The sequence below is a fragment of the Electrona antarctica genome (genome assembly GCF_951216825.1).
Source record: "Electrona antarctica genome assembly, chromosome: 4".
Taxonomy (NCBI): Eukaryota; Metazoa; Chordata; class Actinopteri; order Myctophiformes; family Myctophidae; genus Electrona; species Electrona antarctica.
Window position 1 is genome coordinate 36,432,329 of NC_136809.1, and position 72,089 is coordinate 36,504,417.

Sequence of the window (72,089 nt, forward strand, 5' to 3'; positions counted from 1 at the left end):
AGTGGTGTGCCATATTCTCCTTGAGTGCTTTAAGGGTACGCACTTTATGCTTCAGTGAAAGTGTGGAGTGTGGCATTGTCACTCACCAAAAAGGACACATTTTCAACCGAAAAACATACCGATGCGTTTTCTCCTGAGCATAAATTAGGCTTCATGTGCCACAACAAGATTTATTCAAAAAGGAGTTTGGAGTGTAATTTATTCAGAGACGGATGGATACAAACATGGCTGGCTAAACCCCTGCACTGAATATCCAAGCTTATCCAAGCTCCTTATCCAAGCCTCAGTCATCTCCATTGGAACCCCTCCATGCTCACTCAAACCCCTTCAACCCCTTTGACTGGTCCAGAATGCTGCAGCTCGCAACCTCCCTAAATGTTCACTGATCTCCTCCATCAGCGCTGCCCTCATCCCATTCAAAACACTGACGATGACCTATACGTCACCTACAGTATGTGACCGTGACCAATGGTCAGATGGGTGGGCAGCGTGCATTTGTAGAGCGTGCTTATTTGAATGATCAATCAATAGATTGCGATCCAGCTTGGATAAATGTAACTAACATAGTATACTTTGTCAGTATCACAATTCATGTTATAATAGCAATTCATTGTTAGTGTTGTTCATCCACTTACAATATTAGCAAGGCCCACCAAGTGGGCCACTTGACGTTGGAAAACGTTTAAGCACCACTGATGAAGCAAACATACGATTGACATACAGTAGCTCAATGTTGAAAATGAGTGGTATTCCCTTTAATGGGTTAACACAGACCTTAGTCTGGCATTACCAGACTGTTGCCTCCGCAATTTCCAAATGCTTCCATCATACAGTCTGGAGCAATGGAAGAGCTATCATGAGTAAAATATAAAGCGGAAGTGGAGACTCCTCCCCTCCTCCCCACCGTTTCGTCTTTACAGTCACGCAAATTTATCCTAATATAAATAGAAATCATCTAAGCATATACTGTATAGCGTGTTGCTTAGCAGAAAAGAAAATACAGAAATAAAATGTAAAGATATTTAAAAATATTTTTTCGTGAACGAAAATGGCAGCTTCCTTACTCAGCTCATGGGGGCTATAGTCCCAGACTCCATATAGCATTCGGAGATTGTGAAATCTACGCGAGACTACACAGACCTAAGCACAATGGGAAGCATTCTCTACTGGAAGTAGCCGTTACATTATATAATATTACTTATTTACTGTGAGGAGATAGAGTAAATATTGCAATAAAGACCTGGGAGTGTCAGCCAAAGGGTATTCAGAATACCTGTGTGTTTTTTAGCTATGTATTGAAAATGTAATAAGTATATGGAGAGATCCTTGTTTGCTTTCATTTTGTGAGAGGTGAGGACAAAATATCAATGTGGAAAATCTTCTGCTATGAATGTAAAATGATTTGCTTCGTATTCATGCCACACATGCTCATGTACACGCACGCACGCACGCACGCACCACACACGCACACGCACACGCACCACACACGCACACGCGCACACGCACACGCACACACACACACACACGCACACACACACACACCCACACACACACACACACAGAGCTTGATGATTCCACAATGTGACTTGCATCAATATTCAAAGACACGTGATTGCGATTATCTAATCAAGTGTCTCTTCTGGCTAGCATTCTTAATGAGCTCTCCACTCCTAATCAGCTAATTACAACGTCATTATCATCAGCCTATAGCCCTGGTTCCCTCCAAAATGAGACGGTAGATTAGCACAGTAAACAAAATGCTGCGGATATGAAGAGAAGAACAAGCAGGGCTACGGTAATGAGCTGGAGGAAGAGGAGGAAGAGGAGAAGTCAACTATTGTCAACTATTGTGTGTGTGTGTGTGTGGGGGGGGGGGGGGGGAGTTGATAAAAGTGTAGACTTAGCTGAGCAGTGATCAGTGTGGCGAGCCAGCTGGCTTCTCGTCGTGTGTACTAGAATATGTGAAAACACAAACACATGCACGCGCGCACGCGCGCGCACACACACACACACACACACACACACACACACACACACACACGCACACGCACACGCACACGCACACACAAACAATATAAGACACATCTTCTCACCAATCTTTTTCTCCCATCCAGCTCGCTTTGTTTATTCCTTCAGCTTTTCATTTCCCTCCTTCTCCCACTGCCGTACCCCTTCACCCCACTCCAACCCACTCTCTTCCTCAATATTTCTACTCTTCTTTCTTATTGCTTGGTTTTGTCCCCCCTCCACACACACACACATTATGTGTCATTCTTATGGCACGCTTCATCATTTTTTAATACAGCCCCCCAGTATTGGCAGTGTCATCTGGGTGCACGGCGTCTAGCAGTGCAATGAGAACCTATTGGTTATTACAGATGTCCTTTCTTTTTCTCCGTCATGCAGCAGAGACCTTCCAGTGAGCGATGCACAAGGACCCCAAAGCTCCTGCTGTAAGCAGTTCTGAACCACACAAGGTTTTGAAGGTTTAAGCCTTTAAGACCACCAGACAGTGACTTTCTTTGCCCCAAACGATTATTTTGTCTTCCCGGGAAGTCATTGTTTTTTGCTAAGCAGTATTAGTCCAAACTCTTAATTGCTAACTTGCGGAAGCTGTATTTGTTGCCGGGCAGCAATAGCATGAGGAGGAATTTGGATCTTGTGTTCTTGGGCGTTATTTAACCCATTTAACCGGGAAAGCGTCAATTTAGATTTTAGCGTTGGCTGTTAAATAATGGCAAACGCTCAGAGCGCGTCACTTTGTGCCACACTGCAAGCTTGTAAATCTGCAATTTTTGAAAATGTTAGGAAGAAATCTTGGAAGTGATTTTTTTTGTAATTTAGAATTAGAAAAAAGTTTGAAAACTACTGTTTTTGAAGAGATTCGTAGAATTGGCAAGAAATTACTGCAAAGCAGATTAGATGAAAGTCTTGAAGTGAGGAAATAGCCAGCACACAATGAATGTGCTTTTGACATGGTTTAGTCTTGAAGTGAGGAAATAGCCAGCACACAATGAATGTGCTTTTGACATGGTTTTTGACAGATGCAGCAGACGTGTTTCGACTTAATAGGTCTTCCTCAGCATTGTGACAAGAAGTGAGCCTGAGGTATAAATAGTGTGATACAATCAATATTGGCCACAGGTCATAATGGGTTAAATTTAAGCTTGACACTGCCATACAACTTAAGAAGCAGATACAAGCCCAGCACATTCTGCCCATTACCTGCTACTGTTGCTCACAATCCTGGACAGGACATTTTAAATTAATTCAGCCTCACATACCTGACAAAATGGTCTGATCAACCAGATGATGATGCTTGGAGTTTTAATTGTTCTCAACATTTCCTTTTAACTTTCAACTTTAATTTCATATTACGGTTATAGGTTTTATATGAAATATACATTTTTGAGGAGCACTATCCCCTCCTATGCCCATCAACACAAGTGTGTAAACACAAACATTGAAGACAAAAGTGTGTAAACAAACATTGAAGACAAAAGTGAGGACGCAAATTGTGATTGGCCAGAATGAGATGATGTGTGATGATAAGAGCGCCCCTCACTTCACACGGGTGTGATTTTTGAGGGGCCCCTCCTACAGCTTTTGTCCCCACACGTCTCAATATTTGCAGCCATTGACAATGAAAGGAGAAATTAGGTCAAATGTCCGCCAAATATGACGTAAATTTGTGGCTACACAAACATTAAATGCCATTGACAATGAATGGGAAATTATGTAAAATATGACGTAAATTATGTCCCCACACGTCTCAATATTTGCCATTGACAATGAAAGGAGAAATTAGGTCCAATGTCCGCCAAATATTTGTACGATGACAAGAGCGCCCCTCACTTCACACGGGTGTGATTTTTACTATTCAGGGCTGAGTTTACTTTGACCCGATGCTATTAAAACACTGCATTAGTATGATTCCTGTGATATATGGAGCAGTAAAATAGATTGATGCACTGTCTGTGTGCATAGGAGGCATTTATATGTCCTTGCTTTATGGTGCGTGTTCTGGGGTGTACTGTGCTGTCAGACTTTCTTTCTACACCAACCTCACCTATTAGCTCCTCTCTGTCTTCGCAAGGCCACTACAGTACTGACGGGCAGTTAGAAGCAAATGTTTTACTTCTCTTCTACAAAAAGTAGACGTAAGTTTTGTTAACCCATTAAAGGAATATTTCACAGCTGGAAGAAACTGCAGTCACTCAATGTTATTATTTGTATAGTAGATAACAGTAGCACGATTTGAAATTTGCACCCTATGGCCAGAAAAAAAATGAAGTATGTGTGTTTGACTGGATTGCTGACTTCCTACAATGCCCATAATGCTTTAGTGCGCTTCCCCTCCTTGTGGAGAGGGGGGAGGCTGCATGGAGGTGTGACTTTGTAGTCCAGGAAGGAAGTGAGACCACATTTTTTTAAATGTCAACAAATTACACACATACAAACCCCAGGAAAGTGTTTCTTCATGTGTTCTAAACATCATTAACCTTAGAACACTATTTTCACCCAGACAATTAGCCTGGCTATATTTTTTTTATAATTTTCATAATGTTGCTGATGTCTGAGGTGGGTGGGTCTTTCATACCTTCATGATGCTTCAGTGACATCATAGAAGGTAGGTTTGTTTCCCTGCCCACATCCCTGGTTTTTCCTACAGGCGAGGGTTAATTTCACCTGTGTTTGAAAAATACCATACACCCACAATGGGCTTTTTTTTTTAAATTATTTATTATTCTCCATTGAACCATTCTCACATGTCCCATGCATGAATGTGTTTAAAATAATACCCATGCACGTTTTTCATAGATTTTGCCGCCTTATGATAGCCCCCCCCCCTTTTTTTACGTTTTAGCTAGAGTGAGGGTTAATTTTGTGAATATATTACTCCAAAGTTTGTAAATGCTTTTCATATAGTTGGCACATTAAACTGACTAGAAACAAAAAGGAGACCAATTTAGGAATATTAGCCTACAGATGAAATGGCCCTTTGAATTAAATCTTGACAAAGGTGTCTTATCCAGAGTGACTGGACTTTTAATTTAATTACTACTCTATACTTAGTATTATTTTACTTTTTACTCTACTTACTACAATTATTTGAAACTTAATCTACCTACAGTAGGCTATATACATTTCGGCCATTTGAAAATAGCCGATCTACAGCTGAGCTCACCATGTGTCGCGTTGCGTCGCATTGTGAGCTTGCATATCTGCTATTTTCAAAAGATTCTTACACAATTTATACATTTGAAAACTTTTGAAATGGGACATTCTGCATAATGAGTACTTTATACTTTTCCCATACTGCCAACAACACCACAAGCAGGCAATAAGACTATAAGAGTTTTGAATTGCAATGCCACTTCCTCACAGTCACGGGCAATAATCTCATGTCCCTTCGGAGATGACATTTCCAAACAGTAGCAATTTCTTGGTCAATAACCCTCGCTATATTGCAAACATATTGTTGCTGCCAGGCATGCAAAACCCTTGTATCTATATAGGCCCTATTTAAATATTTTTGTTAAATAGTTTTTTTTAACCAAATCTGCGTCAGAACGGGATAATCTCGTGAATAGCTACTGTACCCTGCTGTGCCATCCACAAGATTACGAGATGTGATTAATTGGCAATAATCCATCATTTTTACTCACATGGTAGAATAGTCTAAATGGAAATCCTGTGTGTGTGTGTGTGTGTGTGTGTGTGTGTGTGTGTGTGTGTGTGTGTGTGTGTGTGTGTGTGTGTGTGTGTGTGTGTGTGTGTGTGTGTGTGTGTGTGTGTGTGTGTGTTCTATTTATGGTATTGAATGCTGCAATCCTCAAGAGTCATGTGACAGGAAGGTGAACAAGCGCGCAAGTTCACACGTTACATTCACACCCATGTCAACACATCTCCCTGCTCTGTTATCTCTCTCTCTCTCTCTCTCTCTCTCTCTCTCTCTCTCTCTCTCTCTCTCTCTCTCCCTCTCCTTCCAACTGGTATAAAGTATACTGTATATGAGTATATTGGGCTGCATTGTCTTCTCACAACAAACTATGTACTGCCTCTCTTTCTCCTATATGCATGTATACTCTGCTTATTATTATTAGCTCTGCTTATTATGCTTATTATTATTATTACATTTGCTTATTGGTACCGCATGTACCGCATGTATGTACTCTGCTCATTTTCATGGTTCTATTGTGCTTTCAGTATGCAGTTTTTTCCACAAGAACTGCTATTTATGGGTTGAATTGGTGTGATGGGAGTTGCTATCTTTGGGAGAGCTTTTGTTTTGTTCTGTTTTGTTTTGTGTGTATATATGGACGTACTGTTGTTGTACCGTATGTATTGTATGTACTGTTCATTTGTGTTGAGGACCCCCTCGAAAATGAGATGTGACATCTCAAGGGTTTATCCTTTCAATAAAGGTATATAATGAGTACACTCAATTGGCGCTTATGTACACTTTAGAGGTATTTTTTTTCCCACTTTACTCGAGTATTCAATTTTTTCAATAGTTTATATCTACTCCTCTACATCTCAGAGGCAAATTTGTACTTTTTGCTCCCCTACAATTATTTAAAACCATTAGTCTATTCAAAAATGGCCGATCTACAAACGGGTCATGAGGTTGTAGAATTTTTGAAAAGATTGTGTACATTGTGCTTTTGAAAATATAGCGACTACTTTTTACTTTTCGTACTGTGTTTACAATTTACAATTTAGGAATTTAGCAGAATTTATCCAGAGCGATTTACAGTAAGCGAGAACAGAAAACATGTTAATACATCAAATACATAAAAATAGTCATCATGAATCATACATAAGCTAAGAACCTAAAGCCCAATCCACGAGATGGGACGAGACGGTATTTGCATTCGTCCCAGCGGTGTGATATGTCCTGTTGAACGTCGACCCAAGTCGACCCAAGTGATTTACTGTAACTGGTTCAATTCAATGGCCCAAACCACACTAATGGGTCGTCATGCAACTCCTCGCAACCGTTCAGTATCTACTGAACGGTGTATATACACTCTATAGTGTATATACACTATAGAGTGCTATGTCTACATAAAATGCTATTTAAGTTACATAAGTTGAGCCTACGCATATATGCCTGTAAGTCGTCGAGGCTATAGGGCAGGTGCTACGGCAAGTGCTATGGGCTAAAATTGAGTCTGAAAAGGTGTGTTGATCCCATAATACTTTAGTACTTTTACTCACGAGTATTTTTATAGGCTATAGTGGTATTTGTCTCTGTCGGGTGGTAACCTCATATCTGCTACTTTTGATACTTTTGTGTGACAGTGTATTATGATCTGGAGTACAGCAAAGTATTGCTACTGTACTTTTACTGAGTAAAAACTGAAATTGGATCTTACTGTACTTCTTCCACCTCTGCTCTCTCCCCTCCTTCTCTCTGTTTCACTTTCACACTCATCAAGTGAATTATTCACCCTTTCCACCCACGCCAGTACAACTACTGCAGCATAAAATGTTTGCTATTTACCAACTTGCACAAATACGTGGGTGTGCATAATGAAATTGGGACTGAGGGAGAGACACAGCATGCCACTCCCTCATGGAAATATGCACACTCACTCCACGGAGCAGATTGAAGTCATCGCTGACTCATTTCCCTTGGGACTAATGTAGTGTGAACAAACACGCAAACACAGACGCACATACTGTACTGTACATCACACTGCAGTCAGTGTGATGTGTGTGTGTGTGTGTGTGTGTGTGTGTGTGTGTGTGTGTGTGTGTGTGTGTGTGTGTGTGTGTGTGTGTGTGTGTGTGTGTGTTTCACCCGGTGCCACTTGCCTAAGTTGTAATCACTGGGCGCTACTCTCCCACTGTTAACCTGGGGAGATCCTCGAACTGAGCTCATACTTCCTTCAATGCATGATGAGTAAGCACTGAGCAGGTCGCTTCTTATCACCTCATTTTTTCTGGTAAGACGCAGCACGTGGAAGGAACGCGTTATTCCAACCAGTTCCTTTTCCCTCCATCAGGCGCCCCGGCTGACCAGGGGGATGCAGTTATTTTATATTATACACCGATGTCACAAAGCACCGACAAATAGATCTACAACCTCACAATACTCGCTTGTACATCTGCTTAATGTAATATTTTTTACATTTTTGAGTGGTGTAAACCACTCCTACAACTGGCTTTGTTAGTCTGTGCAGAAAAAATTAGCATGGTTGCTATGTTCACCCTGTTCACCCGGGTGTGATTTCATTACGTCAGACATGATTTCATTACGTCAGACAGGCTATATAAGACCTTACACCACTCTTATATAGCCAATTTCTGTGTTGTCACTGCTGTTAGGGCTAGGGTTATCCTACTAACTCAACTGCCAGTGAGGAGCCCCCACCGGGAGGACATGACTAGAGCTCCTCCTGCTCAACACTAACCCTGCTGACAGGTGCCGCATCAGCCCGTATTAGTACCCTCCCTGCACAGGCTTCTCTCCCCCAAACACGGGCCAATTGTGTTTGCATATATGCTCGACAATCCACGGTGGATTCGGTGGACACGGTGGATTCAAACCCACCACCTCTGTGGTGGAGGCGGCCAGTGACTTTACCACTGCACCACCCAGCACCCTATTTTCCAGTGCTGTCCTAAAAGGATGGTACGCACAAATGGTATAGTAATTCAAACGTGTGTGTGTGTGTGTGTTGCACGTTCATTTAATTTAATTGGAGACAGAAGGTGACAAGTGGAACACGCTGTGCAACTGTTTAATCGTTTGTGTGCATAGTATTTACTGTGCACGTGCACGTGTGCGTGCGTGTGCGTGTATGTGTGTGTGTGTGTGTGTGTGTGTGTGTGTGTGTGTGTACACTGAAGGAATAAATACCAGCACTCACGTTATCCTTTAGAATTCTTGTTTATTTCGATTTTCAACAGACCAATGGACGTTTCGGCCGAGTGGCCTTCTTCAACTCTAATCACTGTGTGTGTGTGTGTGTGTGTGTGTGTGTGTGTGTGTGTGTGTGTGTGTGTGTGTGTGTGTGTGTGTGTGTGTGTGTGTGTGTGTGTGTGTGTGTGTGTCTGTGTGTGTGTGTGTGTGTGTGTGTGTGTGTGTGTGCGTGTGTGTGTGTGTGTGTGTGTGTGTGTGTGTACAAATGCACAATACATGCTGGTAAATAGTAAATGGTGCATTTATATAGTGCTTTTATCCAAAGTGCTTTACATATTATACAGTACACCCACACTCTCGCACACATTCATACACTGATGGTGGTGGAAACCATGCAAGGCACCAACCTGCACATTGAGATACCATAAACATACAATAGTATGATGTTGATTCATATCTGAATTATTTTAATTAGTGTGCTTTGTTTATATCTCCCCAACTCTTGTCCAGACTGCTCACAACACACGCTTATAGATCTGGCATTTTCGGCAAATTGGCCAATATTATGGCCGATAATGCTTGCCTATTATGATATTGCCCACAAATTCATGGGCCCTATATAGGGACCCTATAGGGTTCATGTGGTTAATCAACAGAGTTTCATAGAGGGAACAGAGACGTTTGCAACTAGCTGAGCTGTACAGAATAGATTTGATGATGATTATCCTTTCTTGGCTGATATTATCCCATTAAGACCTGAGACTGATTCTACAAATTACTTTCTAAAGCTGATTTCTGAAAAACCTATGTTGCTTATTGCTGTCGGGCACAAAAACCTCTTATGTCCATATTTTAATTAACACCCCACTTCAGTGTCACACAAAATCATCAAACGTAGCAGATCCACAAGCTCGATAAGCGGTGCAAAGCACCACATCTTGAGCTTGTAGATCTGCTACTGAATCTTGAAAAGTAACTGAAGTAACATGAGGTTTCTACCTGACGGATGGTTTTAATGGGTTAATAATGTGTTTGCTTTCGTACACATGCTCAGTGGAGGTGGTGCAGTTATAGTATGTCAACAACAACAACAACAACAACTGTGAAACCCACAGAAAGTGTAGTGTGAGATATACCAATGTGATGGTGATGCAACGCATCGCAATGAAATCTCACATGGCACGATGCGACAGCACAACTCGACACAACTCCTCAAGTGCAACACAACACAACGCAACGCAGTGCAACACAAGGCCTTTGCATGGAGGCTGCACGGTGACAGATGATAATACTGTCGTGCAAGCATTATAATCCCTGGTTAAGGAATATTGGAGGGGGGTGGGGGGTGGGGGGGGACTTTTGACACAAATCAGCAGAGGAGGGAAAGAACAAAAGTGAAGAATTGACAAAAAGTATACTGTAGAAGGAAAAGCCCTGTGCTCATTTCTCAGGTACAGAGCAGTTCGGCCTCCCATAGGACAGCGAGAGAGCCCAGGGCATGGCTGTACATCCTGTATATGCCTCTGGATATGCAATGGCTTATCTGTCCGTCCTTGTGGGAGAGATTGATTGAAGCCTTTTTGTTATACGATTGAACAAAACCGCCTCAAACCGTACCTCTCTGCCAATCTTATATAACAGCAGAAAAGACTCCCTGTAGTGATACTGTATAAAACGCATTTGATAGACTTGAATGTATCAATAAGAGAACAGAGCACAAGGGAGCTAACTGGAGCTTCCCTGTGTTGCATTGCACCTTCATCAGGTTGTATTCCTCATATTGAATCAGCTGCATAGCATTGTAAGAACGGGTTTTAGACCGTCTAGCGGCTCCAGAGGCCACGAGCAGGGTGTTCATTTATCTCACAGATAATAGTATATTGAACCGGGCATCAGGTGTCCTTCACTCAAGAGTAGTGGTGTGTAAAGTTAATTTACTCTTTAAGTACTGTAGCCTAATTAACTCTATTCGTACCCCCCGCCTATGGGACAAAAATCTGCTTTTAATATTGGTCCGGTTGCTAGGCAACGCCTCCGTCACCTCCAGCAACAGGATCTTTGCACACGGTCCCATAGACCTCCGTTCAAAGTAGGATTTTCAAAGCCTTATAACTCTGGTAATACGCATCGCTCCCGACATGTTTACGTTTCCGGCGAAAGATAAACAGCATGAGCTAATGCTATAGCCGATCCTTGGTCTGGTGGTCTGGAGGCTGGTAAACAGGAAATGATCAGAAAAAATCAAAGAATCCCCTGGTAAGGCTTAGCTACACTCTGCTGCCATGCACCTACAGTAGCATGGCAAAAAAGAGTTAAGTAGAAATGTGTGTTGCTTTTACTTTAAATGGCAAATAAATGGTACAGTAAATGGTACATTTACAGTATAGCACCTTTATCCAAGGCACTTTACATAGATTGTGCATTCCATTCGCCCATTCATACACCGATGGCGGAGGAAAGTGTGCAAGGCACCAACCTGCTCATCGGGAGCAATTAGGCAGGCTCAAGGACACTTAAACACTAAAGGATGATTCATATAGTTTTAAGTGATAAGGTGACCACCAAAACGGTCGGGCTCTACCCCTGAGCCACTGCCGCCCCACTTGACTTAAATACAAGCTCTCACTCTCAGCATGTCACTTTGCATTGCATACGTATACATTTTATACATTTGGTACTTAAAGCACATTTTTGTGCCAATACTTTTCTTCCATCACTGGACAAGAGTATCAAATTAGCTGATCGTCCTATCCCACTCTAAAAATGAACACAATTCTGTCAGTCCACCCTCATCCGTTTCTCTCCTCAATGGCCAATGGCATATGCATGGAGTGAGGCAGCCAATTCTTCACTTTTCCCAAATCTAATCTTTTTATTAATACTTCCTTACTTACTTTTTTTCGCTCGCCACATTGCTGAAAAATCTGTGACCACTCCACACTTGTTGGCATTTTAATGCGATTTTATGAGATTTGTCAGTCACACGCAGCCCTAAATATGCCATTATGGACCCTTCAACCATGGCAGTGACAGCTGAAATGATGACAAATCATTTCCCACATGTCATTAGTTAGTGAAATGGACTCATAACGAGCTCGCTGATTGGATATGGAGGCAGCTGCCACTGTAAGTGGTAAGGCATATGATTGTGTAAATCAGGGCCATTAAGATCAGGTCATCCAGAGGAATGATTAAATTGGGGTAGGGGCACTCTGGCCAATCAGGAAACAAACAGCCATGTAAATTAGAATTATGCAAATGTTGTCTGTGGAACGCACCGAGAACAATTGGATGCAACATAATGTATGGAGATGAGGTTATAGGACTTGATACCCATGGCAGTTTTGTGTTTGTTGTTTTGTGTGTGTGTGTGTGTGTGTGTGTGTGTGTGTGTGTGTGTGTGTGTGTGTGTGTGTGTGTGTGTGTGTGTGTGTGTGTGTGTGTGTGTGTGTGTGTGTGTGTGTGTGTGTGTGTGTGTTTGTGCCGTGACTTATTTGGCACAGCAAACTAGACACGTCAGAGTGTGAAGAATTGGTTCAATAATGCAAAAGCAGTATTGATATTTTACAAGAAGTTCTATGAGAGAGTTTTCCCTGTGTTGGTCGTTACTATGTCTCTTATAGATGACAGGAACATTTGTTACAGTTCTCGCAGAGGCACCGCGGCTTGGCTTTGTGCCTTTCTCTTGTCTCTAGTGGGTGCTTGTAATGTTGCCGATGTAGGAATTAAATTGTGCTCTACCATTGCACTCACTGTAATTCACCCTGTCTGGATGAGAATGTCAGCTAAATGCCAAAAAATGTAAATGAACGTAACGCACCAATGGTTAGAGATAAGACTGCAATCAAGCTGAGTTACAAACCACAAAGAGGGAAGAGAAAAGGATAGAGACCGAGTGAAAGAGACAAGCGGTTCTGCAGCGTAGCAGGAGCCATTCTTCTCTTGCCGCGGCAGCGTTTGCGCTCAATAACAATCCTATTATCCCACGGAGGTTTCTCTGCTCTTGGCTGCTGCCCATGTCTGGTCAACAGATGCCCATCCTCTTATTGGTGCCACTCCATTAAAAGCCTTTCTGAAAGCCCACCCCCCCCTCCCAAGGTCCTCCACCTTGCATGGTGTCTCTGAACCCAACAGGGGAGGCCTAACCTGCATGGGCTGTAGTCCCACATGCTTATACCCCTGACCACAATGGGCTGTAGTCCCACATGCTTATACCCCTGACCACAATGGGCTGTAGTCCCACTGCTTATACCCCTGACCACAATGGGCTGTAGTCCCACTGCTTATACCCCTGACCACAATGGGCTGTAGTCCCACTGCTTATACCCCTGACCACAATGGGCTGTAGTCCCACTGCTTATACCCCTGACCACAATGGGCTGTAGTCCCACATGCTTATACCCCTGACCACAATGGGCTGTAGTCCCACATGCTTATACCCCTGACCACAATGGGCTGTAGTCCCACATGCTTATACCCCTGACCACAATGGGCTGTAGTCCCACATGCTTATACCCCTGACCACAATGGGCTGGAACTTAACAGACTTGGCAATGTAAACACAATAGACATATACTAGCATGTCATTCTTGCAGAGGATGTGTTCCAACTTCCAACCAGTGGAGGCACGAGAATGAGTATGTCAGTTTAGCAAAGGATATTGGATATGTTATTCATTGGCTTTGCGCAGGGTTCCCATTTCCAAACTATTCCATGCCAAGGACCCCAAATATCCATAGCCTCTGGCTGTTGGACTATAACATTAGTACATTAAACACAAAATAGGTGATCTACAAGCTGACAACGAGCTGCATTAAACATTTTGACAAGAATGATCTCCCTAAAATTGCGATGCCAGGTTGAAAATGGTGGGCTCGAGTTTTAAGGTCAAGAATCTACTCCCCAGTAATGAGTTGTGGGGTAGCGACAGTAATGATTATGGATCGGAACAATTCTGTGACTTTCTCAAGGATACTTCAGCGCTAACTCTGGGGAAGCCCAGGATCAAACTGGGAACCTTCCGGTTCCCAAGCGGCCGCTCTACTGAGCCACTGCCGCCCCCCTTATACCAAAGGCTTTGTGTCGCTGTGTTGAAATTGTGTATGTTTCCCACATGGCTCTATGGTGTAGTAGAGTCTATACCAATGTCACCACAAAGATTCCTGCAGCACACTGCACAAAGTTGTTCCAATTCCTCTGGACGTGGGAGTGCTTCCAGCTAACTCTTCACTACATGGCCAACACATGGCTATTTATGGTGCTGTTGTTGTTATGGTTGTTGTGTTGGTATACACCATGGTGTGTATATATATACATAATCTGACATGCCCACCACTTTCTACCCCTCTGCTGATTCCTTGGCCAATCACATTGTGTTTCCGTTGCCAGTTTCTGCTCCAGGCAGTATAGCCCTAATTGGTCCACTCCATGCAGACAATGGCCCGGTTTCCCAAAGGACACCTCTTACACCATTGTGTAAGAAGTGGTGTTGCACATGCTCAGTTGCTCCTCTAGGCCGCACACAGAAGCCTGTGAACATAGACATTCTGTGCATGGATGTGCCACGCAATGGTAGGCCTCAGGCCTCAGACACATCTATGCACGGAATGTCTATGTTCACAGGCTTCTGTGTGCGGCCAGAGGAGCAACTGAGCATGTGCAACACCACTTCTTACACCATGGTGTAAGAGGTGTCCTTTGGGAAACCGGGCCATTATGATTATCATCAAAGTATTCTTTATTTCTGAAATCATATTGGGTTTTATCTCTGTTGGTTTGAAAGTGTTGATTGATTGATTGATTGATTGATTGATTGATTGATTGATTGATTGATTCATTCATTCATCCATTGATTCATTCTTCCAGTCGCTCTCCATTTGCTTCAACATAGGCCTACACTGTTTTTGGTTATCACTCATTTCTGTCTGTGTACATGTAAATGTGAAAGAATCTCTAAGCCATAACCTCACTATTTTCAGACTTTACCACAATCTTTGTAATTCTGTATGTTATGTCTTAATTAAAGTATGTATTTATTTAGTTTGCATGGTTAATTTCAGATAGATCAGTGTGTATAGGGACAGGAAAGCAAGGGCTGAGAGAGGAGAGACAAGTGTGATTTAGAGCTGGGTCCTCACACTCACTGTAGGAGCACACATTCTGTGCAAATTGCAAGCTGAGCCACCAGGCACCTCATTAAGAATGTTTTTTTTTTAAGGTACTCAATGTGAAATGCAAAGTTTGATCAGTACCCAGCAGCCGGATGGAGGCCACACGCTCATTATGCCCCTGGCCTGTCTCCAGGCAATTTGTATATACTAATCTGTAGTAGAGTGCATTGTACTTGCGTGAGTGCGTGCGTGCGTGTGTACGCACGCGTGTGATCTCAAAGTTTCCTTGAACGATATGAAGGTTATGTTGTAGTTTCTTCCTTTGCTCATCCAGTGAGAGAGAGAGGAGGGGGGCCCAAATGATGATATGCAAAGTGAACACTGAGATAAAGTGGTACGCCTATCCCTCATCTTTATTTATTTTATAATTTATAAATAATGTAACTCATTACGTCATATTGTCTCTTTATTGTTAATGGCGTTTAATGTTTGTGTTGGCACCGTTTGTTTTACATCACCATTACATCACCATATCAACATGAGTTAGACTTTAATATATTAGCGCCCCTCACTTCACACGGGTGTGATTTTTTAAATTATTGTTATGTTGTATTGCACAGTTTTGCAGACCATACCACGACTGCATTTCGCTGCATGTGCCTGTATGAGCAGTGACTAATAAACCTTCTTGATTCTTGAAAAAAAAAAGAGAGAGAGAGAGAGAGAGAGAGAGAGAGAGAGAGAGAGTTGCAATGCAAACAATTGTGTGTGTGTGTGTGTGTGTGTGTGTGTGTGTGTGTGTGTGTGTGTGTGTGTGTGTGTGTGTGTGTGTGTGTGTGTGTGTGTGTGTGTGTGCGCGTGTGCGTGACCTCAACTGTTGAACTACTTTAAAGTCACCCTGGATAAAGTGTCCAGTAGAAAATGTTAAAAATATAAATGTATATAATAAATAAAGATGAGGGGTAGACAACATACCGCTTTATTTTGTGCAGTCTCCTTCCTGTTGGCGTTTGCATATACTGTGGCGTGATAGTGCAGAATAACTCATTATCTGCAAATAGTCCTTACTCCTTACACAGACAGCATCAGCAGTTTATTCAACTGATATGACCTCCACAAATATGACATTCATGCCTGGTGATATGTGATGCCGCATGTTTCGCGGCACCTTGTGAGCTTGTAGATCAGCTATTTTCGCTGCGGGACACCACCTTACGACAAAGTATACGCATATGTATGTGTCAGGCTTTGTGATGTCGTGTTGTTTGTGAAGGACATCCCAGATTAAATGTGTGTATTACATGCGTGTGTGTAATTGTAACGTGCAAAATGTGCACTATTTCCCATTCCCATTCCATTTACAGAAACACAGACGCACGCACGCACGCACGCACGCACGCACGCACGCACGCACGCACGCACGCACGCACGCACGCACGCACGCACGCACGCACACACCCACACACACACACACACACACACACACACACACACACACACACACACACACATGGAAGGCCCGCCCTCCAAGCATCAGCATGGAATTGATTGCTGCTATAGATTAGCCATAGTGCAGTGTCAGGGCCAATTAAGAGGCGGTCATGGAAGTGTTTTGATGGTGAGCCAGGGCAGATCAATGAGGATTCTGGGAATATGATGAAGGTGGTGGGAGAGAGAAAAGGGAAAAGAACAGAAGAGAAACTGAAAATAAATATCAGAAAGCTAGGCGTCGAAGAAGAGAGACAGGCGAGAGAATAGAGCAAGCAGATAGATTAGATAGATAGTGCAAGAAGCAAGAAGCAAAGTTGTGTGCGTGCGTGCGTTGCGTGCGTGCGTGCGTGCGTTGCGTGCGTGCGTGCGTGCGTGCGTGCGTGCGTGCGTGCGTGCGTGCGTGCGTGCGTGCGTGCGTGCGTCTGTGTGCACGCGTGCGTGCGTGCGTGCGTGCGTCTGTGTGCAGTGCACGCGTGTGTGTGTGACACATGTATTGCCGGATTAATCAATACTAAAACCTGCTTCACTGCCGGTGTTTTTCACTAACCTTTGAAGAATCAACCGAGTGTGTACTTAGCTCCATTGCACGAATGTGTGCCTTAAAATAGCCGCGATCGAATGTCCTAATGTTCCATAATCGCCAGTGATAACAAGGAAGCAGCTGTGTTTTTCTCCATAGCATTCTCCATAGCATTCCATTGAAGACTCGATTACCGTTCAAGCGAGCGTCACTTGACTTGATGTGTTACAAATCCATCCATCCATCTTCAACCACTTATCCGTAGTCGGGTCGCGGGGGACTTCCCTCTCCAGAGGAACATTAGTGACTTCCTCCTGGGGGATCCCGAGACATTCCAAGGCCAGTGAGTCGATGTGTTTCCTACAACTGCGCCTTGGTCTGCCCCAGGGTCTCCTCCCAGCTCCCAGTGGGACATGCCTCAAGGACCTCCCTAGGGAGACGCCCGAGAGGCATCCTAACGAGATGCCCGAACCACCTAGCTGGCTCCTTTCCAGGCGAAGAAGCATCGACTCTTCTCCGAGTCTTTCTCATGTGACTGAACTTCTCACCCTATCTCTAAGGGAGATGCCAGCCACCCGTCGAAGAAAACTCATTTCGGCCGCTTGTATTCGCAACCTTATTCTTTCGGTCATGACCCACACTTCATGACCATAGTTATGAGTAGGAACGAAGATTGCTCGGTAGACAGAGAGCTTTGCCTTCTGGCTCAACTCTCTTTTCGTCACAACAGTGCGGTACAGCGACTGCAATACCGCCCCTGCCACTCCGATCACAAATTAGCAAAAACAAAAAAGTTATCAAAATCGCCCAATAAAACAAATAAAACATAACTCGGGAAACTCGGGTCGGCAGTAAAACATACTGTAGTATATTCTGTACGTGTGTGTGTGTGTGTGTGTGTGTGTGTGTGTGTGTGTGTGTGTGTGTGTGTGTGTGTGTGTGTGTGTGTGTGTGTGTGTGTGTGTGTGTGTGTGTGTGTGTGTGTGTAGCACTTGCCCTAGCCTAACCCCTTAGATAGCACATTATGTAGACTTAGATAGTATTTTAAACAGACCTATAGCTTGTTACGTAGACAGCTCTAGAATTGCACTTTATGTAGTCATAGCACTTTATAGTACACATGTATAATATATTATATAGTATAGTATGTATAGTTAACATAGATACTCCACTGTTACGTTCTTAGTTTATGATTCATGATAACTACTTTTTATATATGTGATGTATGCCATGCTTTTGTTATTGCTTAATGTAAGTCGCTCTGGATTAAGAGCATCTGCTAAATGCCTAAATTGTAAATTGTAATTGTAAATTGTGTGTGTGTGTGTGTGTGTGTGTGTGTGTGTGTGTGTGTGTGTGTGTGTGTGTGTGTGTGTGTGTGTGTGTGTGTTGGTGGGGGGGGGGGGGGGGAGAGAGAGAGAGAGAGAGAGAGAGAGAGAGAGAGAGAGAGAGAGAGAGAGAGAGAGAGAGAGTTGCAAATTTGCAATGCAAACAATTGAGGTTGTAGATCTTTTTTGTTCCCTGTTCCCCGCCAGATGGCAAAGTATGACGATTGGAGGAGAGTGGAGACGGTCTCTGTGACTAATTTGGAAGAAAATGCAAGAATATGCAAGACCGATGAACAAAAACAAGAAAATGACAGAGTCCTAATTTATAGCAGCCAGCTAGCTATCACAATTATCTCCTTTTGGGGGATTTAGGGCAAAAAATAGGCCTACTGGTAATGTGCATTCTATTATGAATTTGTTTTATCTGGCTTGACTGACTGTTTTATCTTCTGCTGCGGACAGCAGACTCATTCTATAGCTATTTGCTTTATTAAATAAATCTTTGGAAAATAATTTTCATTAAACGGTGCCACGTTGTGAGCATCTGCTGTTTCTGCCAAGAGCATATAGCCTGGTTAACAGTTTTCCTGCTTCTATAGCCAAGAATGTAGAAAAATGTTGTTACGGACTGTTCTGAAGTCTAGGGGTTTACTGCCCGTAACATGCATGAAAGAACAATAAATACAAAGTGGCTTAAGTGCATGACGAATGGACTGAATGACTGAGCACTTACATTACAGGATTGATGAATGCAGTGAACCAAAGAAACGGCTATGATGGCCAAACAGATAACACTCACTCAAAACCCTAACGAACAACAAATACGACACTACAACTGAACCCTAACACGCAACTACACAGAACTAAGCAGGACAAAACTAGCACTCCTTCCCAAAGGGAGTGAAACTATAAGGGTAGGCAGAACAGCACATAACTAACGAAACTAAGCAGACATGACGAAAATAACAAATGTAGGCGGCTGGAAGGAAGACCACGCATAGCAATGTGTCCTCCTCGAAGTCCAGGCAATGTGACACACTGAGGCCTCCAGTGCGTCACATGACCGGCTTGGCCAATGAGGGCTGATCAGGTTCCAAGCCAGGCCGTCCTCAAGACAGCAACATTATGGACACGTCACTCATCATCTGCAGGGGACAGAAGCAACAAACAGTACCAGGCAATAATAGGTGACCCTATAACCTGTACAGCTAAGCAAGCCTACTAATAAATATATAGAGATATAATTAGCTCTATATATATGTATCACTACTAATCGAACATAATAACAAATACCGCCAGCGGCTTTTACAATGTGTAGAGCAGTTTTAGCTAAAGCAAGCTGCTAAAATTGTTGAGGAGTGGTGATATAGAAGTATATAGAACACGTATGCATAATATTGAGTAATGGAATAAGAGTGAGGAGATAATGGGTGCACAGAAAGGTAAAACAAAAGGAAGGAGTCTCTCTGTCTCTGTCTCCTTCAAGGAGACGGAGACAGAGAGACAAGAGGGGAACAGGCCATGGCCCTGGAGGTGCTTGACTGTCTAGAAGTGGCGGTGAACCCATGCCTGTCAGAAGTATACTTTGGTTTTCAGACCTTGGTGTCCTCTTTTGCCCTATACTCCCCCCCCCCTCTCTCCCTCCCTCCCGCTTCCCCACCTGTTCCTTTTCTCCCTCCCCTCCCTTTCTCCCTCTCCTCGTCCCTATATCTCTCTCACTCACCCGTCCCGGCGTCCCGTGCTCTTTTACTGCCTTCATCATCTCTCTCACCAGCTCAGAATTTAATTTGAGTTTGTTTACGCATGCTTGCAGTTAAACACTGAATACATTAATAAGATACAACACTTAAAAGGGTAATTTCAGCAGTTGTAAGGTGCTGTCACACACAAACAGTTACTATTTAATTATAGAATCAGCAAGGCAAGCCAAGGCGAGTTTATTTGTACAACGCATCAAGGTGCTTTACTTAGCGTTACATATAATAACCTTATATCAGAGGTTCCCAACCTTTTCTGGATCAGGTGCCAACGTGCCACTCACCTCTTTACAGTGGTCAGATGGGTGGGCCACTTAAATAATCAATTATCTGATGTGTTCCAGCTTGGATCACACATATTCCTGTTTATCACAATGAAAACTTGGAACGATACAAGTTGGAAATGCATACCCCACCCAGATATTACGTCCGTGTCCCTTTTATGCTCATATATGGAGTTATTTGTCAGGTATGCCCAAATATGGAGTCTATGCAGACATCAGAATGATGTCAGAACAGGCCAGCTCCATTATGGACACTGGGCAGGGGCCCTGCCCTTTTGTGGCAGTTCTGGACAACCGTGGGGCTGACCGACTCGACACCGGGCACTGTACTCCCTGTGGTGGTGTGGAACGCATGTGTCGAATTTGAAGTCGGTGGGGCGAACAGTTCTCGAGTTTGCAGAATTACAGTACATTTCAAGCACAAACTCAATACAAAGGCTGTTAACTGTGAGTGGACGACCCAATTAAGCATTACACTTGTTTACAACAGGGTCCACCATGTTCAATTCATCAAAATTGACGTACACACACACTTGGTGCATTTATAGTTAGATTGTTGTGACCGCATTTCGCAGTTTACTATGAAAACTTGTATCTAAAGTACTGCACCCTTTAAAGGACCAAAATAAAGATTCAAACTCAAGGTCAGTGATCTTCTTATGGAGGCGGCACGAAGCTGATGTCACGAGGCGTGACCAGGTGTGATGAACTAACAGGAGATACGGGTGCAGTACTTTAGTTAGACTAGTCATTGGTCCGACAAACGACAACCCACCTCAAACCCTAACCTAACCATAACCGCAAGCATGGGAGAAGGCATTAGTACGACATGCGTCCGCATGTCGGACTAATGCTCCGTCGGATTTACATGCGGTCCCCCATTTAAAAACAAAACAAAATGGTTGTTAAGCAATTTACATTGTTTAGTCAACATAGTGACTATTTTAGCCGAAAAGGTATTATATGGGCTGAAGCATAAAGTTTGACCTCATCAAACCCTGGATAGCTATACATGGAGATGACTGGATCATCACCTAAGATTCATCACCTCTGCATATATGGAGCCGGCCAGCAACTCTACATCTCACCTCAAACCTCAAAGCCTTAGATCTCCATTATCCTGTTCTGAGATTGATTATGTTGATCCTTTCCCACCCGTCCTTCCTCTTCGATATCTGTCTCCCTTTTGACTGATACCTGCATGTCCATTCAAACTCTTGACGGGCCCCGCCCCAAAGTTATTAGTGCAGCCACGCCCGGCCTAGGGTTCTCATCAGGCCCGAAAATTAAGGCCTGGCCCTACCTGGGCCCTCATCAAACCCTGTACTCTCAAGACACTGCCCCCGCTGCCACCCTTAGATCTCCATATATGGAGCTGACCTGCTCTGACATTCCATATGTTGATCTGACCTCATCAAACCCTGTACACTCAAGACATGCTCCATATATGGCCAGACCTCATCAAACCCTGTACACTCAAGACACTTCCCCCACTGCCACCCTTAGATCTCCATATATGGAGCTGACCTGCTCTGACATTCCATTATGTTGATCTGACCTCATCAAACACTGTACACTCAAGACACGAGCCAGTACAGAATTCATATGCAAAGAAGGAAAACGATATGCACAAACCCAGTTTCCGAATACGGTGCTGGACCCAAAAAGTGACTAAATGAAGAAAAAAGTGGAATGTCCACACACGATATAATTCTGCTCCCCGTCCTTTTTATTTCATGGTCAGATATCTAGGTCCAAATTCATACCAAAAGATTTAAGGGTTCTCAATTCATAGATCCAAAATGCTTCTTTTTTCAGTAGGAGAGACTCCCAGTCTCTCCAGTACAGAATTCATTATGTTGATCTGACCCCCCATGCCAAAGCGCCAGAGCTCGTCCAGCAGTCTTCCGTCGTCACCCAGGTGGACACCTTTAGGGCAAGGTCGCCTCTCGCCCTCAGGGCGTCTTACTGGTTATGCTACTGTAGGAGTGAAGCTTGTGTGCAATGTTTGTGCTGTGTTTTTTCACACAGTATAGAGATGACAATCCTCCCACCTCTGGTGGTGATGTTAGGGCGTCTTTGGCACATACAAAATCCTTTTATCCAGTTGAGTCCTCTTGTGCTCTGATGTCCCAAATGATTGTCTGTCCTCGTTGCCTCACATGCACCCATTATTCCTCATACCCCCATCTATCTCTCTCTCTCTCTCTCTCTCTCTCTCTCTCTCTCTCGTTCTCTCTCCATCCATCCATCCATCCATCCATCCATCCATCCATCCATCCATCCATCCATCCATCCACCCATCCATCCATCCATCCATCCATCCATCCTGGCTGTCTACTTCCAGTAATTGTATGTATACTTATGTCAACAGACAATGATTGCTGTTCTATAGAGGGGACAATGGGGAACAATTGGACTGCCTGTTGATTGGTTTAATTAAACATGATAAAAAACCTGCAAGGGGTTTAGATGTGGCGCGTGTGTGTGTGTGTGTGTGTATGTTAGGGTTGTCGACGGTAAATGGTAAATGGTGCATTTATATAGCGCCTTTATCCAAGGCGCTTTACATAGATTGTGCATTACATACACCCATTCACACACACATTCATACACCGATTGCAGCTGAAGCCATGCAAGGTACCAACCAGCACATCGGGAGAAATTTGGGGTTCAGTGTCTTGCCCAAGGACACTTCGACATGTAGCCAGGAGGAGCCGGGATTCGAACCGCCGACCCATGGATCATTGGATGACCTGCTCTACCTCCTGAGCCACAGTGTGTGTGTGTGTGTGTGTGTGTGTGTGTGCGTGCGTGCGTGCGTGCGTGCGTGCGTGCGTGCGTGCGTGCGTGCGTGCGCGTGCGCGTGTGCGTGTGTGTGTGTATGTTAGGGTTGTCGACGGTGTAATCTCTGAGAAGATGGCATAGTGCATATTCCCATATAACGGTGGTCTTTTGGCCATATTTTGGCCATATTAGGAATAACGAGCTCTCTTATCATCATACGTCATCATACATCATCTCATTCCATCCAATCACAATTTGCGTCCTCACTTTTGTCTTCAATGTTTGTGTTTACACAGACCCTCAAAGCTGGACATAGGATAGTCAGTTCGAACCCGGGCTCCCCCAGAGATAGTGTTGAAGTGTCCTTGAGCAAGACACTGCCGCAATCTGTGTATATGAGTGGGTGAATGTAATGCACAATCTATGTAAAGCGCCTTGGATAAAGGTGATATATTAAATGCACCATTTACCATTTACCCTCACTGCCTGTCTGATGAAGCCATTCAACAGGCACCGGTAATCAGGAAGAGAAGGGTATCATGGGTAGTACAGAACAGCTGGCTCTGCCTTGTAGTGGTCAGTGGAATGTAATCACTCACACAAACGCACGCACGCATGCAGCACTCATTGACACACATTTCCTGAAAGATGGAGATTGGGCTGTGATGAGGGTGGTACAAGACGAGAAAGAAAGAAAGCGAGTGGTGGGATGGAGGGAGTCAGTGAAGGAAGCAAGGGAAGGAAGACAAATTGAAGGGTGGAGAGAGAGAGGAAATAGGGTTGTCATTAAAGCACCAGAAGCAGAAAAGATGGATATGAGAGAAGAGGAGGGGGATTGGCTGGTGGTAAGAGTTCCACTCTGATACATATATCCTAGTAATGCCACTTCTTATTAGAGGGGGTTAAAGGGTTGTTTACGTTATCATGTTTCCGCAGCAGTTGCAGTGTCAGTATTAGTATAGTTGAAGTATTTATTATGCTACAGTTAGTTTGGATCTCACTGATTGGCTGAGAGGCGGTCTAACGAGCGCCAATATAACGGCGAGTAGAGCGCATCTCTATACACACATCACTAATCAACCCAATTAGACCTGTAACCAATGACCACCTGCTGTCAGAAACAACAACATTCAGCCGCTTCAGTGTGCCACTGGGATTAAATGAATTATATCAACAAATTAGCTTTGAATAAAGTTTTGTTGACAGCGAGTCGAGACAAATTAATTCAATTTTAGCTTTATTTAAGATTCTCTGAGAAATGTGGAGAGCAACTCTCATTTACAACGATGGCGGGATTGCAAACAAATAAAATGAAATGAAGTAGAAACATGAGAACAAATTCATCTCTTTATATTAGATCAGCGTGAAATCAACAAGTCAAATCTTAAGTATTGAAATACAGAATACAAAATCAACAAATTTTATTTTAATATTTATATTACATATTCAAATATTTCAAATCTATGTATGTTTGAAATGTAATTTTCTCATGGCAATACAAATAAAGCTCCTTTGGATTGAAGTCAACGTTCATTTTTCTTTATACGTGTTTGCACTCGAGACCAGAATGCTGGAGCACCTTTGAAAACACATACCTGTCTGACCACGCAAAGAAGCTGTCGTGATCCATGCCTTAATTGTGTCCTAAGTTAACCATCATTAAAATAAGATCTGGTTGCAAGAGGGTTGATGTTGCCTTTTAAGTGCTTTTTTTTTGTTTTTACTTTACTGTAGTATTTCCAATTTCCAATACTTTTACTTCTACTCCATTAGCACATCTCAAAGGCAAATATTGTACTTTTTACTCCACTACAATTATTTGAAAACTTTAAGGTCATTTTGAGGCCAATACTTTAGTATTTTTACTCAAGTACATTTGGAATTCCGGGCTTGTAGATGTAGTGTTTCTACATTGCAGTATTGATACTTTTAAGTAAAACATATGATTACGTTTTCCAGCACTTGCGGCCTGACAACTTATTCCCATATTATTGGGGCCAATTGCCTACGTACAATTTGGGCTAGTTTTATGCCAGGTGATACTATAATAAATACTGTATACTTGCTAGTGCAACACAATCTACACCTGTTAAAATCTCTTTCACCATGCAGTCCATTAATGCTGAGGGCCGCACTAGATTTCTGTATACCTGCTTTCTGGGAGATCTTTACCTACTCCAGTGTGTTGCAGACACCTTGTTTCCCTTCTATTTTAGTATTATTTGTTGTGTTACTCCTAGCTGTATCTATTTTTTCTTTCTGTAACACAGGCTGGCTTGTGATGCAACTTGTCACCCCGGTGTCAATATTTCTGCTCAGATTAAATAGGTGCTATTACTTAATCGCGTGTGTGTGTTGTGTGTGTGTGTGTGTGTGTGTGTGTGTGTGTGTGTGTGTGTGTGTGTGTGTGTGTGTGTGTGTGTGTGTGTGTGTGTGTGTGTGTGTGTGTGTGTGTGTGTGTGTGTGTGTGTGTATTTACTAGCCCCTCTGTAACATTCCACATCAGTCAGATGTGTAGCTCATCCATACCAGCTGTTATGTGTTTCTCGTTTGCTCCCTTTCACCACTCTTACTTTATACCTCCACTATCTGCTTTCTCTCTATCTCTCACCATCTTTCTCCATTTCACTCAATTCTCCTGTCCTGTCTCTCCTACCATTATCTTTTCCTTCTGTGGTTAGTAGAGCAACAGAAGAGAAAATATGTGGAAGAAAGTAAAAGAGACTGCTGTAGATTTCTCTCACTTTTTACTCATAATTACTTAGGGATGTCCCGGTCACGTTTTTTTGTCATAGTATGAGTCATATTATGAGTCATAATCCTATCCTACTCTCCGTGCCTCTCCTCTCCTTTCCCCCGCCCTCTGGGCCTATCTTCTCTTCTCCTTTATGTTCCCCTCTTCTGTCCATCTGTCCTCTCTCTCTCTCTCTCTCTCTCTCTCTCTCTCTGACTCTTTCTTTCTTTCTTTCTTTCTTTCTTTCTTTCTTTCTTTCTTTCTTTCTTTCTTCCTTCCTTCCTACCATTATTATTCTTATTTTTTTTTCTTCTAATAAAGTTGTCCTTTTCTCTTGTTCCCCCCCCCGCCCCACACATGTAAAGCGTCTTTGGGTATTAGAAAAGCGCTATAGAAGTCCCAGATATTATTATTATTATTATTATTACCATTCTCCAATGTGCGCAGCCACCATAAGCGGCGCATGGATTTTACCTTTAAGTGCTGGGGACTCTCTTTATTTCCCCCAGATGGTCTAAAAATGAGTTAGTTATCATGACCAATTTATTACCAATCTCGTACACCTTTGCTCACAAAAGCAAGATCCTTGACCAAATTAGCCACAGCATCTTACCTTTTAATTAAAGTAGTCTGAGGAAATGGAACGGTTCTGTTCCCCGGACATTTTTTTGGGATATTTTACCCGGCGGTGATGGTGTTGCTGCCCCTCCCAGGGCTCATGGCTCTTCAGTTCACAGACAGCAGCCTCTCCGCTGACCGTGTTAAGTTCACAGACAGCAGCCTCTCCGCTGACCGTGTCAGTGTTGCTGCAGGCCTCTCCGCTGACCGTGTCAGTGTTGCTGCAGGCCTCTCCGCTGACCGTGTCAGTGTTGCTGCAGGCCAGGCGTGTGAACCGTGCGGACGGTGCGGTCACTGGTGCTTTTTGCTGTTTTCCAAAACAAAACAGAGCACGCTACTGTTTGCTACAAAGCGACTGGAAGGACGAGGTTTACAGACATGCCAAGTAGCCAATCGTATGATGATTAGGCCGGTTGCTGTATTATTAGCCTACACAATCAGCGATCACCAGGGGGCAGTGACAACACACACACGGCCACACGCACGCACGCTCGCGCACACGCACGCATGCACGCACGCACGCACACACACACACATACACACACACATAATAGCCTATATAATGCTGCGCACATATATATTTGAAAAATCACACCTGTGTGAAGTGAGGGGCGCTCTTATCATCTTACAACATCAATTACAACATAATGTGTGTTTAAGCAACGGGTGCTAATGTTTCTTTTAGTCCTCAAAACAAACATTACATTTCTCTTTATCGTCTATGGCGTTTTCTTAAACAAGCATCGTTGAAAGACAAACATTAAAGCTGTATTTAGGAGGGGCTAGTGCCCCTCAAAAATACTCAGCTAAATATTTGGGAAGGCTAAGCCTTGCCTACCTAGCCTTATACCCGCCGCCTATGGCAGCCATGCACACATTTCTCACTCCTTCCTCTGCGTGGTACCCTTTCATTTTGCCCACAGCATCCTCTCTCATCTGCTCTTTACTCCTCTCATCTCCCTCTCCTGTCTGCCCTGTCCTCTCTCCATTCCTCCTCCAGCCACTTGCCTCATTTCAGTGACATTTAACTTTATAATTATTATTCTCTGTCTATGCTCCCCCTTCCGCCGTCTGTGTGTCTTTCCCTCAGTCAGCTCATTTCCTCCTTCTTATAACCTTTACTTTAAACCCTAACAATTTGTCTCAGAGATGTACAAAAATGGCAATTAAAGGCATTTGGATGCTGCAGCAATCCCCTTCCATGCACCGCCCCCTTTCTTGTCGTCCCATATGACTTGGCACTGACCTGCATACCTCCTATAAGAGCTCTGACATTTTGAGTGAGCCAAGCCCATTTCGTGGCCCAGTGGGGCGGTTGGTTTGTTGGATGGATGCCTGTGGGTTGGCATGGATGGATGTGTGGCGCATGCTTGCGTGCGTGTGATGATATAGATTGTGCAGATTTTTGTCTGAGATGAGCAGCTTTCTTTTAATTCACAGCTATTGTTAAATGAACTGAGGTGGTCCATTTGTGGAGGCCAGGCATATAGTACCACATTTATTCACTCTTATAATACTACATACAGTACCATGGTCAGGTAGGGGGGCACAAGAAAACTGACAGGCGTATAGCTTTTGTGTATCGTCAGAAGTCCAGTTTAGCATTGTTTAGCCAAGTAGCCATGTGCTTGTCTCTGATCCTATACACTATAATGTCGAAGAAGCCGGCTTCGGAGGGTGGTCTGTATAGGGGCATGTCATTGTTTGTTCGGCAGTCTGCTCATGGCTCGCCATGCACACTCCTGCATCCTGCGCCAAGCCCCACATAGCAGGAGCTGTCTCACATGTAGAAAAAGGTTTATCATGCAGTGCGACCCTGCATGTGTGAAAAGCCCTCTACATTTAGTCTACAATACTACACATACTACATTGTTAAGGGTTGGATTGGGGGTAAACTAGTCCCTGCGACACACTAGCGCCATGTCCAGGGGGTGTAATTGTACATCAAGCTGCCTCACATTACAGAAACAGGAGATACTGTAGGCTCCAGGGCCTCATGACTCGACAATGAATGGAGAATTTACGTCATGTGTAGACGAGCAAATCTGTATCTGTTTGTGTCTGAGTAAATCAGTATTTGTCAATTCCCATTGACAATGAATGGAGAATTTACGTCACTAGAGTGGTGCCCGTGGGGCCTCTACAGTGGTGCCCATTGGGCACTGGCCTACTTGGAACGATGCAAGTTGGAAATGCATGCCCCACCCTGATAGTATGTTCGTGTCCCTTTTATGCCCATATATGGAGTTCTTTGTCAGGCATGCCCAAATATGGAGTCTATGCAGACATCAGAATGATGTCAGAACAGTTCTCTGTCAGCCATGCCCAATTATGGAGTCTGACCCGGGCAGAGGCCTTTTGTGGCGACCGACTAACTTTACATTTTTCAAACAGGTTGGGGTCATATACAAGACCCTACATGGTCTGTGCCCGCCCCCCCCCCCCTAAGTGAATTCATCAAACGAAAGCCCGATAGGGGAATCAGTACCAGAGCAACAACTCGAGGAGACTGCGAAGTGCCGCACCGGCAAACAACATTCGGCCAAAATGTCCTCTCAGTACAGGGCTGTATAAAATGGAATGGACTTCCTCTGCATATAAGGGAATGTGCTACATTTTCCTCCTTTAAATACAATTTGAAAAAATGGTTGCTTGAAAATCAAAGCTGCAACCATAATTATTTTAGGTGTATCTATTTTTATGCTGTATCAGAGAGCTTATTAGAGTAAACCTACCCTAATAATAGTTTAATCTTTTCTTATTTTTTATTCTTACTAGTCTTAATACGTTTGAAATGTATTAGGTATTTGTATGCTATGTCCTGTATGTCAGCCCTGTTTGTACTGTTTGATGTTCGATGTCTGGGGACTGCAGATGGAAATTAGCATGTTTTGCTAAATCTGGTATATATTTACACTGCATTTTTAATGTAATGTTCATTAATGTACATTGTCCCGACTAAATAAACAAATAAAGTAAAGTAAAAGTAAAGACTCAACACCGGGCGTACATACGTACAGACCTACAGACGTACAGAGACTTGGTGCATTTATAATTAGATATAGACAAGCAATTCGTCTATTGATGATGTACGATGATAAGAGCGCCCCTCACTTCACACGGGAGTGATTTTTTTTCCCTTTTGTGCATCAAATATGACTATTACCATGCTGTCATAGTTGAGAATTTGCCTCATTGACTGTCTTGTCTAGACCTTGCATTTCTATGACACCGGTTTTCTTAGTTCTTGGCTGCCCCAGCTGATGATAATCACCCCTCACCCATCATGTATATAATATACTTGCTCACCAGTCAGTCCTTCTTGTTGGACCATTGTCTTGTGTTAGGTGTTTACTGTATACTGTATGAGAGTTGTCATGGTTACATGTGTATTAAAACACCACGTCTTGAGTTTTTGATCATCCCCCTCCTCACTGTCCAGCCTTTATTGGGTCGTCACCATACTAGCAGGTGTAACACATATATAATCAGCCACACATCCATCTGCAATCAATGATCAATTTTGATATCTAAAATGCTATTTGAAAGACGGGCGAAAGGGTACTTCGTATGCGTTTAGTAGGTATGCCTGGCAAATTTAACATACACATTGATTTGATTTCTATCTCTCTCTCTCTCTCTCTCTCTCTCTCTCTCTCTCTCTCTCTCTCTCTCTCTCTCTCTCTCTCTCTCAACTCAGTAAACTTTTCCATTAATCGCTCTCTTCCTCTTTCCTTTAGTTCCTCATCTGGCGTGTCCTGCTTCAGCTGGCGAAGAAGATTTCAGATACCGCTTGTTTCCATTTCTGAAGAGTGACTGGACAGCTTGAACCGCAGACCGCCCCAGGGCCTCAGGGTGCCCCTCAAGGGACAGCCGAGACCACAATCCGCCTCGCACTAAACCAGCACAAGCCACGATCGCACAAAGACAAGGGAGTCTAATCATTTGGAGCGGTACATTAATCTGCACGACAGATACAGCTAACACACTGAATACCTCCTTGATATATGTCCGGTTAAAGTGTCCCAATACACAAAAGTACCATCTGACCCGCGACCAGTACCAATAACAAGGCATCTCTACCGAGCCCCCTGTACGCCTAACCTGGGTAGAAGTCTCTCTGACCGTCCGCCCCTCGTGCTGTTCTGGATGTCAGGTGAGTCGATCTTATGCCATTCTATCAAATTATATAGCCTTTTTTGTGGTAAAGTGTACATCAGCTGTCACTTCTGACTCCCATTAGACTCTAGTGAGGCGGCGTTTTCTAATAAGTCCAGTGCTTTGGGCGAGGTTTGACAGGGCAGCCAGGCTTGGCTGACAGCTCGGCCGCATGAAGCTCTTTTCCGTGAGAGGACTTGACAGTTGCCCAACGGCATTTGGAATGCGAGTGTGCTGGCATGTGAAGGATTTCTACGGCGGGCCCTGTTCTGCCAGACTAGTCCAGGCGGCAAAGTGTATGCCCGTAGCCATGGCAGCCGGTGCTGATCCATATGCATGACTGAGGAATGCGCTTTTCGCTAAAGGTTTTTGCAGTGGCGTGTTTGTTAAGAAGAGAGAGGAGATCTTGACACTCACACTGAATTTTTTAGTTTTGTTTGGGGAAGTGAGTGTGGGTGTATGACAAGTTCAGGCAGCAGAGCTTTTATGCAGTTAAAGATGTGCTTGCAAATTCATCTCAGGAATGAAGATGAATCATAAAAAAGAAGTATAGGTAACTGTAGCTGTGTGTGGTGGATGTGATCATTGAGCCATGTTTATTGTTTAATCCCAGGTTCTGTTATCATGTAAGTGGACCTCACTGGAAATATGAAAGGGCCACAATGGAATTAAGTTATCCTTTTTTTGGTAGACCTATGTACAGTATATTGTTCATGTACTGTATGTGAATTTGTTCAGGTTAATGTAAATGTCAATCGATCAAAATGATACCCACTAGTGCTAAAAGCTATGCTATGTGGACATTATCAGGTTAATTTTTTTACTTTTAATGACTTAACAACTGGCTTTAGCTTTATACGTTTATTTGAACATTACCAAGGGGATACAAACAAGAGAGAAAAAAAGGCCAAATAATGACCTAAATACAAGATACAAAATACAAGAAAAAATGCAAGACACTCAAGGCTTTGTTGTAGTGTAAAAACATATGGTTGTGTATTAACATGTGCATCTGAGGTGACCCATGATCAACTAACTCCCTTAAGTGTTTTTATCACAGGTGGTCCAGCTTTAATAAACACGCACACATGTACACCATTCTGCAAAAGCGTGTTAAAGGTGTAGTGGAATGGCTTTTTGGGCATTTTATTTTGAAGTTTCAGCCTCAGACGGCAGAATCTTAGTTTCTGAACCAATCAGAGCGTTGTATCCCTCCAGGCTATGGGGACGTAGGTCCGTCTCATGCACGACCACATGCATGCACATGCACAGTGGTTTGTTTACAAGTGACAGAGAGGTGGCAGCAAAGCCAGGGGGTTATCTTTAACCTGTACACAACCTATATACATATTTTAGCGTGATGATTACGTTTAAAATAAGTAATACACTGTCTGGATGTCATCTTGAATGAGATTAAAAATGGAGTAGTTTGTAATTAAACCAGCTGTGTTTGGACAGACGTGCAGCAAAGGGAACCAAACAGGTGAGCTTCATTATTATTAGCTTTTATTGATGTGTATCTCTACATGTCATCACGCAGCATGTTTTCGTTTTAAGGAAGTAATTACATTTTTATTTGTATGGACTTTTGATATAAAAACACAAAAGAATTTGAATTTTCCCATTTTTTTGGCATCCATTGTTAAGTATGCCCATATGATGACCACGGATATGCTCTAAAAGTGTGAAAATTGCATTTCACTACACCTGTAAAATGTAACTGACCATTTAATTTGTTCAAGATGATACTATCAATTATGAAAATCGGATCAACTCACACAGGCAATTGTGCCAAAATACTTTGCACTGTAATTGCCAGCTTAGATAGCACACACTCTTCTAAGTATCAATCAGAAACTAGCGATATTTGCACGCCTCAATGGGAATGTGTTGGCTCATTATGAGCATTTTGTTGTCCTGTTTTAAATTATAGTTTGGTTAATTGGGAAGAAAAAGAAAATACTTAAAATGAGTGCAGAAGAGATGATGGACTTTTAGTGAAAGTATTAATAATATATTCACACTAGTTTTTACTGACTGCATACATAGTTGACTATTAACCTGCCAGCATTTCTATTCTGGGCTTGTCATAATTGGCACTGTACCCCTAACTCTTATAGCTTGTAGTAGAGACCCATCGAGATTTATTGTTACCAAAATATCAATCTGGTGTTGAACTAAGTCAAGGTGTTTTCACTGTATTGTTGTCAATGAGGTGTGGCACACTGTGAAAGTGTTAATTTAACTCTTTAAATGTAGAAATTGTTCCATAGGTGTAAAACAAATATACATATTTGTTAAATTAACACGCATTTTACTGTCTAAACTAGAATAGTGGGCAGATCTCTGCTGTAACACTTTTAATTGGCCTGAAATTTGAAATGATTTGACTGATACATCTTGATGACATGACTCCAGAGATGATGTGTACTGATGAGTAGTAGCAAAACATGTTTTGGGAAGAAAACACAATAAATCGCTGAAACTGTAAGGAATCCATGGGATTTTATAAGTATTCTTTTTATTTTTTACAACCTACGGTTCGAGAGTTATCGCCCAAAATCGGCCCCACCAGAGGCTGATTGAAAAATTGGGGTGCCGGTTCCTCTTGGCCTAGGGGGAATGTGCATGCAGAGTTGCACTCCGTTTGGACCAGACAAAAACAGACTGATAGGGGTAAAAACATAATCTTCGTCTCCCGGCCGTTCTGTCTGGTCGAGATAATTAGGCATGTGTGGGCATCTTGTCAGCCGCTGTAAACACAAATATTCATAGGAAAGTCTGGTGTGTAATAACATTCCTGAATTGTTATTCTAGCGCAGACAAGGTGAATGTAAATGGAACATTATGAAACAGATAGTTCCGGTACTTGATTATGATTGGCTGAGCTGTGTTCCAAGCCATTGTAAAATGCTCTATAAACACACACCTGTGACTGTCTGAATGTATCTTCAGGATTACAGTGGGTTTACAACATTCGCCGTTCGGGGACCTGACAATGCATTTGCATAGCATCTTCCTTGTTTGTGCAGGCAGTCAGTGGCTGCTTTCTTGTAGAAATTTTTACTTTACTGAGATCCACTCGGGATCCACATGGTGGTGTAAAGTAACATGTACTCAAGTACAATTTTGAGATATTTGTTACTTTAATTGAGTATTAGTTTACACTTCATACTTCTAATACGCTACATCTCAGAGGTAAATATTTCACTTTTAACTCCACTGCAATTAAGAAAGAAAGGCCCTGCGTACAGTAATATTATATTTCGTAGCCTACTTTACCCACCAAATGAATAATGGTGGAGTTATTCTACCTACATTTTATTCGAATTATACAATAATAATGGCTGTAATAAGTGTCTAGTTAGGTTCAACACATCCCCAATAAAAGTCATGTTCCCTCATCAGTCTGAAACTTTAAAACATCAGCAGCTGCTCTCCCTGCGGCTGTAGAACAAGAATCGTAATTAAATGTAACAAAGGGGCTTTTGTGTTCACTAATCTCCAGCCATACCCCTGTCCCAGAAAACAATACCTGGAACACAAGGTGAGAAATAACTCTCCTTTGTTTTCTGTTGGAGCGAGGCGACTCTCCACTGGAACATCTCACTCCCTATCTGCGCACAACTGTGCCTTCTGTTCTGTGAGGACAATAATTAGACCAGACATTTTTTCCGGGGAGAAAAGTCTCCCAATAGCTTTGACACCAGTCCAGAGGCAGATGAAAGATGAAAGATGCCACAAGGGGCGATATTTCCCATCTGCCTTACTGTGCGTTGCCTGAAGAGGTCTTCAGGCAAGTTAAGGCTCTACATAGTTACATGGGACTGCACTCAATAAAGGCGTCCATCACTCTCGTCACCACTCTATGGAAAATTTCATCACAAAATGCCACAATTAAGTAAAGATCTATATCAATGGTTCTTTAAGTGGGGTCCAGGGACCCTCATGGTTCTTTAAGGGGGTTCCAATTGTACCCTTACAGGTCTGTAACCCTGAAGCCAAATTCCAATACCCAAAATCTCGGCCACTCGCTCACTCCCACTCGATCACTCGGGGTCATTCCAGCTTGACCCGGAAATGGTTAACGTTCCGATTGTTAAAGTGCTCCATCGAGGAGGAGAGTGGAGTCGAGTGGAGGAGCCGAGTGGGCTCTCCGAGACCGCATAGAGCGAGTGTACATCAGGTGCAGGCTCGGTGGGGTATGTTGTCTCCTCGCTGCGGATTTCCGCATCACGTGTACATGTTTTTTTCCTTCTCTAGTGACATAAGTCCGCCTCCTCCACATGTGGCACAGAAAACACTGCTTGAAACCCGATACTATGCACCCCCCCCCCCCCCCCCATCCACTAGATGCCGGCTGCTGCGGCTGATGAGACGCTGTCGCTGACCCAACACACACATGCACGCACACACATTAAACTAAAAAGCATTGCTGTTTGTTGAGACACATTTTCGCTGAATTAATAGAGCAGAGCTTCAGAATGATACAGTAGCCTATGTATAGCCTATGTGAAAGTGAAAGGACCACAACAAGCCACTGGCTTTGTTGTGTGATATAAGCATAATAAAAGTAGGCTATATTGTGCGCACCTCAAAAGCTATAGTTAATTTCTCTCTGTGCATGCCTGAATGCACAGACTGCTATGAATGACGGTGACAAATATGTATTTATATGTGGACTGAACTGAATATGTAAGTCAGAGAGACTACCTATAATAATTCCTGTTATAGTGTCCGTTATTTGCAAAGACTGTCGGAGGAGGGACTGTCCGAGGAGGGGGGGGGGGGGGGTTATTTATACGAGCAAAAAGGAACGCGGGCTGCGGGCATTCACAATCATATAATATAAAAGTGTGCGCATCCTGGCGCTTATTCACTATTTCAGGAATAAATAGCCTTGTTGCACATGTTACCAATACATATACACATTGGCCTCGGTTACATGCACAAAAATGAATTGTCTATTCTGTAGACTGTATGGCTCTGGGTTCAGAGTTCCAGTGATCCAGCTGTGTGACACTGTATTGTTCCACCACTTTTGCTTTGGCAATGTAAACGTATGTTTTCCCATGCCAATAAAGCCCTTTGAATTGAATTGAATTGATTCACGTCATAAGTGATCGCGGAATGTGCCGTCGCTTTGAAATGACAGCGGAGTACATTCCGATTCTAGAGGCAAATCCACTCCACCACTCTGTCCTCGCATTGAATCCTCTCCTCCTCCACTCCTCCTCGCTGGGGGCGGAGCCGAGGAGCGAGTGGAGGACGCGAGGGGAGTGAGCGAGTGTGAAAGTTGCGGTATTGGAATTTGGCTTGAGAGTTCTGGGAGTCCTCCTTAGTGAAATGTATGCGAACTTGACTGGTCTATGTCAATTAGGGGTGTGCTGAAATATCGATATTGCGATATATATCGATACGTCCTCCCGCGATAAATAATCGATATCGATTATTAATATATCTATATTGTTTTTTTTTATATAAAATAATGTTGTTCATAATGAAGTGATGAACAACATGTTTAGAAAAGGAGGAAATGACAGCTAAAATAAAGCAAATCCCACTCTCACATTCCACAGCAACCAGAAGTACTGAATTACTGGATGGTGATTTGTCCAAACAGCTTTGTGGGAATACAAAATGCAGAATGCATTTCCCCAGCAGTGGACAAGTCCACTGACACCAGTGATAATGGTCAGTTGGTGGTGTTTGTGAGGTATTATGATGATACCAGTGATAATGGTCAGTTGGTGGTGTTTGTGAGGTATTATAAATAATGATACCAGTGATAATGGTCAGTTGGTGGTGTTTGTGAGGCATTATGATGATACCAGTGATAATGGTCAGTTGGTAGTGTTTGTGAGGTATTATGATGAGGGTATGAGTCAAAGGGGGAGTTAATTGAGTATTAATTTAGTGTGAGTGGTGCAACCATTCCTATAGACAGCTATGTGTGTGTCCCTCCCTGTGTCCGAGCACGTAAATAGCGTTTTTTTCAGTTCCAAGTATTTTGTAGTTGCAGATATTGTGAAATTTCATATAATATATTGATATATCGCAAATATCGCAATATATCGAATATCGTGATATTATCGTTATCGAGGGCCTAATATCGTCCCACCCCTAATGTCAATGTGCTGCAATGCTTTCCCACTTTTAATGGCCTAAATGAGGTGCTGGAGCTGACTAAAATCAGTGTGAAAAGAGAAAAGAAAAGGAAAAAACAGCTGCACACTCAAACACTGTGTATGCATTTGAGAGTTTAAGTGTTTCGTTGTTCTGACCTTCTTCAGGCTACACTCTCAGAGTTAAAGGAATACTGGTGAATGTTGCAGTGAAAGGTCCTTTTACTCTCTCTCTGTTCAGTGTGAAAGGTCCATGTTGTGACACCGTTCAAGAGGCTATTTCTGCATTCATATAATGTTAACGGTACTAGTACGGTAGAGTACTGTAGCCTATAAGTGGAAGCTTGTGTGGAAATGTGTGTGTGTGTGTGTGTGTGTGTGTGTGTGTGTGTGTGTGTGTGTGTGTGTGTGTGTGTGTGTGTGTGTGTGTGTGCGTGCGTGCGTGCGTGCGTGCGTGCGTGCGTGCGTGCGTGCGTGCGTGCGTGCGTGCGTGCGTGCGTGCGTGTGCGTGCATGCGGGGGGAGGGGGGCACACACATACATTACCTATAAAAGTTTTGCTGCTCACCTGCTCTTTATCGGCATGGTGTGTGACAGCGATGATGTGGGATAACTGTGTGTGCGTATGTGTGTGTGTGTGTGTGTGTGTGTGTGTGTGTGTGTGTGGGGGGGTATTTTGTGTGTTTGGACGTGTATTCCCCTTCCCACTCTCTCTATCTTGCTCTGTCTCATTTCTCTGCTTCTTTCTTACTGTCCATCTTCCTGTCATGCTCTCTTTGTCTCCCCAACTCTAGTTTTAAACCATGTCCTGAATTAACCTTAATGCAGTACGGTCTTAGCGACTGCAATGATTAACTCTGTAAAAAAGATATTTATTGTCTTTGTACATCATTTACCTTATCAATCTCAAGTGGAATGATGGACTCCTAGATTTATAAACGGCAAATTCTGACTGGGAAATTAGTCATTGGACTGAAGTATTGTACCAATGCAGTTGAAATATACAGAGACTAATCCAGTTTATGTGAGACAGAAAGAGAGAGAGCGGAAATGAGGGTTATTTTTGCCCTCTTGATCCATTATTGGCTTCTTGTAATAATTCATCATGACACACAAATCTAAGCTTTTCTATGCTCTTGTTGTAAGTCTTACTTTTGACCCAGAGAAAGTGTGTGTGTGTGTGTGTGTGTGTGTGTGTGTGTGTGTGTGTGTGTGTGTGTGTGTGTGTGTGTGTGTGTGTGTGTGTGTGCGCGTGTGTGTGTGTGTGTGTGTGTGTGTGTGTGTGTGTGTGTGTGTGTGTGTGTGTGTGTGTGTGTGAAAGGTTAGTTGCCTTCCAGTGGGCTGCACGCTTGACAATAAAGCCCCAGGTAGTCAGGATCATAAATTTCCTTCATCACGGCATCCCTCGGCTCCATCCTTCCATCCCTCCAGACTTTTGTCTCCGCTCTTGCCTTTCTCTCAGTCAAGGACTACCAGTGACACACAGGCACGCACGCACACACGCCCGCACGCCCGCACGCACGCACGCACGCACGCACGCACTTACGCACGCACGCACGCACGCACGCACACATGCACGCACGCACGCACGCACGCACGCACGCACGCACGCACGCACGCGCCAACCCCTCTCAGCCCCATACCAAGGCCAAACCTCGGGAGTCGGAAGCTCCTTGCCGTGTCCTCCCATGTGGTGTAGGCGTGTAGCCCAGGTGGAACTGAGGTCTTTTCTAGTTCAGCCATCTTGCAACTGGCAATTGACTAACCTCCCTTCGGTACCGCTCCTCCTCTCCCCTCTCTGTGTGTGGTCATGGGAGACTAATGTGACAATGTTGGCCACATGAGTCAGTGGGAAACAAGGCTGAGTGTCACTTTGGGAGGCACACGGAGACGGCGAGTGGCCTTAAGAGGCTATGGCACCCGAGGGGAAATACAAACCTTCTCTAAACTTTGTCTTTATTCTTTTATTTGTCAGTGGGTTGTCTCAGGCTGAGATGTTGGGAAATTGCTACTCTGGAGGAGATGAATGCTATACTGAGAACACTCCTGCGGTGTGTAACTTGGGCTTTCAAGGTGTTCATGTTGCTTTCTGCAGCTGACAGTGAAATGCATTTTTTTATGTTTCCTTGTAGCCCATCTTCACTTCAGCATTTTCCTCCTGTTCAAGAGCACTGCGAAGCGCTACAGCACTGCGCTAATCTCATTATCGCAGCCATGATTGAATCCCCTTCTGCTTCCACTGCCTCCCCGGGAGAAGAAGGAGCCCGTACATTATTAAAGACTTTGCTCCGTCGCAAGGGAGATAGTGGTACTGGAGAGGGAGATGATAGACAGTGCCAGAGATGAGAGAAATGGTAAGAAAGAAAGAGAAAAAGCAGGGTACAAAATAAATAAAAGAATGTGAGTGACTGACATGTGCAAACCGTACAAAAATGGTGGAGTAGTGTGTAGAGGAAAGTAGACATGGAGGCAGTTGGAGAATGGAGAGGAGAGCGAAGAAATCATAGAGAGTGAAATGTTGCCAGATAGGGATTAGAGGTGTCGCATATACAGTAAATAAGGAAGAGATGTCAAAGGACTGGATTGGAAGAGGATCGAGCTCTGCAGGAACCAAGAACGTGACTCAGGACTCTGTGAACAGCTCTCGTTTGCGCTTGGACACATCGACTGACTGACCAATATATTCTTTCCACAGACTGTTTAGAGTACCGGTAGTTTCTGTTTTCTCTCTCTCTCTCTCTCTCTCTCTCTCTCTCTCTCTCTCTCTCTCTCTCTCTCTCTCTCTCATTCAATTCAATTTCAATTCAAAGGAGCTTTATTGGCATGAGAAAACATACGTTTACATTGCCAAAGCAAAAGTGGAACAAAACAATCAAACAATGTATGTACAAATAAATATAAGTATTTCAATGTTTTTGCATTCACTTAGTATAAAAAACATTAGCAGCAAAACAAGTAGCAGCCATTTATTAAAATGTAGCCTACTTGAATTAAAGTTAGTTGCTCTGTTTATATGAACAAAAATGTTTATCTCTCTTTCTCTCAGTCTCTCACTGCTACTACTCCGAGTCCTTATTAATGGCAGATCTGCCCTTTTGCACCATCCCATGTGGACCCTCGCATCGCTGGACACCAGCCTTTATTGCTGCACGTTGTCCAAACAACCATTCTGCCTGCTCTATCCTTCTCTCTTTCCCATTGCCTCCTTTTTCCCAGAGGAGCAACCATGCCTGAAGAATTTATTTAGTTTTCCGACCCTTTTGTTTTTGGAGTTGATCTAAACTATCCACCATTTGCTGTCCAGATTTGTTTGTTTGTTCTTTTTTTTCGTTCTTTCTTTGATTCTTTCATTCTTTCTTTCCATTGTTTTGACCTCAGGTACTCTGTGTCTCAGTTTCTGATTATGTCACCGAGTGACTAGCCTTGGGCAGCGGTGGCCGAACGGTTTGCGGAGCGGTCTTGATACCGGAAGGTCGCCAGTTCGAATCCCCGGACCGGCACGTTAAAATTACCACCGCTGAAGTGCCCTTGAGCAAGGCATTGAACCCCAACCATGAAATGTTCTATGAGCAGGGCGTGGCTGTAAACAAGCATCTCGAGCTTAGTCCACTTACCCTGGGTAAACAAAGAACTTTGCTTTGCTTTGGAAACCTACAGAGTGACTGACGGTGACTGAATTCTATAACTTAAGTTATAGAATTGGTCGACCGGTTGGCCTAAGAATTACCTAGCCAATTGCATAGCAGTCATCCTTGTTTTTTTGCATTACCACGTGTACACGTTCATTATCCGCCCGTTATCAACCACATTAATAATTATATCATCCTATTGATATTATCAGCGCCAACTGCACCGCAGGGATGCAAATGGGATTCATTTGTACAAACAATGTCACTGACCACTGTCGTCCACCGGTTATGTACTAATGATTGTATTTCCATATCCATGGTAACAACAAGCCCTACGCTCGTCTTCATTCACTTTCTCACACCGCAACGTCTTTCCATAAGGCATATCCAGTCGTCGGCAGGGTTAAAACTTTTATTCCTCCCTTCTCTCTCACTATACTGTAGCTGCCTATATTGTGGACATTGAAGGACCCCCCGGCAACGTGTAGTAGGCGGCAGCCTACTAAAAGCTATAATGTGCCTATAGATGTCATTAATTTATTTCCCGCATTATTTCACCCATGGTTTATCTAATATTAAAATACGGTAGTTATATTTCATTGACCCAAAATCCACCCGAACTGTGGTTATACACATGGCAACCGTGGCTAAAACTGCCATCCGCGTATTTCTGTTCTGTACCATTTGCCCAGTATACATCACATTCCTGGTTCTGTACCATTTGCCCAGTATACATCACATTCCTGGTTCTGTACCATTTGCCCAGTATACATCACATTCCTGGTTCTGTACCATTTGCCCAGTATACATCACATTCCTGGTTCTGTACCATTTGCCCAGTATACATCACATTCCTGGTTCTGTACCATTTGCCCAGTATACATCACATTCCTGGTTCTGTACCATTTGCCCAGTATACATCACATTCCTGGTTCTGTACCATTTGCCCAGTATACATCACATTCCTGGTTCTGTACCATTTGCCCAGTATACATCACATTCCTGGCTTGGCTGACATCCAAAATGTCAGGGTGTGACTTTACTGCCATGAACAGGAGTTGCTCACCAATTAAGTAATCTAATCAGATTAGGTGATTTCTCGGCTGACTAAATAATATCGCTTTACAGAGCAATAGAGAAAGAAAGAAAAGAAAAGCAAGGCATAAAACATTAAAAATAATAGCAGTAATGCAATACAGTGAGGACATGAATAACAAAAAAATTAAAAGATCAATTAAAAGCAAGAGTGTAGAAGTGGGTCTAAAGCTGTGCTTTAAAAATGTCTACAGAGGCTGCCTGTCGAAGGTACAGTGGGAGTTTGTTCCAAGCCTTAGATGCTTTGAAGTGTGTCACCGCGATGTTACGTTCTTTAGTTATTGGCAGTTGAATACAGCTTGTTATAGTCGTCAAAGTCGTCCTTGGCAGTAAAAGAGTTGATTACTAGAGAGGTGCCTGTGGGGCCTCTACAGCGGTGCCCGTTGGGCACTGGCCTACTTGTAATAATGCAAGTTGCCCCACCCAGATATTATGTCTGTATCCCTTTTATGCCCGACGTCAGAATGATGTCAGATTTCTGTATGTGCCTCTCTGTGTCCCTTTTTTCCTATATATGGAGTTCTGTGTCAGGCATGCACAAATATGGAGTGTTGGGATGTCAGAACAGGCCAGTTCATGGAGTTCTGTGTCAGGCATCAGGCATGCCCAAATATGGAGTGTTCAGCGCATTTATAGATAGATAGATAGATAGATAGATAGATAGATAGATAGATAGATAGATAGATAGATAGATAGATAGATAGATAGATAGATTAAGGCTTATTAGCCAGGGATCCTTTTAAGGGGTGCATGTGTTTGGTCCGACGTACTAACAGTCAGTCATGAGTCCGACATTGTATCCAAAACCCAACCCTAAACCTAAACCTAACCTCACAGGAAGCCACGGCTTAGTTTTAACCTGCACCGGGTTAGTTTTAACCTACCGCGTAAATCAGGAGCCACGGGTGAGTTTTAACCCACAGCACGGGTTAGTTGTTGCCGGCAGCGCATGTCGGCAGCGATGGTGTTGTCGAACTAATGCCTGTAGGACTGTTAGTATATGTCTAACCTATATGCACCCCCCTTTTAAGTCCCACCCCACATGATGAACCTAGTACTATTAGGATAAACTCTGTTTCCTCAGACAATTTAAGATGCAAGATAAGCCCATATATTGTTAAACTTTGCAATCATGTTCATATTGTATATTATGGGATCCTCGGGCCAAACCATTATGTGGTCTATTAGGCAGACATTTGAATATTCAAACAGCTATTCCCAAAAATGAACAACTACAACATCTTTTATGGACTTTTGATGTGGCTACAATTATGAGAGTCATAAATATTCTTATTATATGTTGGAAGGCCAGGAGGTGGAGATTGCTGTATGTTAATCATCATTTTGTACACATAATGGATGTTAACTGTAATTATTTCATGGCTGAACTTCAAACAACCATACACAGCTTCATGAAGAAAGAGAAATAGATCAATCAGCACAAAGAGATCATCTACCATCGCTAAATGGAAAACATATGATCACTCATGAACAAAGGGCCCATATGTGCTCTTATGATGTCTCTCAAGAACCAAGAAGTAGGCTACAACATGAGAAGAGTTTATTTACCTGGCTGAGAAATGCTGTTGTGGTGTGCAATGTTAAGTGTTCAAGTGTGGTCATGCTTTACAATTACAATTTACAATTTAGGCATTTAGCAGACGATCTTAATCCAGAGCGATTTACATTAGGCAAGAACAAAAGCATGGCAATACATCACATACATAAAAAGTAGTTATCATGAGACATGCGTAAGCTAAGAATGTAACAGTAGAATATCTATATCATGAAACTATACATATAAACTATACATATATACTGTACTATGCTATACATATGTACTATGAAGTGCTATGACTACATACAATGCAATTCTAGTGCTGTCACATAACATACATAACATGCTATATTTTTACTCCTTTGTCTGTGCAATATGTGTTATTTGTTATCTTTTATGTTTCTTAAACCATCAACCAGCCCAGGGACTACAGATGAAACATTTGCCTGCATGGCTAAATCAGCCACATTTAAATGGTGCATCAAGTTCACACAAATTCCAGGCATGCATGCATGCCTAATAAATACCATCATTTTAGTACAGTAAGTCAAGTAAATGAGAGTTCATTCTAAGTGTTCAGAGAAATAATTTGACAGTGAGCAAAATACGAATGTGAATCAAAATGCAAAATGCAGTCAACAAAGTATATCTCTCCAAGCTCACCCTACCTCCAAGTTCAAACTAGCCTCCAGGTGAACAAGTGAGAGCCATTAGGCCTACTTATAGCCGCTGGAGGCCACCCACAAAGCAACACCCACCAATTGAGTGCCAATGCGGTGCCTCGACCCATCACATATCAATAATCCAGTGCACAAATACAAATATAAACCCTGTTTGGCTCCTACACCAAGTAATTCATTTGTAATCAGAACACCCTATCCTTCTCCACTTCATCTCGTCTGCCTCAAATCCCTCCCTCCGTCCCTCCTCTGAGTCTTCTCTCCCCCGCCTCCCCTGTGTTTATATTTCCCCCGGGAAGCCTCTAGCTGTTTCTTTGCCGCCCCATTGGCTCCCAACCCTACTGACTTGTTGTTTCAGTGGACCACGGTTGGTTGGAGTCAAGGCCTCAAGAGCTTTCTTTCATTGTTGTCGTGAGCGAGATGCTCAGCCCCCCCTGCTGTCACCAGCTTTCTGTCTCCTGTGTCTCCTGTCATATTGAGGTTATTGTCATGGACAGGTGACGTCGACCCTGGTTCTGCCCCGCAGGGACTGAGGAACGTGAGCATGTCCTACTGGTGATGTTCATAGAGAGATAGTGAGCTCGCTGGTGGAAAGTAACTAAGTACATTTACTTAAGTACTGTACTTAATTACATTTTTTTTAATGTTTTTTGTGGCTTTCTCCTTTATTTTATATTTTTGATAGAGGGACAGACAGTAGCCTGACAGGAAATGGGGAGAGAGATGGGGGGGGGGGGGGGGGTGACTTAGCCTGCCTAATAAGCCAGACGCAAATCAGCCGTTGGCAAAAATAAAAATCACACCCGTGTGTCTGATGTAATGAAATCATGTCTGACGTAATGAAATCACACCCGGGTGAACAGGGTGAACATAGCAACCATGCTCATTTTTTCTGCACTAACAAAGCCAGTTGTAGGAGTGGTTTACACCACTCCTACAAAGCCAGTTGTAGGAGTGGTTTACACCACTCAAAAATTAGTGTGATATGAGTCTGGCTTATTAGCCAGGCTAGGGGTGACATGCAGTAAAGACAGTCCGGATCGGGAGTCGAAAACGCGGTACACTGCCAGACTTGGACTACCGGCCAAGGTGCCTGCACCGCTGAGCCACGGCCCAGGCCAATGTGATGCGACACATTGTGAGCTTGTAGATCTTCTATTTCTGCACAATGAGTACTTTTACTTTAGGTTATTTTTTATTTTTTTTAATGTTTTTTTGTGGCTTTCGCCTTTATTTTATATTTTTTATGGAGGGACAGACAGTAGACTGACTTTAATTCCGGACTTTTACTTGTAACAGAGTACTTAGTACTCATAGTATTGGTACTTTTAATTAAGTAACAAAAGTGAGTATTTTTTCCACCACTGGAGTTACTTTTGGCAGGGAATGGGGCGTTTGGCTGAACATTGTGGTGAATAACGATAGATCTCTTGTTTCTAAACAGTATGGAAGTGCAATGCATTTTGATAGGATATAAGAACTGATGTGTGTGAAGAAACAAATCATATGAAGTAACCATAACCAAAAATCAATGTACAATACATTTATGTTTTCCTTCTCCGGCTTTCTTCACTACTGTCCTTACCTTGCTTGTTGTTTGTAATGTGATCTGAGGAGCTGTATCCCTGGTGTATGCGTGTCGTTTTGTCAGAATGCCATCGTTGATCTTATAATAATGACATGAGCCAGGAACCTGCTCAGGTGGATATGTGCTTCTCAACGGAAATGTCTCACAGAACTCTGAAGCCCTGCTGCAGTCACAGCATCCACCCCCCCCCCCCCCCCCCTCTTTATTATTTTAGTCCTTATTATGTTCACCTCTTGTTTCCTTTCTTTTTGGTGGCTTTCTATCCCAAGACTCTTTCCCCCTGTCTCCCAACATGGACTGTTTCTATCCCAAGACTCTTTCCCCCTGTCTCCCAACATGGACTGTTTTCTATCCCAAGACTCTTTCCCCCTGTCTCCCAACATGGACTGTTTTCTATCCCAAGACTCTTTCCCCCTGTCTCCCAACATGGACTGTTTTCTATCCCAAGACTCTTTCCCCCTGTCTCCCAACATGGACTGTTTTCTATCCCAAGACTCTTTCCCTCTGTCTCCCAACATGGACTGTTTTCTATCCCAAGACTCTTTCCCTCTGTCTCCCAACATGGACTGTTTCTATCCCAAGACTCTTTCCCCCTGTCTCCCAACATGGACTGTTTTATATCCCAAGACTCTTTCCCTCTGTCTCCCAACATGGACTGTTTTATATCCCAAGACTCTTTCCCTCTGTCTCCCAACATGGACTGTTTTATATCCCAAGACTCTTTCCCTCTGTCTCCTAACATGGACTGTTTTCTATCCCAAGACTCTTTTCCTCTGTCTCCCAACATGGACTGTTTCTATCCCAAGATTCTTTCCCCCTGTCTCCCAACATGGACTGTTTCTATCCCAAGACTCTTTCCCTCTGTCTCCCAACATGGACTGTTTCTATCCCAAGACTCTTTCCCTCTGTCTCCCAACATGGACTGTTTTCTATCCCAAGACTCTTTCCCTCTGTCTCCCAACATGGACTGTTTTATATCCCAAGACTCTTTCCCTCTGTCTCCCAACATGGACTGTTTTATATCCCAAGACTCTTTCCCTCTGTCTCCTAACATGGACTGTTTTCTATCCCAAGACTCTTTTCCTCTGTCTCCCAACATGGACTGTTTCTATCCCAAGATTCTTTCCCCCTGTCTCCCAACATGGACTGTTTCTATCCCAAGACTCTTTCCCTCTGTCTCCCAACATGGACTGTTTTCTATCCCAAGACTCTTTCCCTCTGTCTCCCAACATGGACTGTTTCTATCCCAAGACTCTTTCCCCCTGTCTCCCAACATGGACTGTTTCTATCCCAAGACTCTTTCCCCCTGTCTCCCAACATGGACTGTTTTCTATCCCAAGACCCTTTCCCCCTGTCTCCCAACATGGACTGTTTTCTATCCCAATACTCTTTCCCCCTGTCTCCTAACATGGACTGTTTTCTATCCCAAGACTCTTTCCCTCTGTCTCCCAACATGGACTGTTTTCTATCCCAAGACTCTTTCCCTCTGTCTCCCAACATGGACTGTTTTATATCCCAAGACTCTTTCCCTCTGTCTCCCAACATGGACTGTTTTCTATCCCAAGACTCTTTTCCTCTGTCTCTCAACATGGACTGTTTCTATCCCAAGATTCTTTCCCCCTGTCTCCCAACATGGACTGTTTCTATCCCAAGACTCTTTCCCTCTGTCTCCCAACATGGACTGTTTTCTATCCCAAGACTCTTTCCCTCTGTCTCCCAACATGGACTGTTTCTATCCCAAGACTCTTTCCCTCTGTCTCCCAACATGGACTGTTTCTATCCCAAGACTCTTTCCCCCTGTCTCCCAACATGGACTGTTTCTATCCCAAGACTCTTTCCCTCTGTCTCCCAACATGGACTGTTTTCTTTTTTTTTTTAAAGGTTTATTTATTGATAATGCAGACATCATCATTATTCAAAACAATGAATTACAGAATCATGATTTCCTTTTTTTTTTTTTAACAAGACAAGACAAACTCAAAAGAAAAAGACAAAAAACAGCAAAAAACAAACCCCCCCACCCACCCCCCACCCCAACCCCAGAAAGGTAAACTACACAGCTCTCATTACTCTGTATTGTACACAACACCACTTGACAACAACTCGGATAAATAAATAAAAAATAACAATATAAATAAAACAAAATCAACCCAGAGGAGATATTACATGGACTGTTTTCTATCCCAAGACTCTTTCCCTCTGTCTCCCAACATGGACTGTTTTATATCCCAAGACTCTTTCCCTCTGTCTCCCAACATGGACTGTTTTCTATCCCAAGACTCTTTTCCTCTGTCTCTCAACATGGACTGTTTCTATCCCAAGATTCTTTCCCCCTGTCTCCCAACATGGACTGTTTCTATCCCAAGACTCTTTCCCTCTGTCTCCCAACATGGACTGTTTTCTATCCCAAGACTCTTTCCCTCTGTCTCCCAACATGGACTGTTTCTATCCCAAGACTCTTTCCCTCTGTCTCCCAACATGGACTGTTTCTATCCCAAGACTCTTTCCCCCTGTCTCCCAACATGGACTGTTTCTATCCCAAGACTCTTTCCCTCTGTCTCCCAACATGGACTGTTTTCTATCCCAAGACTCTTTCCCTCTGTCTCCCAACATGGACTGTTTTCGTTCATCACTTCACCTCTCGTCACTCGGATGGCCTTTTCTTGTCTTTCTTTCCCACCTCCTTAATCTTTTCTTTCCCCTGATTTTTCTTTTCTTTTTATCCACCACATTTTGTTTACATTTTCTTTTTTCTCTATACCCTCGCTCTTTTGCCTCGCCCTCGGCTCTCTGTCTCTGCATGCCTGTCTGTCCCCCCACCACCACCACACCAGACACCACCACCACCACACCACCACCACCACCACACCGCAACCACCACACCGCAACCACCACACCAGACACCACCAACACTACCAGGCCTGTCAGGTGTGTGTGATTTCTTCCATAGATTTCACAGGGTCATGCAGAGGTAGAGAGACATCACTCAGGGCCAGGTTGAGGGGCCCAGGGGGGGAATGGCGTGTTACTTCCTTACTCTTGATGTGTGATGGTATTTTGTGTCTTTCTCCCAGAATTATCACAAGAGACACTTTGACTTTCTCCATTCAATTCTCCCTGCTGTTACATGTGTGTTATTTTCCCTTTCACTGACCTCCTTTAGCCTTTAAGATTTGCTTCTGCCTTTTACTATATTTAATTTACTGTACAGTAGGTGTTTCTTTTAAGGGTGTCACCATAAAAACAATATAGTACTGTATGCATTCATCATTACCCTCAGTAGTATACCGAGGCTCCAGCATTATGCTTGAGCTTAGCTGAGCCTTTGGCTCAAGCTTATATACGCATCCCATCGGTATGGTAACATTGCAATGACAAATGGATCATAATGTGATAATTTGTCACATAAACCACAGCATTAATTTATATACAAAGATAATGAGAAAATTACATTTTGGAACTTTAATCAAATGCATTGAATAAAGCAGTCCGTAAGTTTTATATACTCTCCTGCCAGAGGAGATATTGGGCTTGAGAGCTTCAGGCAGGGCTACTTGTCATCATGTCGGTGTCCTTCTACATTTTTCAGTGGAAGAGTAGGGAGATCATCTCCAGCCACTGCAGATGTTCTAGTTATTGTATTCAAATGAGTATTTCTCCTCAATGTCGTAGGAGCCAGTAGGGTACAACAGCTGTGACAAACACACATAAATGTGTGTGGGGAGGAATTAATTGGCATAACGACTACAATTGGGGAGAAAAGGTGGTCAAAATAATTGGAAATCACTCTGTGTTTTGGAAATGCTCGCTTTTTGGCTAATCGTGCAAAACAAGTGCAGTCAGTGGGTATGGCTCTGTGTGATTCATACATTTATTAAGCTTTTAATATTTGACCACAATGATGAAAGTCTGGTGCACATTCAAAATAGCAGTAGCAGTAGCAGCACATGTTGCATTTACTTTTCTGTACCGTATGTCTTGATTTTGTCCAATAATTGTGGTGCAGTAGCTTAAATTGAATGATGAGTTTGATGGGCCAAACATGTTAATCATTGATGGCTCTAGTTTAGGCCATCACACACCTCCACCCATTGAAAGATCATGGGGCCATGGGAGGCTGGCTGCCTGAGAACCAGAGGAAGTCATCATCCCCACTCATTGAAGATATAGACGAATTCAGAAACGGGTCTCATGGTCGCAGCTTATGTATTTCCTGTAGGCGGAGCCGACATAGCTGCGGGGTAAACCTGCACCTCTTCTACTACAGTTAACTGTAGAGTGACTGATGTTAGTCTGCCTCAAACGTTACTCTTTTACCTGCTTTTTACTAACACTAACATTACAAAGATGCCCAGAACATCGGGATGAACCTGTGTAGTTTATGGCTGCTCCAACAGTAGTGGCAACATTAAAAAAAAAAAAAAAAACGGAATGTCAAAATATCCACCGTGGTGGCTGAGAGCAGAGCCATAGAGTAATGGTTGAGACGAAGCAGTGAAAGGTAGTAAAAAGCAGGTAAAAGAGTAACGTTTGAGGCAGACTAACATCAGTCACTCTACAGTTAACTGTAGTAGAAGAGGTGCGGGTTTACCCCGCAGCTATGTTGGCTCCACCTACAGGAAATACGTAAGCTGCGACCATGAGACCCGTCTATATCCAGCCCTCTGTGCCTTAGATCCAAAGGTTGTGAATCTCCGTTTGTTCCATATCTGTGGGGTAATATCTAGGCCTTTAGGTGGGAGACCTGAACAACTTCTCCAGTGGCCTCTTTCACCACCTGATAATTCATGGGTCCCATCTGCTTAAGGTTCCGGTAAGGCCCATGCCACTTGGGAGCAAGCTGGGCTGTGAATTTCTTGTTTGGAATAAGGATGCGTGCTCCTGCCCCGGTCATAGTTTGAACTGCAGATCTCTCTGCTTCCCGTATAGGTATTAGGTACACTTTTGCCGTAACTTTGTGCTTTACACATGTTCTGGGAAATCAATTCTTTGAAGTCACTCATCTGTGGTGTTTTTTTTTTCTAGCCATTTCCAGAGGTGGATTGAAACAACCAAAATAAACATTGTGCACGGGAATGCACCAAAATGAATAAAAACTAATAGCTTCTTTATAGCAACTAAAAGTTTTTGTTCTATTTGAAACACTCACTTTGGGATCAGAGAACGTTCCACTTGCATTCAACTCAAGATTCACCTCCAAGTTTATAGCACTTCAATCGATGTGAACGTTAACACATTGACGGATTTAGATTAAAAGGTGACATATACCGAGGCTGCCGAGATTGTTTAATTACCTTTGGAGCATAGGCTACACCGAAGTATTTGCGCCTTTGATCCATGAAAATCCCTCTGAAAATAGTTCCATGGCTTGTTGTCGAACCGAAAAATATTCCACAAATATCCGGAACAACAACAACAGGCAGTGAGAGCTGCTGGAGTCCAGTTGAAACTACCGTTCACCTGCATTGAACTCATTTTCCCAGAAGCCCTTGAAGCGATTTCTTTTTAATTATTAAAAAACGGCGAATTAAACAGGGGAAAAACATGGATTAAATAGCGTGGAAAGCGGGTTATGCAGCAAAACTGCTAACGGTATAATCCCCAGCCAGAATCAGCTTCATAGTCGCATCACAGGTTTACAGGTTTACAAGTGTGTGAAATTATTTTTCAAACAAGAGGCTGCACCGTGTGTAGTTTTCAGGAAAGAAGAATTGAGATTGAAAGAGAGGAAAACAGGATTGAAACAGGTCAACTAATTAAAAGTTACATAGTAGAGTGAAGAAAAATAAATAAATATAGGCTAAATCTACAGTATATAGACACTAGACAGACGGATATTCCAGATATTTGTGAGAAAGACAATGGTGTGCAGGCCGTTGCAAAGTAACATAGACTAGTAGGTACCATATGTCGTTAAAATGTTAATGGTGTTAGTTAAAGGGATAGTTCAGATTTTTTTTAACTTAAGCTGTATGAAATACTTGCCATTAATATAGTGGTTGCAACTGTATTCATTGATTGCCCGAGTCCCATGGTGGGAGTTCTGCTCTGGTTTTGGTAAATATTAAGTAGTTCCGGTCATTTTGTGGGGGGCACTGGGGCCACGCAGTAAAAGTAAATTAATTCACAAAACTAACGTCATTTGTATTGTTGACCTATTTCTAAAATATTAGCACAACTTTTGTTCAACTTTGACCCCTCTATCACATAGAACTATTTTTTGGGTGTAGTGATATGGACACAAAAAGCATAGTTCCGTGTGATAGAGGGGTAAAAATGAACGAAAGTTGCACTAATATTTTAGAAATATGTCAACAAATGACGTTAGTTCTGTGGATTAATTTACTTTAATGCGTGGCCCCCTGTGCCCCCCACAAAATGACCGGAACTACTTGATTTTTCACCAAAACCAGAGCAAAACTCCCACCACGGGACTCGGGCAATCAATTAATACAGTTGCAACCACTGTATTAATGGCAAGTATTTCATACAGCTTAAGTTAAAAAAAATCGACTGATGCGACTCGTTTCACAGTCTTAAATGGATGCACAAAACAACAACAGTGTGATTTTCACACACTTCAGACATTTCACACAAACTGAAATATAACAAATGTGGGTGGAGGGCTAGGGCGCATGGCTCAAGAAAAGGTGGATGGGCTATGGGTCTGTATAGAAGAGCCCGAATGGGATTCAGCCATACGTAGATGTAACCAATGGCAGAGATTACTATTTGATCCAAAGAGAATGGAATCAGTTTTTCCCAGGTGTAAAGATAGTTTGTTATCAGCGAGCCAGGTGCAGATTCTACCGAGTTCAGAGCTGAGGGTCTTTTCAACCTGCAGTTTGTTCCTGTCCGAGACTATTAATGTTTTGTAAAACCAGCATGTCATGAATTGTTTAAAGGTCCTGAGAATGACTGATGTTTCGTTCCTGTCATCATGCCATTGCTGAGGCGCGGTGGAATTCCCTTTCTTTTAGATAGTCTGAGTTTAGGCTTTTATGTCAGAATGACAGAATGATTGGTCTCTTGGAAAATAATTTACCGGCTTTTGTTCCTGTAGCCTAAATAAATCCTCCGGTTCCCACCTCCCACCTCACGATTCATCCTTGGTCCTTCTATTAAATGTTTTCATTCCTTCCTCTCTCTGTCTCCGAACCTGATACCTCGTTGCTAATGCGATAAAGCATACACAATATACTCAAATTGTTTTTGATACTATAGGTCATAGTCACCTAAAGGATGCTTTGTGAAGCTCCTGCCTCCCTCCGGAGCAAGCCAGGGTGAACGCAGTGACGGTGGTTAGTAAAAACAGTGAGAAGTGCTGGGGTGAGTGGTGAGTTGCTTATCACCACAGCTCAGTGACGTCATGTTGCAGTATCCGCGGTGGTCACCTTATCAATCACCTAAAGCTGGAGTTGGATGCGTGGGCCGGCTTTACCCTCCCTCACCTCTTTCTGTCTCTATGGTCCTCATTCACAACGGCGTTTACGCTCATACCGTTACGTAACGTGAGCGGAGCGTGAGCGGACAGGCATTTACGTGGATTCCCACATTACGTGGGAATTCATGAACTTGAACGTGAACTTGACGGTGACGTCGGATGGTCGGAATCTCCGCTAAAAGCTGCGCCAGCTCAGAGGGTCGTGTACTGCTTGCGTAGATTTAATCAGAAGGCTTTAGTCTTCATTCTGAATCAATTAAAAGTCCCCAAATCTCAGATAAAATATGTAGGAATGTGTCCAAAACATTGGTCAGCACATACAAAAATTATAGCTTATATAAAAGCCAAGTATCACTTGGATGCCTAAATGCATGCATTCTAGAGGCAGGTTAGCCTAGAGTCCCATACAGAAACTGCCCCTGCAAACCCGACACCTTTTTATTTATTTATTAGGATATTTCTAGCATGCGCGATTGCGCTGCACTTGACAGCTTTCTACTCGCAGTGCAACGCGTTGTGAGCTTGTAGATCGGCTCTCGCGGACTCGCGCTGCATGTTAAAAAACAAACTCACAATTATAATAAGAACAACATACACTTATCTGCATTCTGCACTGTACGAATTCATTGGAAAATGAATATAACGGTGCGGTGAGCCCGGCCCGGACAGAACAGATTATTTCTATGGTTCACAGACATGCCGGTCTGACAGACAGACAGCAGTCACGAGGGCTAATTAGCCCTATAAAAAAATAGAAGTCCACATTATTGCATCAGCGCGTGCAATTCGGCCAGTCATAGTTTTAAGCCAGTGCACCTTAATTAATTATAATATGGGGAACTTATAGCTAGGCTGTAGGCTACTACATTGATGAGATCAATCAAGTTTGGTGCCAAATGTCCCGCGAAATTCGCGAATCATTTTAATATGACGTGACGACATCATCATAAATGAACCTGCACTTAGATCTGACAAAGAGGAGGCTACCCGCCGTATATGGTTGAAATTTTAAATAGCTATAGGCCTATGCCTACGTGTCCATGATCAGAACAAATCCATTCTCCACATGGCATTCAGACAGATGACAGTGAGATGATATTAATCTATTCCCCGCATGAATCAATGCAGCTCTGATAAAAATATCGGATATATGTTTTACCTCTGCAAAGGTGTGAGTGAGCAATTGTTCAATAGAAAAGAAAAGGCTTTATAATATAATTGCCAAGTATACGCTAGCTTGCTGCCTTGGTCCCGAACTTAAATAAATATGGCCAAGCTGCATTTTATACCGTAAGTCAGCTTGACATTGTTGCAGCGGTGCGGAGCAGCGTTCACCGTTTTGTAAGCTTGGGAAAATGATTTATATAGTTTAATGGTAGGCTATAGACAATATAAAGAATCACGCACAAATGTAATGGTATATGGATGTAAAAAAAGAGACTGCAGGTGGTGGTCGTCGCTCCGGCGCTTGACATGGTCAGATAATTTTCTTTTAATTTCCTAATATAGCCTAATTTCTTTCCAGCAATCATTTTTATTTTAATTTGTGAAGCCACTATACTGGAAAATATCATTATTTTGTTGCATTCCGTCAGGAGGACCTCTATTTCGTTTGAGCTGTAAGGCCTATAGTTCTTTTTTGTTTTTTTTACTGCTGTCTGCTGAGTCATGCTTGACGCCTTTTATGGTGTGAAATGGGGCGTGGATCAATGCAAATGAAGTTGTCGGGTGATTTTCCGATCATTTGGCACCCGCTCGCATTCTTTATGACATACACCTGCGTACCTGTGGTACACGCCGCTCTTTGAATTGCACGGCAAAACAACGTAGCGTGATCGGACGGAATTTCCCGCATCTGTATACGCTTCCGTTAAGCTTCCGTTACACTCTGGCGTATTTCTCCTTTGTGAATGAGGACCTATGTCTTTCTCCCACTCCTCTCCTCCAGTTCTCACACCTAAATGGCATATAGAAGTGGAAGACATTGTATGGTTCAAAATTTAAAAAGGGGGGGGGGAAAGCCAATGCATTTTATTTTCCCATAGAGATTTCCAAAAATATTTATATGAATTATTTTAAGCATACAATCAAGCCAGCCAGGGTCCTGGTGAATAATTAACATAAAACCTTTGATTCTGTGAAAAAAATAATTTAAAAGCGCAAAACAAAGGGTATTTATTAAATAGTATCTCCTAAATAAAAAAACTTCACCGAAGCCATGTTGTCTGTCTGTCTGTCTGTCTGTCTGTCTGTCTGTCTGTCTGTCTGTCTGTCTGTCTGTCTGTCTGTCTGTCTGTCTGTCTGTCTGTCTGTCTGTCTGTCTGTCTCTCTCTCTCTCTCTCACTAGCTTGTGATCCATTCTCTTAATTAACATTAGCATAATTACCCCCCCCCAGATGTCCCTCTCACTTTCTTCATAATCACTCCCTCACTCATTTCAGGAAAAAAAAATAGTCTCTCCTCGTATGTCTCTCTTTCTTGCTCTGTCTTTCTTTTACTGTTGCCAAGAGGTTGTAAATGTCAGACAAACCACATGACACAAATGAAAAGTAATTGCAACCACAGAATTTTGCCATGCCTTAGCTCTCGGCTTGAGTATTCCTGCACTCTGCACACTCCTCACAACTGATTTATGGACGTTACCGAGGCTTCCAAATATGAACACAAGTCGTTTACATTTGTTGCCAAGCTGTATAATAGCAAAGACGTCGGTAAGCAAGTCGGTAAGCACCTTGGTAAGGAATGCCTCTTCCAGACTGTGTTCAAATGTACATGCCACTTACAAAATGGCCACTTCTATAAGGTCCTCATCAAGAACAACATCTGGTGACATCTGAAAAGGCATCATTTTCATTATTGTGCATGAACATGGCAGTTGAAACACATGTGTGCTTATACATTTTGGCACATGATGAAACATATTAACTTATGTCCTTAGCTAATAGGTCAACAATTCTGCCGTGCCGAGCAATGTACATTCCCTTATATACATAGCAGCCATGAAGAATATGTGACAGTGTTTCTGTAACTGGAGTGTGGTCATGGTGAAGACAATGAGGAGGAAACGTATTAGGGATTCATTTAGGCTATGACCCGATTGCAAATTGTTAACACCCAGAGCCATGGGAAGTTCATGTTTACCTTGTTTCAAGTTAACTAAGCTATTTGTGCTAATAACACCACGGTCATTCGAAAGTGACAAATTGCCTATATCACTGTCTTCATAAGCTAATGGTCAATGGATGCTCGTGTGCAAACTCAGATTATTGCATGCTCAACCCAAGGAGAACAATGTGTTCAATTATAGTGTTCAGACAGATCAACAGACAGACAGATATGCATATATACAGCCATTAATGAAGAGACACAACCATATGTTATAATATTGATATATACTGTATGATAGGGATTTACAGAGCGTTCATCCAGTTATCAGTTATCTCTCCCGTTCTCTCTCAATGCTCTCTCCTCATCTGTCCACATTGTTGGCTATGAGTTCTTCATTCTTCCTCTGACTGCACTCTCCTCCTCTTCCTCCTGCAGGGTTACTTGCATCCATCTTTTAACATCTGTTGGTGTGTGTGTGTGTGTGTGTGTGTGTGTGTGTGTGTGTGTGTGTGTGTGTGTGTGTGTGTGTGTGTGTGTGTGTGTGTGTGTGTGTGTGTGTGTGTGTGTGTGTGTGTGTGTGTGTGTGTGTGTGTGTGGCGTGGGTGGTACAGTACGTGTGCATGTAGGCCTTTAGGACAATATGTTGCATCTATAAAATGGCAAATCACCTCATCAGCATCATTAAAAATAGCTAGAGGCTTTTGTGTGTGCGTGCGTGCGTGCGTGCGTGCGTGCGTGCGTGCGTGCGTGCGTGCGTGCACCGTGCAGGCATTTGTTTTTCATACAAAATTGTCAGAGTGATAGAAAGACATTTACAGTAGGTAGTGATGGTGTTTGGTGTGGCAGGGCTTTTCATGTATATGTGGGTGTAGTTATATTAATGCCAACAAAGTGCTTTGAAATGCCACACAAAGAACGTATATCTTCCTGAACGAGTCTGCTTCTGCCGTAATGCCTCTTTGCACTTCATCGCTCACATTAGCCCCAGAGTTTAACATCTGGTGGGGCCATCTTGTTTCTCTATAACTGCCCCCTCTTCAGCTCATCTGTTGAGCTCCATCGAGCAGTTTGTATGCATTCCTAGCGCACGGAGAAGAGAAAGTAGCTACCGTGTGGAATATCGTCTCTTGTCCGCGGTGGAAACCACATATGTCCAAAGCTGTTGCAGTACCTTTCAGGATTCCAATTCAAATGTAGCAAAGGCATCAGATCTACGAGCTCAAAAAGCGTCGCTTTTCAAGCTTCTGTTACTGTATAGTGTGTTCAAGAAGGGCATTAATTTACGGCAAACAAAAAACACAAAAAGGTATAATTTGGAGATAGGAGGTTTCTGCCCGACACAGCGACGATGTGTTCGTTTTGATGAACAGCTCGTTCTTTCTGAAGCGTGGCGTGTGGCTGCTGCTCACATGGCTTCCAGGCGCAGCGGGCTGGTGAGTCCAAAACAGAGTTGGAGAGAGAGGGAGCGGCACAAAGAGACACGAGAGGTGCAGGGTGAAACATTGCATTGCAAGAATAATTGCTCCATAACTATACGGTTGATCTCCCTGGGTACTGTCAAAGTGAACTGACATGATACTGTATGAATAGCATCCCTGCCCTTTTCACATGTACACACAGGTGCAAGCATGCATGGTCGGAAAAAAAACATTTAAAAAAAAAGAAAGCCATGTAGAATAACAAAAGACTTGCAGCACATGACAGAGTGTAAACTAAGACAAAGAGGGGGACATACATTCACACACAGGTTCACTGTTGGGCAGGAAGGAACCTCACATCTCTGTATTCCAACTTTTTACAAAAAAAGTAGCAAATATAGCCGATCTACTACATGCTCACAACACGTTGTGATGTGACTGTTTTTGCCATTTGTTACAAATACATTTTTCAAAGATCCTTTAAGGTGAAATGGTTAAGTGTGTCACTGTGTCTGTGGATTTTAGAAATATTGAACCAATGAAAAGTAAATACCTTTTTTCCAATTTTGGAAAAGTAACAGTTTTCAGCCGATCTTCACGTTATCACTCAAATCAGCACAGAACATCCCATAACATTTGGGCCAGTTGGGCATAATTTGTTCTGATTTTGAGCGTCTTAGCCCAATCTATGGGCTAAGACGCACATGGCCGGATGGCAACCGCAAGGTTGCCAGTGCGATCCCGGGCTCCCCCAGAGATAGTGTCCTTGAGCAAGACTCTGAACGCCTAATTGCTCCTGATGTGCTGGTTGGTACCTTGCATGGTTTCCACCATCGTGTGTGAATGTGTGTGTGAATGTAATGCACAATCTATGTAAAGCGCCTCGGATAAAGGCGCTATATAAATGCACCATTTACCATCCCAACGGGCTATATTGTATGGAATGATTTGTTCTGATTTGAAGCCCAGCCGAGTTGTAGGTATCGGTGCAGTGTCTTCCCAACAACAAGGACAATAAATAAGTCAACAACAGTAAAAGTCAGAAGAAAAATCTACCAAACTCTGGATTTGACTGCGCAGAGAAAAGACAGATGCAGTCCCACAAAAGGGGAGAGGATAAGGTGAGAGAAAGAGAGAGATGGAAAGGATAAAGATGGAGAGAGAGAGAGAGAGAGAGAGAGAGAGAGAGAGAGAGAGAGAGAGAGAGAGAGGAGGGGGGAGAAAATACTAAATTGGCTTGGAAGAGTCATGGAAATCCGATAGGGACTCGTCTGTGAGTCCCTGGACCAGCCAAGCACAGCTTATCAGCTGCAACATAACAAAACACAGGATTATCCCTGTGTGTGTGTGTGTGTGTGTGTGTGTGTGTGTGTGTGTGTGTGTGTGTGTGTGTGTGTGTGTGTGTGTGTGTGTGTGTGTGTGGCGTGCGTGTGTGCGTGCGTGCGTGCGTGCGTGCGTGCGTGCGTGCGTGCGTGCGTGCGTGCGTTTTAACTGCCAGTCTCATTGGCTGGCAGGCTGTCACAGGATGTTCAACACGTTGTGTTACTGCAGAGAGAGAGAGAGAGAGAGAGAGAGAGAGAGAGAGAGACTTTTGACTTTTAACAACTTCTTTATTCTTGAAATTGTTTACATTCTTTAAAAAACAGTTACAAACTACAATAGGACCTTACCCCATTTTTTGAGTGGTGCAACCACTGGCAACCAGTGGCTGGGTAGCTGGCTGGGTATGAGCACGAAAACAACATTGTGTGTGCCAGTACAGTACAGTGACAGTACAGTACAGTACAGTAGAGGGTACAGAGGGACTGCCGCACGGTAACTCTGTCATTTCTCAACCATTTCGGACGTGGGGTGGCACGTCGGAACCGGCCCGGCCCCCTGGGCACGTTCCTGTGGGTCTGGAACCCCCCCCCATTTGCAAAATGACTCCCTCATCATTTACAGAAAAAAGCACACCTTCATAGTCCCAAACACCATTAAAAACCTCCAATTCATCAATTTTTTCATAATATTTGTATTCAAACAAAACTCTTGCTTTGACTACATTTTTAAAAACTGCTAGACAATCACACCTCTGTCCTCCGACCATTTTTTCTTTCCTACTTAAATAGGTCGCCAATTTTGCCTGTCCAAATAGGTAATTTAGTAATCTGCCTTTCTTCTAGTTTTCTTTCCATATAACCAAATATATACATTTGTTTCGTAAAAACCTCTCCAAAGGCCGTCAACAAAGTACTAAGTGACTTAAACATGGATTCCAGTCTTGCACATAATGTAAAACTGTGAAAAATGGTTTCTCTTTGTGTGCAAAACATACAGTTATCTGTAATCTCAGGGTTTAGAACGGACACAAAGGCATTCACTGCTATAATTCCGTGCAACGCACGCCATTGCAGATCACTCGTCTTTTTTGTTAATGGTGGTTTGTATAATGTGCTCCAGGCAGGTTTTACATCAGAGTGTACCTTGAGATGTTTCCTCCAGGGTGTGTCTATTCTATTTTTTTGTTTTTCCTTGTTTAGGACTTTGACACACCCCTGGTAGAGAGAGAGAGAGAGAGAGAGAGAGAGAGATCACAAAGACCTGTTGTTAAAGTTTCACCAGAGATTTCTCTGGGCCTTGCCTTATATCTTCTTGTACTACTACTACTACTTGTACTACTTGTTCTATTGCTTTCTGTCAGATTTCATCACAATGTAAGGCCTGATGGGCCGTTCTCTTGCTTCCAGATTACACCACTCCCGAAAGACCTCCACTCTCTCGTCGTCCTCCTCGTCTGTTTACACCCTCCGTCTCTCTCTCTCTCCCCCTCCTCCACCTCCCCTGTGGCACCAAAACATCTCCCTCTTTATGTCTCTCATGTCTCTTTCATCACCATCTCTCCTGGTCCTGGTCCATGTTCCTCTGAAGACTCAGAAGCATGCCACCACTGTTCCTACGGCAACTAAGACGTGTACAGTACATCCTGCTGTCATCTCTGCCCTCCCTCCCTCACTTCTCTCTTACTCCCAGTCCTCTATTTTCTGCATTGTATACGTTAATTCCCTTCCCTTCCCTTCCCTTCCCTTCCCTCCCCTTCCCTTCCCTTCCCTTCCCTTCCCTTGCAATAACCAAACGAGTCAGTAGACTCCAATGAGAAATAAAAAGATACAGAGAGAGAGACAGAGTTACCATTCACTGTTTAATTTCTTTCCTTTAATGCTGGCTCAGTCCTCGTTAAGAACGCGTATACTGTAATGAAGACCCCCCCCCCCCCCCCCCCCCACACACACACACACACACACACACACACACACACACACACACACACACACACACACACACACACACACACACACACACACACACACACAGCGTGTTTCTCAGAGGAATATAATTACCCACTAATTCTCTGTCATAGCATGCTGCTTTGAACTGCTGGTGATAAAGTAGAGATTATCAACGTTATGCTCTCTCTATACTATATATTTTCATACATATGCATGCAGATGAGATTATATGTTTGTGTTTGTGTAAAGCTTGTTGCTATAGGGGTGTGTGTGTGTGTGTGTGTGTGTGTGTGTGTGTGTGTGTGTGTGTGTGTGTGTGTGTGTGTGTGTGTGTGTGTGTGTGTGTGTGTGTGTGTGTGTGTGTGTTGGCGTTAGGGCTATTTAATGATTCATATGCATAACTTTTAATCATACGAGTGTGTGCTGGTGCTGTTGCATGACCATGTGTGAATGTGTTGGCGCGTGCTTCTTATGTGCACGTCCACCCGCTGCTTCTTAGAAGGGAACGCTTCCTCTGTTCCTCTCCTTTTTAATGGGGACCACAGGGAATGAGCCAGAGAAAGTGAGGGAGGAGGGGGTAGGAAGGGATTCTGGGTGCAGCTTGATATGGAAGAGAGCTGTGAAGTGAGGGGGAGAGAGAGAGCGAGGGGTTCAGGAGAGCTGGGGGGACATTAACGAGGGAGAGAGTAACACTAATGTCTGTGTGTGTGTGGGTGGGGGGGGGGCTCCTGAGAGAGGAAGAAAGCAGAAAAACAAGTTGAAAGGGAGAGAGAGAGAGAGAGAGAGAGAGAGGGGGGGGGGGGGGTAGAAGGAGAGGGAGCAATGTACAATATGAAGGTAAAAGAGGCAGAGCGAGGATAGAAAGAGTGTGAGGGAAAAAAGTGTCAGATAGCAGCGAGATAGTGTGAGAGAGAGAGAAAGAAATGAAAGGGTTAGACACACTGAGACCTTGATAATTAGCCTATGGGACGCACAGAAGTTCTTCTCTTAAATCACTGTACTATGGCTTATTTTTTTTTTTTAAGATATTTTTTTTGCGGCTTACGCCTTTTATTGGTTTTTGAAGGGACAGACAGTAGGCTGACAGGAAACGGGAGAGAGATGGGGGAAGACATGCAGTAAAGGCCGTGTCGGGCTCGGGAGTCGAACCCGCGGCACACTGCGACTGGATTACCAGTCGGGTGCCCAGACGGTTACGCCACCGCCTGGGCCGTACTATGGCTTATTAGCTCAGTATGGTTGCCCTCAGCTCCCTGCAGCCCGGCTCGCGCCCTCTCACCCAGACACATAGCTCATATAGCGTTGCGTGTAGAAACCTTGTATGTCCAAAAACTGTTGAATAAATAAAAACTGGTAATAAGAATAAGAAGCCACCGGTGTTCCAATGGCTCTGCTGTAGTTATATTATTTATAGTCACAAGCTCTTGTGACCTTTCACAGGTTCAGTATTTATAAAACCAATGCACAGATATCTTTTTAAAGGCTAGCAAGCAGCTAGGTAGCAACTTTCGACAGTAACCAGTAACTACAAGCTCTGAGCTATTGGCTATTTTTGCTGTGCTCTTGTGGGACACTGTAGTTGTATTATGATGAAATAGGCCATCATGTTCGTCCTTCGCAAGCGAAGATGACCATTTGACTTCACGTCTTGTGGGTGCACAGATGGTGGATGAGGCCGGTCCGTGCACGGAATGTCCTATTGCAGTGAGCATGGAGGCTGGCTAGGTGAGAGGGAGGAACTGGCTCTGGTCTTTCGGAGCTGACGCTTCAGTTTGGCTTCCTGGATGTGATTTTCAGAGTCCTCTACTCCATGTCTGAATGCAGAGCGCCAGTTGGAGCGGTGTTGGGCAACGGCCTCCCAGGTCTCAGGATCCAGACCGCAGCTCTTGAGGCTGGCCTTTAGGGTGTCCTTATAGCGTTTCCGCTGGCCGCCGCGTGCATTGCTTGCCATGTTGTATAGTTCGCCGTACAGTAGCCTTTTTGGTAGACGTTCATCTGGCATGCGGCAGACATGGCCAGCCCATCTCAGCTGGGAGCGCTTGAGCATGGCATAGATGCTCTCCATTTCAGCCCTGTGGAGGACCTCGGTGTCTGGGACCTTGTCCTGCCACTTGATGTTGAGCATAGCCTCCTGAGGCATCTCATGTGAAAAGCATTGAGCTGCTTCGCATGCCGGCTATACACAGTCCATGTCTCGCAGGCGTACAGCAGGGACGGGAGGACAACAGCACGGTAGACTTTCAATTTAGTCTGTAGGCCGATCCCTCTACGCTCCCACACAAAGGTGCAGAGTCTACCGAAGGCAGCGCTTCCATGGGCTATCCTGTGCAGGACCTCCTCATCAATGGTGGCCGCACGTGACAGGGTGCTACCTAGGTAGACAAACTTTTCGGCAGCCTTAAGATGTTCACCATTTACACTGATGAGGGGCTCAGTGTACAGGGCACCAGGAGCAGGTTGGTGGTGCATCACCTCTGTCTTCTTGGTACTGATGGTAAGGCCAAACCAAAAGCATCTGTGCCATTTTCGATTTTAACCACTTTAACCATTTTCTATTCAAAAATAGCAGATATACAAGCTGATGAGTTTGTAGATCTGCTATTTTTGAAAAATCTTGAACATTTGTGCAAATTGTTGAATATATTATCTGTTTTTAAAGCAAACTGCAGTTTTTAACTCAAATCTTTGCTACTGGGGGTTCCTGGAACAAAATATTTTGAGATGGAGGTCCGTGGCCAAATACATAATTATCCTTATCGTGTTCAAAAAGTAGCAGCATAGGCGTCGGGTCTAAATGGCTTCATTTGCAAAAATATAAAAATTAAAATATATGGAGATACGTGTTTTCTGCCAGACAGCAATGATATCTTACACCCCTCCCATGTGGAATTTAAAATGCCTGCAGGGTTCCTGTGCAACCAGGCTTGGAGGGGTTTAGAAAAGGAAACGGCATGGAAAAGGAACGTGACAATTTCCAACTCTCCAAAAGTTTTGTAATCCAATGCTGTGTGCATGCTTGGTTTCAAAAGGAGAGGAATTTATAACAGCCCCAGCACACATTTACAACATAACTAATTGAATTGAAAATGCTTCTATTCCATGCACGCATATTTTATTTGGATTAAATACACACTGTTGCCGTGCACTGAAACACGTCTACAAGCTCATAGCAACTAAAGCATTCAACATGCGTCTAAAAAAGAAATAGTTCATAATCATACATTTATGTCCATATTACGTTCTTATTCAACCAGTAAGACGCCTGAGGGCGAGAAGGTCGCGTGCACGCATCCGCCTGGGTGACAGCAGACTGCCGGGCGAGCGCTGGCGCTTTGGCATGGGGGGTCAGATCAACATATGGAATGAATTCTGTACTGGCCATATATGGAGTGTGTCTTGAGTGTACAGTGTTTGATGAGGTCAGATCAACATATGGAATGTCAGAACAGGTCAGTTCCATATATGGAGATCTAAGGGTGGCAGCGGGGGCAGTGTCTTGAGTGTACAGGGTTTGATGAGGGCCCAGGTAGGCCCGGGCCTTAATTTTCGGGCCTGTTGAGAGCTCTAGTTTTCGCTGGCTGCCGGGCGCGGCTGCACTAATAACTTTGGGGCAGGCCGGTCTAGAGTTTAGACTAGGTATCAGTCAAAAGGGAGACATCGAAGAGGAATGATGGATGGGGTAGGATCAACATATGGAAGGTCAGAACAGGTTCTGACATATATCCATATATATGGAGATCTAAGGGTTTGAGGTTTGAGGTCAGATGTAGAGTCGCTGGCCAATATTGATGACATCGGGGGTCTCCATATATGGGCTCACATGTATTAAAATAGCAGATCTACAAGCTCGCAACATGTTGTTGACAACTTGTAGATCTGCTAATTTAATCATTTTTAAATACATTTTAGACATATCTGTGAACCGGGACGTTCTGCATAATGAGTACTTTTACTTTTGGTAACTTTACGTGTAAGTACATTTTGATGCCAAATTGCCAATACTTTTGTACCTTTTGTAAAAAAAAAACCCCAAAAATGTTACTTTTACTTAAATACGAACAACAAAAATATGAGTACTTTTTCCACATCTGACGTTTGATAAATCTGTCAGAATGTATTAGTTCATCTAAGCCTAAGGTGATCCCGGTTCTCAATACATCTGGCCAGTTCGTTGGTACTTTGCGCTCCTGCATCGTTCTTGAGTACATCCACGTATGTGGGACGTCCTCGTGATGGATGCCCGTGTGTGGCATGACAGTTCTTGATGCCTTTGGCAGTGTCCTGCTAGTCTCATTCTCCTGGCTGCTATTTTCTGGCTCACCCTTGGTAATCCCTCATACAGAGTCTTGTTAGTAACATGTACAGTCTTGCTGATGTTAAGTACTGCACGCAGCATTCTGGTGTAGCACCCATCAAGGGACTTCTGCAGGGTTGGCTTCAGGGTCCAGCATTCACTGCCGTATAGGAGAACAGACTCCACTGTTGCGTAGAAGAAGCTGGCGTCACTATTTTGGGCAAGCCATTCATTATAGACAAACTTTCACATAGAAGGTAAGTAAATTAATTCACACATTTCCAGAAATGGTTCATTACCCATTGCTCTCGGTCTTGTTACGTTAAGGCAGTGATGACCACCACAACACATTGAAAATAGGTCTCAGTCCATGCTGGGCTTATTCTGTGTCTCTGTTACTGTCAAAACATTCCCTTTAGTATTCCTCTTCATGTCCCTTTGTTCAAAGCTACGCTGCCAGCTTCACAGGCTCTCAAATGATGATGTTGTGACTTATTCTTTGCAACCAGGCTCTGTGTGTGTGTGTGTGTGTGTGTGTGTGTGTGTGTGTGTGTGTGTGTGTGTGTGTGTGTGTGTGTGTGTGTGTAGGTGGGTGGAAGTATCTGTAGAGTCACGTTGACACGTTTAATCACTAATCAGGTAGATGAAATGAATCAAACGAAAGGTTATGTGCTGAAAAATAAAATAAGTGATTTTAAATCGTGGCTTTGTTCCAGCACAGGCGAAGTGTAACTTTGTGCATTTTATTGACAGATAGATAGATGGTGGCGGTAAAATGTAATTTAGAGGCACCTTACTGTTGTGGTTGCAATACTGTCAAACAAGTTAAATCACATTTGCAGAATCCATCAAAATAGGGCTGTAACTTCTAAACGTGTGCTGTAAATACATGTAATGTGTTAACAAAGATGGTGAAAGTTTATAGATTTTTATTTCTCACATGATAACGTGGGCGTATGCAACTTTGCTTTCATGAAACAGCACTCAGTAGAGTGACACAATCATTATTTAAGATTTAAACAACAGCAAGTGACGTTGAGTGATGCTAGCGGACGCTATGATATCAGTTCAAGCCAGACTACTTCAATTCAATTCAATTCAAAGGGCTTTATTGGCATGAGAAAACATACGTTTACATTGCCAAAGCAGAAAGCACAATACAACAATACTTCACAGGCACAGCAAACATCACAAGTTTTCACTTTTACGTGACCAGGTTCATTCAGAAATTGTGACTGGGGGGGGGGGGGGGGGGGGGGGGGGTTGGGGGGGAGAGAGACTTTGGGGGGGCTGGCTATTTAGAGCAGGCTAGGGAATTTTGGTTTACATAGAATTCAGTCAATTGGGTTTGTGGGAGTGTGTGAACTCTGGGTTCATTGTCAAATTGATCGTCACGGATGAGCGAGCGGCCGATCTACAGTGTGGAAAATGAGGGCCTCACAAAAGGATATAATGGCTTATTATTGAAAGAGCATTTTTATACGTTTTAGGATTATGATACCGCGTTTTCTAGCTTGCGATGCCGCATTGAAAATGGTAACCGCAAGATTGACGAGCTGTATTGTGAATGCAGCAAATGTATATACTGTGGTTCCACCTCTACAAGTGTTGTTCATGTGCCTAGTTGGCATTAGGAGGTAGCAGGTCTGCTGCATTGGCCAGCTCCCAGTTGTGAATGTTTGTACGTAACTGAGTGTGAAGTGACAACGAGCACAGTACAACTGCTTATCAATTAAATTAAATTCAAATTAACTTCAGTGGCATGAGAAAACATTCGTTTACATTGCCAAAGCAAGGGTCAAAATATAATAAAACTGTTGAAAATGGGGAACGTACAGTTGGAGGGGGTACAGCATTGTGTAAACAGAGCTATATGTCACATTGCATAAACATGCTATACAGGGTATGAAGCTTTTTTAAATGAATAGCAGCAATCTTTTGAAGTCATTTTGGGACAAAAAGCAGCATTAACTATTTAAATAGTATACAAAAGGAAACAACAAATGCCTTGTGAACTTATCAGGCTCATGGTTCTGAGGTCTGCTCTGCAGTGTGCCACCAAGGTCCTGTAAGTCTTGGGAACCCCCAGGGGTCCTTGAGGGGGTTCCAGGGGTCCCCCGTTAAATGAAATGGATCTTTTAGATTACAAGAATTGTGTGAACCACGCCATGCCGTGAAATTAATTTCACATGGATTAGTTTGTATACCCTGTGGCTCTGTTTCAGATAAGGTTCTCAGGTTCTACCCATCGTAGTGGAAAACAGCAAGGAGTTATGGGGGTCCGTGGCCCAATGCACATCAAACTGCATGGGGCTCTTTGAAATGAAAAAGTTTGCGAACCACTGTTCTAAGTGAAATCTGGCACTATAGCAGGAAAACAGAACGTACACCAGAGGCACATCACCACGGTAACTATGTCCCCCTGCTGTAGTTCAAAGACTGTTTGAACTGTTGCCCACAACAAGGTGACACGCACGCGTACACACACACGCACGCACGCACGCACGCACGCACGCACGCACGCACGCACGCACGCACGCACGCACGCACGCACGCACGCACGCACGCACGCACGCACGCACACACACACACACACACACACACACACACACACACACACACACACACACACACACTGAGAGAGTGGCTCCCGTCAATACTAACTTCCTGCCTGCCAAACTTCAGAGGGTCTTGAATGAGTCATACAGACAGGACCCATATGGGAGGATGATGCTGCGGAGAGAGAGAGAGAGAGAGAGAGAGAGAGAGAGTATTAAGCAAATTTTATCTTAAAAATGCAGAGTCTGCAATGTGAGTCTTGGCCAATCTAATGTTAGTCTTTTTATATATTAATTTTGATTAACCACTTAACCCTATATAACACTAACGTTGGGTGAATTTTAACACACACAATTGTAATTATGTGATTTTCATTACTGTTCGTAATGGGGGGGGGGGGGGGGGCATTTCATGTTGAAATATTAAAGAACAGTGCCTCAATATATTTTTATGAGAAATGTTTTATTACGTGCGCAAGCAGAGCGCGCAAGTACTGTAATCGGCTGGGTATATGTCAGTGTTGTCCGTCGGCCAATAAGGGAACACCATTCTTGATGACGTAACTAAGGTACGTTTGGTGATCGGCTGGGTATGTATGTATGTATGTATGTATGTGTGTGTGTGTGTGTGTGTGTGTGTGTGTGTGTGTGTGTGTGTGTGTGTGTGTGTGTGTGTATGTATGTATGTCGGGTAAGAATGGTGGTCCCTTATTGGCTGTTGATGGTGACGTATAACTAAGGTACGTTTCAAGGTTGGTATAAGGTCAATAACGGGTCTAAAGGATTTAGAACAGCAGTTGTAATAGACATTAGTTAGTGGCAGTACTTGCGCGCTCTGCTTGCGCACAAGTAGGCCATGTATGGCCTACCTTTATTCCTATATGAAGTTCTGTGTCAGGCATGCCCAAATATGGAGTGTTGTGATGTCAGAACAGGCCAGCTGGACAGGGCAGGGGCCCTGTCCAGCGCCCGGGTAAATGGTAAATGGTGCATTTATATAGCGCCTTTATCCAAGGTGCTTTATCCGGGCAGAGGCCTATTGTGGCGGTTCTGGACAACTGTGGCTCCGACGGACTTGTCGGACCCACGGTACCCCTGTGCAGGTGTGGAACGCATGTGTCGAATTTAAAGTCGGTGGGGCGAACGGTTCTTGATTTAACGTGCATTACAGCCATACACACAGACAGAGACGGTGCATTAATTGCGACCGAAGGTTGCATTTACTATGAAATCCTGCGTCTCGCGTCCGTCACACGACAATATATGGTTGCCAATCCATCATGCCTTGTGACATCACATGACATCATGGAGACCCTTAACGCCTCCATATATGGTCACACCTCATGACATCATGCCACGTGACACGTCACGCCACCATATATGGCCATCTCCATATATGAAGATCACGACACTGACCTCATCTTTCTTTTTTAAGTTCTGTTTATTGAATAGCACTCAATGACATTCAACAGTATAGTCAACATAGTCAACATTTTTTTTTTTTTTTTTTTTTACATTTGTGCCTTTTTTTAAATTATTTTATAGATCCCCTCCTTGCCCTCCCCCCACCCCTTCCAAGATCTGTCCATCTGTGGACAATGTCTTGTTGACACTGACCTCATCTAACCCTGGATAACCATACATGGAGAAGACTGGATCATCACCTAGATCTGAATATATGGAGCCGGCCAGCTCTTGTTGATCTGACCTCATCAAACCCTGTACAGTCATGTCACGCTCCATATATGACCAGTACCGAATTCATTTGTTGCATTTTGAAAATATTTAAAATGTTTTGAAAATGTGCCATACATATCATCATAATCATTTGTTTTTGTTGGTAAGACAAACATGTCCTCATCTATTAAACACCATAACAGGTTTGAATTGCAATGTGTGAAGTTGTGAAGTGAATAACTAAATAAGGAAAAACTATTTTCATGCACAGCCACACACTGGGAAATTGACACATTGAACTGACTCCACAGAGATAGCAGATCAAGTTCGCTTCCTCTGAAGTTAAGTTATTCCATTCCTTTGAGAGAACGGCTCAATTTGTTTAAGAAGAAGAAGAATGAAGAAACAGATGATGGACATGGCAGTGGCTCCCTATGGAGAAACAAAGTGTCTTCATATGGGACTGCTGAGGGTCCTCAAGTAACATTAAAGTATATCTCAAAATGTTACTCAGCAGTACACTGCTTGAGTGCGTGTTCTTAGTTCTGTTCCAACACTGTCTATCAGAGGCCCAAGAGCATCGTCGACGGGACGGACACGTTGATGTCAATGTCACCCCACTGGGGGATAGAAATAAATCCGTGAGTCACTTCGCACTTCGCACTTCACACACACTTCGCACACACTTCGCATGCACTTCGCACTTCACACACACTTCGCACGCACTTCGCACGCACTTCGCACTTCGCACGCACTTTGCACGCACTTCGCACGCACGCACGCACGCACGCAGGCACGCACGCACGCACGCACGCACGCACGCACGCACGCACGCCCTGTGCACACACACGCCCTGTGCACACACACTGTCAGACAGCTTCTGGAGATGTCAATTTGTCCGTCTGATAGAGATGGAATGCAGCGTGGAGAGACAGATGGTGAAGCCCAGCATGAGGCCAGCAAACATGACACAGCGAAAAGCGTTTCTAATGAATTTAGGCAGAGTTGATGTTTTTCCACATTAGTCGCTGTTGCATGGGTGTTTCTGCATGTGCACTGACTGTACCATTGTGTGTTTGTGTGCATTTGTGCCTTAAGACCTTTAGTTTCAATGTAACTGCAAATGGAACCAAATGCCTTTAGGCGGTCCATTTGGTTCCATTTTCTTCACCCTCTTGAGATAAATTCACACGGAGGATTTTCCTGTGTACTAGTACTCTGGTGCTGTGCTACGCCTGATTATGTTTCCATCTTGTTGTACAGCAGCGTGACGCACAAAAAAAAATCCGAAATGAACCAAGCATTCACACACGTACGTCCACACGCACATGCACACGCACACACACACACGCACACATACCCATACCCATTTACATTGTTCCCCTTCACCGCCTCTCACAGTGGATTTCTCTCTCCACCTCCAGCTTGACTCTCTCTCTCTCTCTCTCTCTCTCTCTCTCTCTCTCTGTCTCGCTCTCTGCCTGTCTCCATTTTCCTGACATCTGTTGCATTTGTGGAGTGAATGAATCATGATGTATACATGTTGTAATTGATCCTCTTAAAGAGGAGGATTGGGGTATGACATGTACAAAATTAATCTATCAGTGTGGTGCATGTGTTCCAACGTGTGTCTGTGTGTTCTGTGTGTGCTCTATGTGTGTTTCCCAATAGTCTGTCCTGCTTCTGACCCACCTGTTCACTTTAATCTATCCCAATCTCGCCGGAGCTAGTAGACGCTGTGACTGCAGCGAGGCCCTTTTCGCTCTTCAGCATGTTATAATGAAGCCCACCCTGCCACTTCAGTGATGCTTGCGGAACTCGACTACGTCTCGTTCCTGACCACATCACTGTCGTGGCAATAATCACGTTAAACCACACCCTCTCGTGTAATATTGCTTCATTATATTATGTTGGTCACTTTTCTGGTCAGAATGCCATGGCTTTGACTAAACCTTTAATTCCGGTTGCAGTAGCCTACACTGAAGTGTCTCTTATATTAGAAGCCGCTGTTCAGATTGAAATTAATCAGGGCATATTATACCTGTAATTTCAGTCTGGGGGGGATATCTGGATTTAAAAATATATATTTGTATTTTATTTTAATATTGTGAACACTTTATAAGCACCATTTTTCCTTATGGTAGGCCTATTGGTTTCTTCCGAATGTTGTGGTATATGCGGTTTTCCTAAAAGTTTTCTTTGATTGATTGAATATTTTATTAGTCAAAAAATACAAACAGCATGTGAATGTCAACAGAAATAGCATAGAATATTAACACATTCATACAGTGTCAACTAGCTCTTACAGAGGACAATCATTGTATGTGAATTTATGCCCCTTCAAATCTTTGGTTGAAATCAAGAAATGTACCAGTAGTGTAAAAGCTAGACAATATGTATTTTTTACTTTACTTAATATTTTATATTTGACATATTTAGAAATCTCTATTAAATAAATATTACTGAGCTACAAAACTGATTTAGTGAAGTTTAAATGAACCCCCCAAAGTATCATGTATACGTCAAATTGCAGAAAATCGACAGTTTCTTTAATTCTTTTCATTATTTGCCCCATGCACTCTAATTGAGTGTCTCCTGCATTTTGACACGCATGACGTCCTTGTTGTCCACATCTTCAGTCCGATTAGTTTGGCAAGAGAGGGTTTGTGACTGGCAGTCGTAAAATGTTAAAATGTTTCCCTTTCCCCCCAAAAGCAGGAAACAAAAAAATCACCCATTTCTACATCGCTATAACGTAAGTCTGATTTCTCTTTGGAAGCGTAAAAGAGACAAAAAAAGATAAAATTATGCCACATCACGATATCCAAATCATAATGACAATATCAATACCATGTAATATATTTCCCAGCCTTACAGTGTGGTGTCATTCTGTTTCTAACCACGCAACTTGACTCTACGCTGCGAGACTAGTGGTAACATGAACGTATACTAGAGTGCATGATTTCACTGCCCTCAATAGAGGCC